The 72089-nt window shown below is 38.5% G+C and overlaps 2 protein-coding genes across 3 annotated transcripts; one reads left to right on the top strand and one right to left on the bottom strand.

The window, feature by feature from the left end:
- Window positions 1–41395: 41395 nt before the first annotated feature.
- On the bottom strand, window positions 41396–41974 carry LOC138883173 (uncharacterized). The gene has a single exon (XM_070163836.1). The coding sequence runs from the start codon at window positions 41972–41974 to the stop codon at window positions 41396–41398; it is 579 nt and encodes a 192-aa protein (XP_070019937.1).
- An 8403-nt stretch (window positions 41975–50377) lies between these two features.
- On the top strand, window positions 50378–69826 carry LOC104228400 (vacuolar sorting protein 3). Of its 2 annotated transcripts, XM_009780858.2 has the most exons (14): window positions 50378–51485; window positions 52003–52278; window positions 57479–57675; window positions 58828–58969; window positions 59449–59721; window positions 59797–59869; window positions 62976–63024; window positions 64525–64813; window positions 64938–64993; window positions 65267–65335; window positions 65423–65534; window positions 67817–67906; window positions 68655–68825; window positions 69093–69826. In XM_009780858.2, the coding sequence occupies exons 1-14, from the start codon at window positions 50439–50441 to the stop codon at window positions 69183–69185; spliced, it is 2937 nt and encodes a 978-aa protein (XP_009779160.1). In that variant the 5' UTR covers window positions 50378–50438; the 3' UTR covers window positions 69186–69826. The 2 variants fall into 2 exon arrangements, 1 of the variants encoding a protein (XP_009779160.1); XR_011404230.1 differs by lacking the exon at window positions 69093–69826 and having other exon boundaries at window positions 65267–65313; window positions 68655–68689.
- Window positions 69827–72089: the final 2263 nt, after the last annotated feature.

The following is a 72089-nucleotide window of genomic DNA, read 5'->3' as shown; positions in this document are numbered from 1 at the left end:
AATACTGCAGAGCATAACATCGACGTAATACTGCGGGGCGTAACATTATTCCCCCCTTTGGAACATTCGTCCTCGAATGTTGACTGCTACACTTATCATTTTCATAACTTATATCTTCTAAATACCTTAAAACTTCCCTTGTCATCTAGGCGACTGTTCTGTGAATAAGTCCAAAGTCCAGGGTATTCCCCCCTTTAGTCTTTTTGCTCATATCATGACATGTAGTCGAAATCTTCCTAATCTTGCAACTGTTGTTACCTCCTATCATGCAGCCTGTATCACCCTGGCTTTGTAAGTGCTCTTTATGCGATTCATTTTTCCTTTTTCCTTTTAGCTTTTTGCCAATCTCTAGGCCTTACTTTGTAAATATTTACAATACTTAATAGGATGCCTCTCTAGGCATATATAGGTGTACTGAAGTTCCTCGCTCGGTACTTTGTAGAACTTGCGAATATAGATATATCTTATTTCATAGACCTGATTATCCATACATATGACTTTACTGTACTTCGGTAAGTAATACTATAACATAACTCTTACTTTGGTTTATCATTACTAAGGTCTACAACCAACTCCAGATTACACTCGTTGTTTATCCTTAAGATTGATGGTCTAATTTCAGCTCATATTGTTAAACTTTTATCCATCTATTGTTGATTTACCTTAATGTTGTATTACACCCCATATTTTCATACATGAAAATACTCCATAAATAAATTAATGAGAACCTGAAAGTGATATGTCACGTCCCGCAGTATTACATTACAGTGATGTCACGTTCGCAATATTAAGTTACAACGATGTTGCACCCTGAAGTATTGTACATTAAAATTTTCGTTTTCAGTTAACCGACGTAGAATCAGGAATGAAATCATCTTGACGTTAATGTACTTACGCTATTTATAACAAGCGATAAATAAGTGTTATGAAGGGTAAAGGGGTACACGGATTTAACGAAAACAAGTTTCGTTGGAAGTGGCCAATTTGGAATAAAATACGGGTTGAGCGATAATACCTGATAATTATGAACTAGTACCATTCAAGGTACCATATGACCATGGTAGTATAATATATAAAGTATATATGAAGTATTTTAAAAATAAATAGAATTTTAAGTAATTTGTGATAATTTTTAAATTATGTGGGTAATTGATTAATTATCGGGTGACAGGACATTACCCAGTTAACTAATAAGTAGATAATTTTTGGATAAGACTTATAAAATATTAACGTGGCAGCACCTCCTTTTAGCCCTTTGATGACTCTTAGAAAACCTTCATTAGGTGGCAACTACGTTAATAAATCAAGGACACTTCATTCTTTATATTAATATACAATCCCTACAATCAGATAAAAAGTTTGGCACCTTAACAACGAGAGTTCTTAGAAAAGCTACAAAATTTCAACTCTTTCTCTCTTCATAATATTCTACTATTTTGGGTTGTTATTTAGAGTAATGCATACTAAATTCTACACGGATTAGATATTCACGTACAATAATTACCTCCCAAGAGATTGTGAACCTAAAGCTTTGATCTTTTTCTGCCATGAAAGTTAGTAGGCTTCTACAAGGTTGGTTCCTTTCTGACGTTGATTGAATGCACTGTTGGAGCTAGTATTTAACATGGTCTTGGTAATGACATAGTCAAGTGATGAATTAGTTTCTTTGAAACATGAAGCTAGTTTATTGAAACAGGAAGCTGCACATTGTCAAGTTCGGTTTAACGTGTTAGAAATTGCCAAAACCACCTATCTATATGTAGGTTGTGATTGATCAAGGGAATCATCTCAGGTATGTTAAGCCCTCCCTTCTTTCTTTTGGCATGATCTTGTCATTACACAATTTTGTTTATGAGCCATAAAGAAAAATTTGTATCCCGAAATTTACGTATATTTGGCTAGTCTCGCAAATTACGTATATTTTCTTAGTTTTGTAAGTTACAATATTATCCTTATTAGGACTTCATATTCAATTGAGTATTTTTTTCTTTCGGTCAAGAGAGCAGAAAGTTTACATATATATAGTATTAAAAGTATTTTTATTACCATCGAGCTATAATCGATGGGCAGGCCCCGATTGGGCAACCTCTTATCAGATTGTAAGTTATATACCGAGCCTATTGTGGCCGATCGCTTATAAGTGAGCCCAGTTGGAGAGATACAGAGCCTAGTATGGCCGAGCGCTTATGAGCGAGCCTACTACGGCAGAGCAGTTATATATATATATACCGAGCCTTATAGGGCCGAACAGCTATTTTATTTACTATATTAAGAGAGTTGAGTCAGTATCAGCAGGTAAGCATATCTTCAGATTATCTTTGACTTCCACCTACTTGCAGTTATTATATTATCAGTTCAGTTTCAGCTTTCAGTATATTGCCTTACGTACTCAGTACATTATTTCGTACTGACGTCCCTTTTCTGGGGGCGTTGCATTTCATGTGTGCAGGTCAGACAGACAGACGGGTAGGCCTCCACAATAGGTATTGCTCGAGTTCAGCTTGATCGGTAAGCTCCAAGCCTTTCGGAGTTTTTGGGTCTAGAACCTTATGTACATCTTGTATGTATATATATATATATGTTATGAGTAGGTTAGGTAGCTGTTCCGATCACAGTATATCCATCAATAGAGGCTTGTAGACATATCCTGTCAATTAGTGCAATATGTTAGGCTTGCAGGTCTTGTATGTATATTTGGTTGGTTTATCAGCTGTAATAGTTATGATGGCCTTGTCGGCCCAGTTATATATTAACAGTTAGTCAGCATTCGTAGTTATCTTGCAATGTGGCCCATGGCCAAAGTATGACATCATATGTTCAGAGTCCCTTAGTTGCAAGTTAGTACCCAAGGATAGCTGAGGCATTGGGTACCAGTCTCGGCCCTAGGTTCAGGGCGTGACAAAAGTGGTATCAGAACAGTTCTGTCCTAGGGAGTCTACAAGTCGCGTCTAGTAGAGTCTTTTTTATGGGTGTGTCGTGCACCACAATTATAAGTAGGAGGCTACAGGGCATTTAGGATTGTCACTCTTTCTTCTTACTCTAGATCGTGTGGTAGAGCTCACTTATAAGAATTCACCTTCCGAAATTCTATTTTATTTGTAATACGACGATGCCTACATCCGGAAAGAAGGTTGGAAAGAGAGAGAGTTGTAGAAGAGCTGAGTCAGAGGAATCAGATTTTTGTATGACGCCTATGATAAGTAAATATGAGGCCTTCAGCAGATCATGTGCGTACTGAAAGGTGTAAGCCTCTTGATAAGGTGAGCAATATTACCTTAGTATTGCTCATGTTCCTAGTAGAGCGAGAACGTTAAGCAAACCGACAAGCCAATGAATGAAGCAAGGGGAGCTAAAAGCAAAAGAATATCTTGTCGAAGTTTTCGAAATAAAGTGATAGCCAGAAATGTTAGCAGGAAATAATAAGAGAGTTAATGAAGTATTATGAGTATGATGTGATACATGGATGACAACGGTAGATCAAAAGATGACAATATTACAAAATCTATAGTCAAGTGAATGGAGAAACGAGAAGTGACAGGCCTTAGGACAACAAAAGAGTATAGGACATACAGTCATGTCCTCATTTCGAGAAATAAGTTCACAACTCCAGCGTGATTACCAAGAGGAAAAGTTAGACCCCAGAATAATAGAACTAGTATGGATTGGTGAACAAGATAAACTAAATATGAATTAGGGACTTAGTAATTTGATAATAGTCAGCATCATGAGAATTTCATATCGCGTTCTGGCAATTATAGGACGGACAACAGAAGAAGATTCATGAGAAATTCAGAGAATGGTCATTTAGGAAAACGCTTCCCTAAAGTAAGCAATGTTAGCAAATTTAAGCTTAAGGGACTGTATGTACCAGTTACATTAAGTGTCACCCTTGCGAGTAAGGGAATTGGTCATCCTTGGTACAGAAGGGTTGCCGCAAGGCGAGTAAGGATTATTGATGTTGAGAAACGATGCCAAAGATGAAGAGGTAAAACATCTATAGGTAGATCCTCGTGGCTTAAACTCTTAGTACACCCCTAAAGGGGGGAATATGGAATGGTGTGGTATTAAGTCAGAATTAAGTGGATCTAGTAACTATGGAATGATAAAGGAAGAAGGCTTCAACCTAAATATAGTAACTCGAAGGAGAAATGGTCATGTAAAACCAGTCTCACAACAAAAATTGTATGCCCTCTAAAAGAAAGTGGCACCTACCGTGGCTAATGAACGGGGAGAAAGATCGAAGGTAATATTCGAGACTATATGAGTTGCAATAAAATTCCGGAATATGTGGGAACTAGGGTGAGTTAAGTATGCAGGCAACAAGGGGCAGAAAGACCAGGAAAAGTAATTGCACGCGTTTAAAGAAAGATGAGATGGAAAGAAAGGAATTATTCAATCAATAATCCAGAGTTAGTACGTTATAGATACACTCAAGATTTTGGGGCATTATCCAGGCAGCATATTTGTTGACAATCATACAGCCATAGAAGACTCTGGTATAAGTTAAAAGAAAGAATTGAGCTCAGGGCATAGACAAAGGATTGAATTGTTAGAAGATTGTATCATGGATATTTCATAACGCCCATGAAAGGCTAAAGAAATAACAAATACCATGAGCCGCAGATTGGAAGATAACTTAAGCCAGCATAAAGGTCGATCAGAAGAAGAGGGAAACTAAAGGGTTACATCAACAAAGTAAATCAGGAATCTGATTATTGGACCCAGAAGTTATAGGAATCATGATTGAGAACATAGCAGAATCACTCTTAATATTAGAGGTGCAAGAGAGATAGCTAATAACTATGTTCTATAACAGTTCCACAATAAAGCTAGTTAGAAAGGTATCAGTTTCATAAGAAGTCAGTATGAAACTCCCACGGGATTGTGTAAACACCAGAGGTGCAAGTATTATAATAAGAGCTTCAAGTTATGGACGTGAATTACACCTAGGTGGAAGGGAGGTCATTAGAGAGATAGAAGATACGATGCGAGATTTTAAGGTAAGTAAAGTAAAGGTGAACAACGTATGAGATAGTCAAGGGCAGAATATCGTGAATAATCCATACTTCGGATAGAAGGCTATAAGCGCGAGGATTCAATATCCAGGAATGATAGCGGCATCGTCAGTAGCGTATCTTCTACTTAGTGATTTCTGGGTATCGAGAGGTCTAGTTAAGAAAGTAAAGAAGAATTAGAGATGATGTGATGTCTCGCTTGATGTTCTAAAATAACACAAGGAAATGCAAGCAAGTTGAAAGAAAGTTATAAATGGATATGTACAGGTCGCAAGCTAAAGTATGGTAAAGCGACAAAGTTTTAAGGAAATATGAGTAAAGATGAGGAAAGGCAAGTGAAAAGGTGACGAGAATGGATAAATCTTTAGGATTAAGCCCATGAAAACAAGAAGAACAGACAGTTTCTCTATGTTATACAAAGCTCACTATAGCTTTAATGAACTCCAAGGAGTCTAAGATTAATAGCATTTAGAAGGAATGAAATGCTGACCTAGTATTAAAATAAAGTGATAATTATGACAGATAAAGGATGACATTTGGGCCTTCGTCTGAATAATGATTTGAAAAAGAAAAAAAAAAGGAAAATAGAAAGAGAGAAGGAGAAAAAAATTTTGCTGGCGGCACAAAATCAAGATACCCCCATAAGGTGAATCACATTGAGACACTATGAAATATGATTATGGGGATCACTTCGAATATTCCTTGAGGTAACGTAAGCCCTAGGGGAAAAGTATTACATAAGAAGTTTCAAGTTATCAGTGGTATATTGTAAATCAATATTAAGGTGAATCAACAATGGATGGACAAAAGTCACAAAGTATGAGATGAGATTAAGCCGTCATTCTAAAGATGAGTTGTAATGAGGAAGCATTAAAGGAATTAAATTTATACATATGAAATAAGCAACGAGAGTAAGCTGGGATTTGGTAGCAGACCTCAGCAACAATAAATTAAAGTAAGAGTTATGGCATTAAATTCATACGGATGGCTAAACAGATCTATGCGATGAGATATAGCAATATTTGTGAATTCTACAAAGTATCGAGCAAAGGACTTTAGTATACCTATAGAGGCCCAGAGAGGCATCCTATTAAGCATTGTGTATACAAAGTAAGGTCTAGAGATTGACTGAACAATAAATGGAAAAAGGAAAGATGGATCGCATAAGTGCATTTACAAAGCCAGGGTCATACAAGCTGCATGACAGGAGGTAACAAAAGTTGCAAGATTAGGAAGATTTCGACCACAGGTCATGAGATGAGCAAAAAGACTAAAGGGGGGAATACCCAAGACTTTGGACTTATTCACAGAATAGTTGCCTAGATAGCAAGAGGACTATTAAAGTATTCGCAAGAGCTATGGGATATGAGAACGATAAACGCATCAGTCAACATTCGAGGACGAATGTCCCAAAGGGAGGAATGATGTTACACCCCATATTTTCGTACATGAAAATACTGCATAAATAAATTAATGAGAACCTGAAAGTGAGATATCACATCCCGCAGTATTACATTACAGTGATGTCACATTTCGCAATATTAAGTTACAACAATGTTGCACCTTGAAGTATTGTACATTAAAAATTTTATTTTCAGTTAACCGACGTAGAATCAGGAATGAAATCATCTTGACGTTAACGTACTTACGCTATTTATAACAAGCGATAAATAAGTATTATGAAGGGTAAAGGGGTACACGGATTTAACGAAAACAAGTTTCGTTGGAAGTGGCCAATTTGGAATAAAATACGGGTTGAGCGATAATACCTGATAATTATGAACTAGTACCATTCAAGGTACCATATGACCACGGTAGTATAATATATAAAGTATATATGAAGTATTTTAAAAATAAATAGAATTTTAAGTAATTTGTGATAATTTTTAAATTATGTGGGTAATTGATTAATTACCGGGTGATAGGACATTACCCAGTTAACTAATAAGTAGATAATTTTTGGATAAGACTTATAAAATATTAACGTAGCAGCACCTCCTTTTAGCCCTTTGATGACTCTTAGAAAACCTTCATTAGGTGGCAACTACGTTAATAAATCAAGGACACTTCATTCTTTATATTAATATACAATCCCTACAATCAGATAAAAAGTTTGGCACCTTAACAACGAGAGTTCTTAGAAAAGCTACAAAATTTCAACTCTTTCTCTCTTCATAATATTCTACTATTTTGGGTTGTTATTTAGAGTAATGCATACTGAATTCTACACGGATGAGATATTCACGTACAATAATTACCTCCCTAGAGATTGTGAACCTAAAGCTTTGATCTTTTTCTGCCATGAAAGTTAGTAGGCTTCTTCAAGGTTGCTTCCTTTCTCACGTTAATTGAATGCAATGTTGGAGCTAGTATTTAACATGGTCTTGGTAATGACATAGTCAAGTGATGAATTAGTTTCTTTGAAACATGAAGCTAGTTTATTGAAACAGGAAGCTGCACATTGTCAAGTTCGGAATAACGTGTTAGAAATTGCCAAAACCACCTATCTATATGTAGGTTGTGATTGATCAAGGGAATCATCTCAGGTATGTTAAGGCCCTCCCTTCTTTCTTTTGGCATGATCTTGTCATTACACGATTTTGTTTATGAGCCATAAAGAAAAATTCGTATCCCGAAATTTACGTATATTTGGCTAGTCTCACAAATTACGTATATTTTCTTAGTTTTGTAAGTTACAATATTATCCTTATTGAGACTTCATATTCAATTGAGTATTTTCTTCTTTCGGTCAAGAGAGCAGAAAGTTTACATATATACAGTATTAAAAGTATTTTCATTACCATCGAGCTATAATCAATGGGCAGGCCCCTATTGGGCAACCTCTGATCAGATGGTAAGTTATATACCGAGTCTAATGTGGCCGAGCGCTTATAAGCGAGCCCAGTTGGTCGAGATACAGAGCCTAGTATGGCCGAGCGCTTATGAGCGAGCCTACTACGGCAGAGCAGTTATATATATATACCGAGCCTTATAGGGCCGGACAACTATTTTATTTACTATATTAAGAGAGTTGAGTCAGTATCAGCAGGTAAGCATATCTTCAAATTATCTTTGACTTCCAGCTACTTGCAGTTATTATATTATCAGTTCAGTTTCAGCTTTCAGTATATTGCCTTACGTACTCAATATATTATTTCATACTGACGTCCCTTTTTTGGGGGCACTGCATTTCATGCGTACAGGTCAGACAGACAGACGGGTAGGCCTCCACAATAGGTATTGCCCGAGTTTAGCTTGATTGGTAAGCTCCAAGCCTTTTGGAGTTTTCGGGTCTAGAGCCTTATATACATCTTGTATGTATGCATGTATGTATGTATGTATGTATATATATATATATGTTATGAGTAGGTTGGGTAGCTGTTCCGATCACGGTATATCCATCAGTAGAGGCTTGTAGATATATCTTGTCAATTAGTACAATATGTTAGGCTTGCAGGTCTTCTATGTATATTTGGTTGGTTTGTCAGCTGTAATAGTTATGATGGCCTTGTCGGCCCAGTTATATATTAACATTTAGTCAGCATTCATAGTTATCTTGCAATGTGGCCCATGGCCAAAGTATGACATCATATGTTCAGAGTCTCTTAGTTGCAAGTTAGTACCCAAGGATAGCTGAGGCACTGGGTGCCAGTCTCGCCCCTAGGTTCGGGGCGTGACATGTTGCTTCATCATCTACCACTAATAATTTGATCTTTCATGTAACACCGCCGCTATGGCTTGCGTCTCATCGGGGACATCTGGAATATTTAGATTGATCCACCTAGGGGTGATACTATACCATACCTCCATAACCGTTTTTCATAGCATCCCAATGTGGTTTACCTTATGTGGGTATTTTAATTCTGTACACTTCATGGAATCATTACTCAACCGAAGGCCCAAACATCATCCTTTATCTATCACAATTACACCCTCAGGCAGTATTCCATCTTTTCTAAATGCTAATAGTCTTAGACTCATTTGAGTTCATTCAGGCTATATTGAGCTTTTTATAACTTAGAGAGACCATCAGCTCCTTTGTTTTCACGTGTTTTATCCCAAGGACTTATACATTGTTGTCACCTTCTCACTTGCCTTCTTCTTATCCTTACTCTTGTCTTTCTAAAACCTTGTTGTTCTATCATACTTTAGCTTGTGATCGATTCCTTTATGCTTTTCTGGAACATCAAGCAAGACATCGCATTGTCTCTAACTCTCCTTTTACTCTCTAATTAAACCTTTCGGTACTTAGAAACCATAGGCTGGAAGGTATGCCACTAATGACGCTGCTATCATTCCTGAATACTGAATCCTAGCACTTCTAGTCTTTTACCTGAAGTATGGACCACTCTCATCCTTCTATACTTGAATATTTCATACGTTGTTCACTTTTACCTTACTTTAAAATATCACCTTACATTCTTCTATCTTTCCTTCATAACCTTCCTCCCACATAGGTATAAATCACATCCACCATTTGAAGCTCTATTATAATACTTGCACCTCTGGTGCCTATATAATCTGGTGGGAGCTCCGTACTGACTTCTTATGAGGCTGGTACTTATTCTAACTGGATTTATCGTAGAGCCGTTATAGAATATAGTTATTGTGCTATCTCTCTTGCACCTCTAATATTAAGAGTGATTTTGTTATGTTTTCAATCATGATTCCTATAAGTTCTGGGTTTAATAATCGGATTTCCTAATTCACTTCATTGATGTAACTCTTTTAGTTTCCTCTTCCTTCTGATCAACCTTTATGTAGGCTTGAGCTATCTTTCGATCTGTGGTTCATGGTATTAGTTATTACCTTAGCCTTTCATGGGCGTTATGGAATATACATGATACAATCTTCTAACAATTCAATCCTTTGTCTATGCCCTGGGCTCAATTTTTTCTCTTAATGTATACCAAAATTTTCTATGGTTGTATATGCTGCATGTATAAAACTCTGAACCCTCAAATGTGTTCATAACATAACCAACTCTGGATCATTGATCGAACAATTCCTTTTGTTCTATCTCAGCTTTCTTTAAACGTGTGCAATTACTTTTTCTGGTCTTTCTGCCCCTTGTTTTGTGCATACTTAACTCATCCTAGTTCTCACACATGCCAGAATTTTTGTGCAACTCATATAGTCTCGAATATTACCTTCGATCTTTCTCCCCGATCATTAGCCACGGTAGGTGCCACTTTCTTTTAGAGGGCATACAATTTTTATTGTGAGACTGTTGTTACACGACCATTTTCTCTTTAGGTTGTTGTGCTTAGGTTGAAGCATTCTTCCTTATTTCCTCAGTTAATCTTTCGTTGTAGTAATTAGGGAGAACTCTTGACTCTCTTAAAGCTGTGAGCTTATTACGGACCTTTTTGATGTCCTTACTTGCCTATAATCATCTATAGTTGCTTACTTCCATGCCCTTGTTCTTGTATTGTTGCTTCTGAATTGATATTTTAACTGTTTTCCCAGTGGCACATTCTTTTATCCTCGTAACACTCATACGGTACCTTTAACTACCCCGACTCTTGTTTGAATATATCTCGAGTATTATAACGACATTCTTCGAGGCTGAATTCTCCATGTTGGGTTCTACTATGTTTATCTTATACGATCTGATGACTTGTCTATAACCTCCTGTTTAGCCATAACTGGGATCTTCCTAACCAATTACTAACTACTCATTGGCTCATTCTCATATCAATATTCCTCGTAATCTTTCTTAGGTTATTTCCTTTGTCTTAACTTACGTCTCGCACTAGCTCCTTATTTATTAATAACAGCTGGGGAAGGAACCTTTACTTCCTCTCCTTGACATCGTGCTTGCACAATATTCTTAAATCGTAGCGTATCTGTAAGATTTGGATAAGTGTCATCTCATTCCTCTTTCACTTATCGCATTTTTCCCTTATCATTCTATAGTCACTGGAACCACTTAATTCTGACTTAATGCCATATCATATCCCCCCCCCCTAGGGGTGTAGAGCTGATGCCACAAGGATCTACCTATAGATGTTTTACCTCTTTATCTTTGGCGTCTTTTCTCAACATCAATGATCCTTACTTGACTTGCGGCAATCCTTCTGTACCAAGGATGACAAATTCCCTTACTCGCGAGGGTGACACTTAGCGTAACTGGCACATACAGTCTCTTAAGCTTAACTTTGCTCACATTGCTTGCTTTAGGGAAGTGTCTCCCTAAATGACTGAATTCATCATGAATCTTCTTTTGTGGTCCATTCTATTACCGCCGGAACGAAATCTGAAATCCCCATGATGTCGAGTATTTTCCAATCATTCAGTCCCTAATTCATATTTAGTTGCCAGCCCATACTGATTTCTATACTCTGGGGATTAACTCTCCCTTCTGGTAGTCGCGTTGGAGTCACAAACTTATTTCTCAATATGAGGATATAACCTTATGGCTTATACTCTTTTGTTGTCTTAAGGCCCATCACCTTTCGTCTCTTTATTTGTTTGACTATAGGTTCTGTAACACTCTACCATTTTCATCTATGTATCACACCTTATTCATAATGCTTCTTTATCCTTTTCTCATTACTCTGCTGATATTTCTGCATATACCTTTTCTTGTGAAAACTTCAATACGACATTCCTTCGCTAGTAGCTTTCCTTTGCTCCATCCAGTAGCTCTTCAAGTTGCTTAACGTTCTCGCTTTACTAGGGACACGAGCCACACTAAGGTAATATTTATCCCTTCAAGGCTTATAGTGCATGTCTTTGTAGTACTCATATCTGGCTGCACTATTTTAGAGTGCACCATCTAGGTGTCTCATAAAGAGATTTATTAGCACATTTGTAATATTCTTCGGAAATGTCAACTGACGCAATCAATTAATCCACCATATCTTCTTATACTACTTTTGTTAACCCCCATAGGGCATATCTGGAATGGGTGCGACCAAATGTATATACCTCTGTTACTATTGAATATAACTCAAAAAGCTTATGTTCATCTGCCTTAATTATAAACATTGTTAACCTTCATTAACTGGGTACATCGTACCCTTTTTCACCTTGCTCCTTTTGTTTGCTGAAACTTGTATCTAACTTCCGATTCCTTTTTACCGTAACAGTGAATAAGTATCTTTTCCTAAAAGCTCCTTACCAAGAACCTTACACCTTTTAGTACATGCATGATCTGTTGAAGACCTCACATTTACTAATCATAAGCAAGATGCAAAATCGAGTTCCTCTAACTCAACACTTCCACAGTTATGTCTCTTATCGATCGTCTTTCTGAGTGTAGGCATCGTTTTATTACGAATAGAAGTTCGGGATTTGAATTATTATAAGTAAGCTCTACCACACGATCTAGAGTAAGGAGAAAGAGTGGCAGTCTTAAATGCCATGTAGCCTCCTGCTTATAAGTGTGGTGCACGATACACCCATAAACAAGACTCTACTAGACACGGCTTGTAGACTCCCTAGGATAGAACTGCTCTGATACCACTTTTGTCACGACCCAAACCGATGGGCCATGACGGGCACCCGGTACCTTACTCAACCGAGTACCAGTAATGTATCTTTCTTATTACATCATCATATACACGTGACATATGGGCCTAATAGGCCAACATGATCACTTAAAACTCAAAACATAGGCCGACAAGGCCATACAATCTTTTATGTACACGACATATGTCTACAAGCCTCTAAGATTACATAAATATCATAAAGGTCGGGATAGAGTCATGCCATACCAAACAATATATGTCTAAATCATACTGACCAAACAAGCAACTCCGAAGCAAATGGAGCGCACCAACATCTTCCACTGAGCTGATAGCCTACTTGGAGGGCTCTCAACCTGTCCATCGGGACCTGCGGGCATGAAACGCAGCGTCCCCAGGCAAAAGAAACGTCAGTACAAAATAATGTACTGAGTATGTAATGCAATATATTGAAAGCTGAAACTGAACTGATAATATAATAACTGCAAGTAGCTGGAAGTCAAAGATAATCTGAAGATATGCTTACCTGTTGATACTGACTCAACTCTCTCAATATAGTGAGTAAAATAGTTGTTCGGCCCTATATATATATATATATAATTGCTTTGCCATAGTAGGCTCGCTCATATGCGCTCGGCCATACTAGGCTTTGTATCTCGACCAACTAGGCTCGCTCATAGGCGTTCGGTCACATTAGGATCGGCATATAACTTACCATCTGATCAAAGGTTGCCCAATAGGGGCCTTCCCATCGATTATAGCTCGATGGTAGTGAAAATACTTTACCACTGTATATATAAACTCTCTGCTCTCTTGACTGGAAGAATGAAATACTCAAATGAATATGAAGTCCCGATAAAGAGAATATTGTAACTTGTGAGACTAGCAAAATATACGTAAATTTCGGGATATGAATTTTTCTTTATGCTTCGTTATCAAACTTGTGTAATGATAAGATCATGCCAAAATGAAGGAAGAGCTTAGCCTTAACATACCTGGAGTAGGGAATATTCGTATGATATCTTTGGAAAAAGTTACACCGTACTTCGTTAGAACCGCAAAATTCCTCCGTTGCTAAAATTCTAACAACTCTCGTGGATTTGTTGAAATTATAGAACCATATTGTATCACGTTGCCTTCTTCAACTCAGAATGTTCACGTTCTTGAATTTTGAAAGATTGAAGATGATTTTGCAAAGTTCTATTTTGAAAAACTTTGAAAAAATGACTTTAAAGATTTTAGAGCATTAACTCATGTTCTTGGTTTTGAAAGATTGAAGATGATTTTGCAAAGTTCTGTTTTGAAAGACTTAAAAAATGACTTTAAAGATTTTGGAGCATTAATTTACGTTCTTGAAAGATTTCCAATGAAATTGGTATAGTTTTGTTTAGTCTTTAAGTGAAAGACTTAATTAGTCAAGTCTTGGAAATGGTATCTTCATGACACCTAGCAAGGAATGACTTAGTCATTCCTTGTATCATGGCAAGCTGCCACGTGGGGTTGGGATGGGATAATTAATCTTTATCCACTTATTAGTTAACTGGGTAATGTTCTGTTATCCGGTAATTAATCAATTACCCGCATAATTAAAAAAATTGCCCCAAATTACTTGCAATTCTACTCATTTTTAATATATTGTATACCTTATACTACCGTGGTCATATGATACCTTTCATGGTACTAGTCCATAAATACCGAGTATTTTAGCTCGGGCCGTATTTTATCCCAAAATACCAAACTTCGACAAAAAATCATTTTCTTTTACTTGCTCCCCCTTTCACCTTCATGAATTTACTAATCACTTGTGAAATAGCATAATCCTTATAATCCCCTAATAATCTTTTCCGTGGACTGATATTAATTACCTTACGATAAATTCAATGTAAAATACTGCAGGGTGCAACATTGTCGTAAATTATTACTATGAAGTGTAAGATCACCGTAATATAATACTACTGGGTGCAAAGGACGTAACACCATCGTAATAAATTACTGTAGAGGGTAACATCATCGTAATATAATACTGTAGAGTATACATCGACGTAATACTGCGGGGCGTAACAAAATGACTTAATAATATTAAACAATGCAAGAGAAACTAATTTTGATTAATGAAGTTAAGATCTTTATACAATTCCCCAAAAGTGAAAAACGTCAACCCTAGGCTTGCTTGGTTAGAATCTGAGTCGAAAGGTAGATCTTGACTACCCATAACCCCATGAGTCCATATATGTGCATGGTTTAAAAATCCGAGCCTAATTCAACTCTCAAATCTCAAATTTTTATTTCTAAAAACATAGTATAAAATCCTCAAAATTGCTCTTCAATTCACGTGGATTTGATATTAAATCTCATAAATAATCATGTTATATAATTGAAATTGAGTCAAAATCAGTTACCCAATAGCTTTGTAGAAAAATCTCCTCCTAAAATCGCCTCCCACCAAGTCTAGGTCTCAAAAATGTGATAAAATGAGACTAAGTCCCGAAATCCCAACTTTTTGTTTAGTTACGGATGTTGCAAATGTGAACCTCGCAAATGCGACAATTGCATCGCAAATGCGATGCCTGCTGAACCCTATGGATGTCGCAAATGTGACCCTGACTTTGCATTTGCAAAGTCTTCCCCCTTCGCAAAAACGATCATTTGATCGCAAATGCAGTCGCCCCAGCCTAGGTGCCTAATCGTAAATGCTATCCAAAGTTTGCAAAAGCATATCTTGCAGCCCACCTCAGTCACCTCGCAAATAAGGTGCCCTCCTCGAAAATGTGATGTCTGCAAATGCGAATAGGATCTCACATTTGCGAGACCTGCAACATCAGTCGAGCACCAACAACTATGAAACATGACCAAACCAATCTGATATGCGTCCGAAACTCACCCGAGACCCCAGAGCTCCACACCAAACATCCACACAAGTCTAAAAATATCATACAAACTTACTCATGCACTCAAACACTAAAATAAAATCTTGAAACATGAATCGGACACTAAAACACATAGGATTCACAATGAAACTCAAGAATCGCTAAAATCACAACCAAGCATCTGATTCCTATAAAACAAACTTGGAATGATGCCAAACTTGGCAAGCAAGTTCCAAATGAAAAAACGGACATATTCCAAGTCCCAAAACCAAAGACTGAACCTGATAGCCATAAAGTCAAACCATGGTCAAACATAGGTAATTTGTAAACCTTCAAATTGCCAACTTTCGGCAAAAAGAGCCAATTTGACCTAGGAAACTCCGAATCTAATTTTGGGCATACGCCTAAATCCAATATCATCATAAAAACCTATTGGGACCATGAAAACATTGTTCCAGGGTTGTTTTTACAATAGTCAAACCTCGGTCAATATTTTTAACTTAAGCTTCCAAACTAAGAACCAATTGATCTAATACAAACCGAAACCTTCCCAAAATGAAACCAACCATCCCCGCAAGTCATAATACGTCAAATACACATACGGGAAGCTTCAAAAGGGGGAGCGGGTATCAAATACAAAAAATAACCAGTCGGGTCGTTACATTCTCCCCCTATTAAACAAACGTTCGCCCTCGAACAAGTATAGTGACATACCTGAAGTACCAAAAAGATAAGGATAATGGCTCTATATATCATGCTCGGTCTCCCAAGTTGCCTCCTTGAGCGGTTGGCCTCTCTATTGAACCTTCACCGATGCAATGCTCTTTGACCTCAACTTTTGGACTTGTCTGTCTGAAATAGCCATCGGCTCCTCAACATAGGTCAAATCCTTTTCCAATTACACCGAGTTGAAATCTAACACATATGATGGATCACCATAATACTTCCGGATCATGGATGCATGGAACACTGGGTGAACTCTCGATAAGTTGGGTGGTCATGCAAGTTTGTAGGCCACCTCACCCACTCTCTCAAGAATCTCAAAAGGACCAATATATTGAGGGCTCAACTTGCCCTTCTTCACGTACCTCATCACACCTTTCATGGGTGAAACTTTGAGCAGAAACATCTCACCCACCATGAATGCTACATCACGAGCCCTCCTATTAGCATAACTCTTCTGCCTAGAGTGCATTGTATGAAAGTGATCTTAAATCAACTTTACCTTTTCCAAAGCATCACGAACCAAATCAGTTCCCAAAAAAACTAGCCTCCCCAGGCTCAAACTAACCAACAAGAGAACGACATCACCTCCCATATACGTCCTTGTACGAAGCCATCTAAATATTCAACTGATAGTTGTTGTTGTAGGAAAACTCTTCTAGCAACATGAACGTTGAAATAAATAAAACAAGCACATAACATGTCCTCCATAATCTTAATAGTGGGCTCGTACTACCCACCTATTTGTAGATGAAATGTGTGAGCACGTGATTTTTGCCCTATATATGAATAATTCCCAAAATCCCAAACAAAATAATTTTTCTTTTTTTTTTTACAATTTTTGTGCATTTTGGTGTCATCTTCTGATAATTGTTGCATTTATTTGCGCGTGTTAATTTTTATATAATACAAAAATACGCATTTTTCTGCACTTAGGATTTAATTTTATACTTTAGCATTAATTAGGGATTAACCTGTTTTGGAATAGGATATGAAAAAAATGACAAAAATAGTTTACTTTAGCGTTTTATTATTTTAATTGAGAAACAGTCGCAAATAGTTATTAAGTTAATTTTAGGCATTAATTGGTTTTAGCTTAATTGTTAGTTTAATTTCACATATTTGACAAAAATCAGAAAATAAATACAAAAAAAATATACAAGATTGCAAAAAGAAAAATGGAAAATATAATGGAAGTGGTCTTGTTTGAGACTTAAAATTTGGGCCATTTTTGCATGTACTCCGTTGGCCTAAATGCCTCAAAGCACCGATTCAGTCCAGCCCAAATTCCCCAACCCAATCCGGTTCATAGCAAGTCCAAACGACGTCGTTTCGGGGTCCTTGGATCAGGACCGTTGGATCTCATCAATCCAACGGTCCGGAACTAACTAGATTTCCAGTATATAAGTGTCCAAACCGTTCCCCCCCCCCCTACCCTCATTTCCATCGTCTTCTTCACCCTACCCTTTCTCCCCCAAACCCTAATCCGCGCCGCCCTAAAATTCCTTGTCGGCGGTGAATGCGAACTACGTCGTTCACCCTGAAATTAACACCATGGGCTCCCCTCACCCTTCTCTTTCTATTACACACGTTGGTTTGCCTCGAATAAGGCCGGAACTCTTCGAATCTTGATTTGAAGTTTTCCGGCCAGGTGACAGTTTGTCCGAATCAGCCCAAAATCACACCCTACAACCCCAGCCCTTCCTCAACACTAATCTGTGGTTGTTTTCTTTCAAATCACCATGAAACGACCCACATCTTAGATCTAAGAATTGCTGGCCAAACCCTAAAATCAAATCCTTTTGATTTCGAACCGTAGAACCCTTAACCATGTGTTCTCGTGTAAGAACACATGGTTAGGGATGTTACGCGTCAAAAATCTGAAAGGATTCAGATGTTTATGACTGGCCGGAACCCCTTTTGCCTTTGTGAGTTTTTCTTTTTTTTTTTACTGCTTCTTTTGCTAGCATGATTAAAATACTGTTTGCAGTCGTTGTTTCATTATTGTTCTGTTAATTTTCTGGTTTAATTGTGTTAGTTTAGGTCCTGTTAATTACTGTTGATTCTGAGCTTGTTAGTTGGTTGAATGATTATAAGTTCATGATTTAATAATTGGTTTTAAGTTCATTTAGTGCTAATCGTGGTAGCTTAAGCTTAGTTTAATTTCATTGTTTGAGTTGGTTAATTGACCAGAATTGGTTCAGTCAGTCTGATTAGTTGGTTTCTGATTGCTAGTTGATTAATTTTAGTTAGTTTCTGATTGCTAGCTGATTAATTTTAGTTAGTTTCAGACTGGGCTAGGGTATTGGGTATAGTTGTTAAGGATAAGGGTAGGTTCAGTGATTCTGGAAGGCTTTCAGGGGAAATCCGGGTATGGAAAAGGGTAGTTCTGATAGGAATAGTAATATCAAAGTATAGGGAAGGGCAGTGTAGGTATTGTATGGGTAGAGGAATGCCTTAGGGCCTTCTAGAATGGGGTTCAAGTGTAAGTTTTAATAATTGTACTGCAGTTACTTGTTTAGCAAGATAAAAATAGAGGGACCAAAGTGAAAATAGAGAGGGACTAATTAGAAAATCAGAACCTAGTTTATTCTCTTTGGGAATTGCCTATAAAAGGGCATAAGATGCCTTGGGAAAGGGGGTCTGCTCTATCTTCTGCCTTGAGCCCTAAGTTTTAATTTGAGCTTTCATTTTTATTCAGTTAGCATTTCAATTCTGAGGGTATTCAGAGAATAAAAACATCAAAATATGGAGATCTGAAACAGTTTCAGAGTCTCATTACTAGTTTTGGACTTCAGCTGTGAGGGACAAGGGTATGTTAGACTGATCTGTGGGGAATTGGCTTATATTTCTGATTTTCAAAGTAATCTGTCTGTGTTTCTGTGGTATAACATTGCTGGGTTTGTTGCTATTGCTGTTCAAAGTACCTGACTCCTCACCTTTTCTCTATTTTACATTCCAATTTCCAGGTACATTTCCCTGAATCTCACTGATGTATGTTCGTTGAAGTTGAAATGAAATGTTCCAAGGCCTGTTATTCAACTGAAAGTAGCCTGTATCTTTAATGATAGTAATAGTGTAGTCTCATGTTATGTAAATGGCAGAATGTGTATAATTAAACTTGTTCAGTAGGGTAGATTACATGTTGAATGATGCGTAGTTTAGAACTGTTGAATTGGACATTTGAATAAGCTTTGAGCCTGGGCCTGGGCCCGGGCTGATCAGAAAATTCGTGTGAGTCCCATTAGTCATCAGAAGCAATTAGACTTGTGTACATGACATGAGAATTCATAAGCAAATTTGATGACATTTAGCTTAGTCATTGGTATCTTGTCATTATAGTGTAATAGAAGGTTTGCTTTTACGATTCTGAAATCGTTTGGAAGATCATAATTATGGTAAGTAGATTGGTATAGAAATCAGTTGGAAATCTTGAAGCAAACTCATTCATCATTGACTTAGTTCATTAAGAACAGCAGGTCATGATAGGCAATGTGTAGGATAGATCATTTAGGGATTCTGAGAATTCACGTTTTTTCAGTATAAGGATTCATGGATATTTTATTAATTGTTACAATAGAAATAAACCTATCTTCGTTGGGCCGTTCAGATCACACTAAGGCATGGGCAGGCCCAATTCTCCTTTAAATTTGGTCCTTATTTTACTTCATTGCAATCCATTTCCAAATTAACTAGTCTTTTAGAGGCATACAAATAAGTAGAAAATCGTAGCTATTTCGGAATTGCTACTAACCTTGCCGGAATAAATCACATGCGCGGACTGTCAACAATGGGCTACTAAAATGATTAGAAATTGGGATGTCCATTTAGCAAATTCCATGGTCCTCTTTAAAATCATATTACATTAGAATCTTTGAGTTCGATTTAATTGAATAAACCTTCTTAAACTCGGGTGCGCATTGATGCGACCCAAATCCAAATCTCGATGAAGCCGAAATGCGTCGATAACCGCGGGTGCATTGATTGCGATGTGGTTCGAAACACGTTTCGCAACATCGTAATTCTTAAAAGTAAATAATGATAGAAAAGAGGTTCACAAATTAAGACGAGCCTCACCGCACAAAAATAAATAAATAAATGTGGGGCCCTCAATAAATAATTATCGAAATAATTAGAATTTGGGATGGCCGTTTAGCAAACTTCATGGTTTTTTTTTTCAAAATAATACTACGTTAGCGTCTTTAGGCACGATTTAATTAAATTAATTTCTTAAACTCGGGTGCGCATTGATGCGACCCAAATCCAAATCTCGATGAAGTCGAAACGTGTCAACAACCACGGGTGTATCGATTGTGACGTGGTTCGAAACGCATTTTCACGACGTCGCAATTCTTTTAAAATAAATAATGATAAAAAGTGGTTTACGAATAAACAGCACATAAGCTAGCATGTATTAAAATCAGATAAAATCAAATACAACAGTTAAGCGACCATGCTAGAACCACGGAGCTCGGGAATGCCTAACACCTTCTTCCGGGTTAACAGAATTCCTTACTCGGATTTCTGGTTCGCGGACTGTTAACAGAGTCATGAATTTCCTCGGTTCGGGATTCAACCGGTGACTTGGGACACCATTAATCTCTCAAGTGGCGACTCTGAATCATTAATAATTAAATCCCGTTCCGATTGTCCTTTAAATGGAAAAACTCCTTTACGCCCTTCCGGGGGTGTAGGTGAAAAAGGAGGTGTGACAGCTCTGGCGACTCAGCTGGGGAACGAACCCAGAATCTCTGGTTCAGGGTTCAGAATTCGAGCTTAGAAAAATTGTTGTATTTAATCATATCTGATTTTCCTACATGTTTTATGCTAATTGTGCTAAATGTTACCGTTTTGATATTGTCTGAACTGTACATAAATTGTGCTGACACCCTTCTCTCTTCACCTCCGGGGATGTACTTACTGGTTGAGACTCCCCATTCTGTTAGTGTCATACCCTGAAATAAGAAAGAGGTCGGACAAGTTACGAAGCCGGATGGCCTTTTGGTTCCCGGTAAGTTGCCCCATCCTCGACTCGAGTTGTCCGCTCGGGTACACAGTCTAGTACACTGACCCAGGTTTTGAATATAGAATAACACGACTTCATGTCGGATCCCTAGTAGGAATGCTTATTTGCATCACGTTGCATTTGACTTAGGGGACTCAACACAGGGGTTGGGTCCGTCTAGGACTAGCAACCTGAAATGAAAAGACCATTCTGATGCATCCTACTTGCTCTGTACATATATTTGTTTCGAATTTGCATGTTGACCGGTTTCTGAATCTCGGGAATGTTGGAAAATTGAGGGAAAAAAAAGAGAGAAAAAAAGAAGAGAAATAATATATCCGTTAGGGAGTTAATTGATTATTTCAGAAATAAAAATCAATGACCAATTACTGGCGAAACTCTGCCGAAATTTTGAGAAAGAGAAAAAAAAGAAGGAAAATGTTTTATTTTCGTTTTACTAAAAAAAATAGAAAAGAAAAAAAGAAGTCTTTTATTTTAGTTTGGAAAAATAGATTGTTTTTTGTTGAAAATGGAAAATCGTTATTTTGTCTTGTTTTCAAAAATAGAAAAGGAAAATAGTTTGTCTTGCCATGAAAAATAAAGATGGAAAAAGAGTCATGTTTTAAAATAGTTCGGTTAATTTGCCCGAACTACGCATGGTTTGATTCTCACAGGGCGTGAGATACGTAGGCAACCCTCATCGGGTCCAACCTCCCCTTTGCAAAAATAACCAAAAAATATCAAAATTTTAATTTTTGTCATAAATAAACCAGGTGATGCCGTTTTTGCCAAAAATAGCCAAATGTTCCCAAACGGGACGCCGGAAGGCTGACTTTGCAAAAAAAAAAATATAGGGGCTGAAAATATATGAGAATTGAGTTCTTCATTTGAAAATATAGGGGTAATTTTGAGTCGATAATATAGATAGTTTTTGTGAGTTAAATAAAAGTTTTCTTTTTGCTTAAACGCTTTAATAAATGTGCAGGATGAGCACGATGGTAAATAAGCCTTTTTCAATAATGACCAAAATCCCTTTTGAGCTGCAATTATGGTGGAATGATTTGGGCAAAGAAGGGCAAGACGAAGTGAGAAAATATTTGAAAGACCTTCCGGATTTATTAAACATTCAGCCTCGGGGGATATCATCAGGGCATTGGTCGCCCATTGGGATTCGGCACATAATGTGTTTCATTTTTCAGACTTTGAACTCACCCCAACATTGGAAGAAATAGCGGGGTACATTGGAAGTGACCAAGCTCCATTGAGATTCAAATACTTGATTGCTCCTAGGGCCATTACCATACACCGATTCCTGGATTCCTTGAAAATACCCCGAATAGTTCATCATCCAGATTTTGCAAAGGGTTTCTGCAGTTTCCGCTTCATGTATGATAGATATGGCCATGTGGGCGGGTTCAATAATCCAGACTTTAAGCTGTGCAGCAGAAATAGCCGACAAAAATGGGAGGAACACAGACGAGTGGCATTTATGATAGCTTTTTTGGGTCTCGTAATATTCCCAAGGAAAGATGGTAATATTGATTTAAAAGTAGCAGGCGTCGTCGGTACCTTGCAAACCATGGGGAAAAGCACTTTAGCACCTATGATTGTGGCTGATATCTTCAGGACTCTCACTGCGTGCAAAGCTGGGGGCAAATTTTTTGAGGGATGTAACTTATTGTTACAAATGTGGTTGACTGAGCATTTGTGCCCGCGCTCTCAATTATTGAGTTATGGTTCGGCTGAGAAAACTTGTATAGGAGAATTTTGTACGAGAATCAAAGGGGCTAATCTACCTGAAGGAGTCACGGCTTGGCATTATTATTTCGGAACCTCAAGGCTAGCCAAATACAGTGGGTGCTTGGATGGTTGTCTGTCGAGGAAGTCATATATATGCCAGCAGCCCGACCGTATTTTTTGTTGATGGGACTCAAAAGCATACAGCCCTATGCACCATATCGGGTTCTGAGGCAACTCGGTAGATATCAAGTAGTACCGAGAGATGACGATTTGAGTACCCAAGTGGTCGAAATTAGTCCTGACGGTCGATTCCCCGAGGATAAGGTTCGTTAAATTTGGAGTGAGTGTCAATATCTGATGGCAAACACTTGTGTGTCTGATAGGGTCAAAGGGGAAATTGCTCCAGGGTATCACGAGTGGTTCAGAGGTGACGTAGCATATGGGAGACCGGCTAAAAGACCTCATCTCGAAGATTTCGCCAAGTCGTCCCAAGAGCAGTGGGATTGGTTAGCAAAGGAAGAAAGCTATCGAGTTGAGATTGGTAAATTAAAGCAACAAGTCGAGAGTCTGAAATTCGAGAACAGTGTACAGGTTGCCGCGGATCAAGGTGAAAAGAATAGACTAGCCAGAGAAAATGACGCTCTTAAGGTCCAAATCCGACAGTTGAAGATAACCATCGATAAGCAACCGAGGAGCCGATCCGATGAACAATTGGTAAAAAGATTAGAAAGCGAAGTCAGAGAGTGGCGGGATGAGTTAGGAAAATCTGAAAAGGCCATGGCAGAACTTAAAGCACAGTGGGCGACAAAAACGGAAGAGCGTCGCCAATACTTGAATCAGTTGAAAAGGGACCATGAGAAAATTGTTGCCAATTTAAAGAGAAAAGTAGTTGCCCTTGAGGGTAAAGCGGTTAGGCAGGCTAGAGACTTTGAAACTGAAAGCGGACATTGTTACAACTTGTTGGCCCAAATGGAGGCAGAAGTGCAACAGCTGCAAGACCAGCACTTGCAAGACTCCCGAGCTTTAAAGACGTGCAGCGATCAGATAAGACGCTTGCTCATAGAAAAGAAGCAAACAAAAGACAGGATTAGAGCCATTGCTCATGCTATTGTCAGGAGATGTCGGGTTTGTGAAGACATGACCCGTACCACTTTTATCTCAGCAGTGATGATCTATGTGAAGCAAACCATGAATGAGTTAGAGCAGCTTGAAAGGGATTTGGATCCTAGACCCGCGGCGAGGCCGAACGACGCCCCGCGGATACCTAAGTTTGAAGCACTAGAATATGCATAGTCCGTGTCTGTGAGTGTCTACCATTTCGAGTCAGTCTTTTGTACGTCCATTATCTTTCTGGATTGAGTATGTTTGCAGGCTTAGAGTTTTTGGTTTGCTTTCAGATTGCGTTTGTTAGTTTCTTTCCAAAACAAAAGATGTCGAGTTTGTAAGAGTCTGTTTATTAATGAAAGTTGAGCATTTTATTTCCACCCTTATTTTTACATTTATCTTCACGAACTACGCTTGGTCTGATTCGTGCGGGGTCACGATACGTAGGCAATCTCCATAGGATTCGACCATAACCAAAAGGAAAACAAAAAGAATGAAAAGGTAAATATAAAGAAAACCAAGGAAAAGAGAAAGAAAGAAAAGAGAAGAAAAACACGTGAGAGAAAAGAAAAAGCACAAGAGAGGGATAAGGCGAAGGGAAGAAAAACAAAACAAGGAATGAAATGCCGGGATGACGCATGCAATCGAGCAAACGCATAATAGAAAGGAATAACTGTATAAGTGCATTCATGCCAACGTGTGGTTGTTAAATCTGTTAAAACCTAATCACTAACAAAGTGGTTGTCTAAATGTGTGAGTCCAGGTAGGTGGTTAGTTGATTGGCAATTCTGGCAACTCATCCATACAACACCCGGTCCAAAGATCAAGTAAAAATGACAGGGCAGGATTCGGAAATCAGCATCGTAGACCCTTCGAATGAGGTTGAGGTAACAGATGTGGGTGCTATGAAAGAAGAGATGAGGAAATTAAAAGCACAAATGGCTAAAATGCATTGGGCATGGTCGCAGGGATACCCGGCACCACTATATCCTGCTAACCCAACTTACATCCCACCCCTGGGTCAAGCTCAGGAGCCTACCACTCCTCACGCATCTTCAGCCTTCCCCTATCAGGCCCAGGGTTATGGTACCACGTCATACGCCCCCCCAGCTCCACCCTCTAAACAGAACCCTCCACCGCCTATGGTTCCCGTCTTTGTGGCACCTCCCCCAGCTTCACTACATAGATCATCCAGTGAGCCGCTATTCCAAGCTCACGACACCCAATATTACCCTCCCGAACCCACTTTCAAAGCGCCTGAGCCATATACCTACTCTCCCCATTTTGAAATCCCGGGAGAAGTTGAGAAACCGGTTAAGAATGCAGAGCAAGAGGAAGTGATTCATAAATTCAAAAGCCTGGAGCAATCCTTCAGGAACATGCATGGTTTAGGAAACCAAGTTAGCGTCGCATACAAAGATTTGTTCCCTTTTCCTGATGTACAGTTGCCTGCGGGGTTTAAAATGCCGAAGTTTGACTTGTATGAGGGGCACGGTGACCCAGTAGCCCATCTGCGTGGTTTCTGTAGCAAAATGATAGGTGTCGGGGGAAAGGATGAGTTGTTGATAGCATATTTCGGGCAAAGCCTGAGCGGGTCAGCGCTAGAATGGTACACGAGGCAAGACCCCGGCTGATGGTATACATGGGATGATTTGGCCCAGGCATTCATTGGCCATTTTCAATATAACCTCGAGATAGTCCCTGATCGTCTATCATTGTTGAAACTAGAAAAGAAGCCTGGGGAAAGTTTTAGAGAGTTTGGTTTTTCGCTGGAGGGAACAAGCTGCAAGGGTTGATCCTCCCATGAGGGAGAATGAGATGGTAGATTACTTCTTGCAAACATTGGAACCTACCTATTTTGGTCATCTAGTGACATCTGTCGGAAAGTCGTTTAATGAAGTGGTAAAGATGGGAGCCATGATTGAAGAAGGGTTGAAATCTAACAAGATCTTGAGCTACTCGGCATTGAAAGCAACCACCCAGGCCATCCAAAGCGGTACTGGTGGTGTGCTGGGAAAGAAGAAGAAAGAAGAAGTTTCTACAGTTGAAGCTAATGCTTGGTCCAGGCACAATAACCCTCCACTCTACTACAACCAACCCAGACCCCCACCACCCAAATTACCAATATACCTCATATGGCCCACCGCAACACTATTATCCACCACCAGAACCACACTTTTCTATTCACCACGCCCAGACCTACACTCAGCCCCTGGTGCACACGCAATGGCGTGCACCGAACCCCCAAAACACACATCCACCCCCACAAAACACCTATCCACCGCCCAGGGCAAACAGACCAGGAACCAGCTTCCGCCCAAACCAAGCTTTTAGAAGTGAGAAAGCCCCAAACAGAAAAACCTTTACTCCGCTAGGAGAATCTTACACTGCCCTCTTCCACAAACTGAAACAGTTGGGGATGTTGACCCCAATTGAATCCAAAACACCAAACCCCCTTCCCAGAAACCTGGACCATTCTATTAGCTGCGAGTACTGCTCAGGGATGCCGGGGCACGATACTGAAAAATGTTGGAAATTGAAAAACGCAATACAAGAGCTCATTGATAATCGTCGTATTGAGGTACAAGCTCCAGAGGCCCCGAACATCAATCAAAATCTGTTACCAGCACATTATGAGGCCAACATGATCAAACTGATACATAAGGGGGAAAAACCTAAGAAACCTTCGCAGGTGGTTATGGTGATTCGTTCTACGGAAGCCAAAGAAAAGACGGTGAGTGCAAGGCTAGTGGTTCAGTTAAAAGCAATAAAAGACAAGCCAGTGTTAGTAATGGGGAAGGGACCGTTGGTGGTCGAGGAAAAGTAGGAGCCAGTCAAGATAGTGGTGCCAGGGTCAGTATCAGCGCCCGTGGTAGTTGTGAAAGGAGCTTATGTAGAACCAGTTGTCATAAAACCGGTAGTCCAGTTACCCATGGTTGATAGCAAAGTCGTACCGTGGAAATATGACAAGGTAGTGGTGACATACAAAGGAAAGGAAATTGAGGAAGAGAGTTGTGAAGCAGAAGGACTAACCCGGTCGAGACGTTGTTTTGCTCTCGAAGAGTTGAGAAAGGCTAAGGGCGCAAAAGACAATCCAGTGCCGGTTAAAAAGGCTGTAACGGAAGAAGAGGCAGAAGAGTTTCTGAAAAAGATGAAAGTACAAGATTATTCCATTGTTGAACAACTGAGAAAAACACCGGCCCAAATCTCGTTGTTGTCGTTATTAATTCATTCTGATGAGCACTGCCGAGCTTTAATGAAGATATTGAATGAGGCTCATGTGCCTGACAAAATTTTAGTGAACCATTTAGAGACAATTGCCAACAAGATCTTTGAAGTGAACAGGGTAGCATTTTCTGATGATGAATTGCCTATGGAAGGCACAGAACACAACAAGGCTCTGTATTTGACGGTCAAATGTGAAGGTTCAATGGTTACTCAGGCACTAATCGATAACGGGTCGAGCGCTAATATTTGCACGTTATCCACATTGAACAAGTTAAAGATTGATGAGGATAGAATCCGAAAAAATAGCATTTGTGTTCGAGGGTTCGACGGAGGAGGAACAAACACGGTAGGGGACATTGTACTTGAGTTGACTATTGGCCCAGTCGAGTTCACAATGGAATTTCAGGTGTTGGATGCTGCAATGTCCTATAATCTGTTGTTGGGTCGACCATGGATTCATGCGGCCAAAGTCGTGCCCTCCACGCTGCACCAAATGGTCAAATTCGAGTGGGACAGACAAGAAATTGTGTTACATGGGGAAGATCCCTCATGCGCCATGAATGATGCCCTTGTACCCTTTATAGAGACTGAAGATGATAGGGGGCCATGGGTTTATCAGGTCTTTGATACGGTTCCGGTAAGTAGGGTGCCCGAAGGTAAAAGCATGTCATGTCCCAGGATGCCAGCTGCGACCGTCATGGTAGTGTCGGAAATGCTGAATAACGGATTCGTGCCCGGGAAAGGTTTAGGGGTCGAGCTTCAGGGCATTACTCAACCTGTGTCTTTGCCCAAAAATCTGGACACCTCCGGGTTAGGGTTCAAGCCAACAGCGGCAGATGTCAGAAGGGCCCGTAAATTGAAGAAGAAAGCTTGGGTGCTTCCTAAACCAATCCCTCGATTGTCTAGGTCCTTCGTCAGGCCGGGTATCCAGAAACAGTCATTGGCAAAGATGTCAGGTTCGTTAATTGGGGCAGAGGGGAATTTGGATAAGGTGTTCGAGAGAGTATTTGCTGAAGTAAACATGGTTGAGGCCGGAGAAGGGTCAAGCGGAGCAGACATACAATACATCGGACCACATGCTAACATCAACAATTGGGAAGCTACTCCTCTTCCAGTTCGGAGGGAGTCGTGGTAGTGGGTTTTGTTTTCCTTTTTGTCACCTGGATTATTCCAGGGTTTGTAATCCAGTTGCTATGTTCCGTCCGTTTGGATGATTTAAAACCTTGTTGTCTTTACGTTTAATAAAATGCAATTTTCTTCGTCCCTAATTCTCTTTCCATTTTCTTTTCTTTTCTTTGTACAATTCTTTTTATGCTGATATCAATGACATGACATGCATGAGGAATCTTCGGCCCAGTTTTAAAAGCCAATCTAGTTCAGAAGTAATAATACAAGAGATCGAGTGTGATGATGGGATGGATTGTAATAATGATGAAGCTTATGAGGAAATTAGTAAAGAATTAAGTCACTTTGAAGAAAAACCCAAACCTAACCTAAATGACACAGAAGCAGTTAATCTAGGGGACCAAGACAATGTACGGGAAACTAAAATAAGTGTTCATTTGGAGCCACAACTCAAGGAGGAGATAATTAAAGTATTGCATGAGTACAAAGACGTTTTTGCATGGTCATATGATGATATGCCGGGTCTAAGCACCGATTTGGTGGTTCATAAATTGCCCACCGATCCAGCAATCCTTCCTATCAAGCAGAAGTTGAGAAAGTTCAAAACGGACATAAGTGTGAAAATCAAAGAAGAGATTACCAAGCAGTTTGAGGCAAAAGTCATTCAGGTGACACGGTACCCCACTTGGTTAGCCAATGTCGTTCCTGTGCCAAAGAAAGATGGCAAGACCGGGGTGTGCGTCGATTATCGAGACCTTAACAAGGCAAGCCCAAAAGATAATTTCCCATTGCCCAACATCCATATACTGATTGACAATTGTGCCAAACATGATATTGGCTCTTTTGTGGATTGTTATGCGGGTTATCATCAGATCCTAATGGACAAGGAGGATGCAGAAAAGACGGCATTCATCACGCCGTGGGGAACATATTGTTATCGGGTCATGCCATTTGGTTTGAAATATGCTGGGGCAACTTATATGAGGGCTATGACAACTATCTTCCATGATATGATACATAAAGAAATCGAGGTATACGTGGATGATGTGATCGTGAAGTCTAGGCAGCAATCCGACCATGTCAGAGATTTGAGAAAATTCTTTCAAAGACTTCGCAGGTACAATCTTAAGCTCAACCCTGCGAAATGTGCTTTCGGGGTGCCATCTGGGAAGTTGATGGGGTTTATAATCAGTCGGCGGGGTATTGAATTAGACCCGTCAAATATCAAAGCTATCCAGGAGTTGCCACCTCCAAGAAACAAAACCGAGGTGATGAGTCTATTGGGAAGATTGAACTATATCAGCAGGTTCATTGCCCAGCTCACGGCAACTTGTGAACCAATCTTCAAGTTGTTGAAGAAAGATGTCGCGATCAAATGAACGGATGAATGTCAGGAGGCTTTTGATAAGATAAAGGGGTATTTGTCAAACCCACCTGTGTTGGTTCCGCCAGAACCAGGGAGGCCTTTGATTCTGTATCTGACAGTTGTGGACAGTTCATTTGGCTGTGTACTGGGGCAGCACGATGTTACGGGCAGAAAGGAGCAGGCTATCTACTATCTCAGCAAGAAGTTCACATCTTACGAGGTTAAGTATACTCATCTGGAAAGGACATGTTGCGCCCTAACTTGGGTGGCACAGAAGTTGAAACATTACTTGTCATCTTACACTACTTACCTCATATCTCACTTGGACCCATTGAAGTATATTTTTCAGAAACCCATGCCCACAGGAAGGCTTGCTAAGTGGCAGATCTTACTTACAGAATTCGACATTATATATGTGACACGGACTGCCATGAAAGCACAGGCATTAGCCGATCATTTGGCTGAGAACCCCGTCGATGAAGATCATGAGCCTTTGAAAACCTATTTCCCTGATGAAGAGGTCATGCACATTGATGAATTGGTACAAGCTGAGAAGTCGGGATGGAAACTTTTCTTTGATGGGGCTGCAAATATGAAAGGTGTGGGAATAGGAGCAGTGCTTATTTCGGAAACAGGTCAGCATTACCCTGTTACAGCTCGGCTTCCTTTCTACTGTACAAACAACATGGCGGAATATGAGGCATGTATATTGGGATTGAGATTAGCTATGGATATGGGTGTACGGGAAGTCTTGGTCATGGGTGACTCGGACCTACTGGTACACCAGATTCAAGGGGAATGGGAAACATGGGACTTGAAGCTTATACCGTATCGACAGTGTCTGCATGAGCTTTGCCAGTGTTTTCAGGCCATAGAATTTAGGCACATTCCAAGGATTCATAATGAGGTTGCCGACGCTTTGGCTACTTTGGCGTCAATGTTGCACCATCCAGATAAGGCTTATGTTGATCCATTGCAGATTCAGGTCCATGATCAGCATGCTTACTGTAATGTGATAGAAGAGGAAATCGATGGAGAGCCGTGGTTCCATGATATCAAAGAGTACATCAAATCGGGAGTATATCCAATGCAGGCCACCGGTGATCAGAAAAGAACAATTCGACGGTTGGCAAGTGGGTTTTTCCTTAGTGGAGGAGTACTGTACAAAAGAACTCCAGATCTCGGGTTGTTGAGATGTATATATGCAAGGCAGGCCACAACTATTATGACTGAGGTGCATTCCGGAGTTTGCGGACCGCATATGAGTGGGTATGTTCTAGCAAAGAAGATTCTCCGAGCGGGTTATTATTGGCTCACGATGGAGCGAGATTGTATCAGTTTTGTGCGTAAGTGTCATCAATGCCAAGTACATGGAGATTTGATCCATTCTCCACCATCAGAATTACATACGATGTCCGTGTCGTGGCCTTTTGTTGCATGGGGCATGGATGTCATTGGGCCAATTGATCCAGCAACATCAAATGGGCACAGGTTTATCTTGGTAGTTATAGATTATTTTACCAAATGGGTGGAAGCTAAGACATTCAAGTTTGTGACTAAGAAGGCTGTAGTTGACTTCGTGCATGCAAATATCATCTATCGGTTTGGGATCCCAAAGGTAATACAGATAATGGGGCTAATCTTAATAGTCATTTGATGAAGGAGACATGTGAGCAGTTTAAGATTGCTCACAGGCACTCTACTCCGTACCGTCCCAAGGCAAATGGTGTTGTTGAAGCGGCCAATAAGAACATAAAAAAAATACTCCGGAAGATGGTTGAAGGATCTAGACAATGGCACGAGAAATTGCCTTTTGCATTGTTGGGATATCGCACCACCGTGCGTACCTCGGTAGGGGCGACTCCTTACTCTTTGGTATACGGTACCGAGGCAGTAATACCCGAAGAAGTGGAAATCCCATCTCTGCGAATCATTGCAGAGGCTGAGATCGATGATGATGAATGGGTGAAAAGCCGGCTTGAGCAGTTGAGTTTGATCGACTAGAAAAGATTGGCATCAGTGTGTCATGGCCAACTGTACCAACGAAGAATGGCAGGAGCATACAACAAGAAAGTACGTCCAAGGAAATTTGAAGTCGGGCAATTAGTACTGAGGCGGATTTTGCCTCATTGGGCTGAGGCAAAAGGAAAATTTGCCCCAAACTGGCAGGGACCATTTGTAGTAACCAGAGTGTTGTCTAACGGAGCATTGTATTTAACAGATGTGGAAGGAAAATGTATAGAAATGGCCATCAATTCTGATGCGGTCAAGCGATACTATGTATGATTTCTTTATTTTCTGAATGTATCTGTTTGTATCTGGCATATCTTAAAGATTGAAATGATGAAGGCATTTTGTCTTGCTATCCAAACACTCTTATCCCTTGTTATCCCCTTCGAGCCTTACTTATTTTTCATACCCCTCTTCCGGAATCAGTGGCACTATCAGAGAACACAGGTGTTGAATATAAAGGAAAGAAGAGAAAACAAAAGGAAAAGAAAGAAAAGAAAAAAGAGAAAAAGAAAAGAAAAGAAAGAAAAGGAAAACAGAAGAAAAGAAGAAGAAAAAAGAAAAAGAGAAGAAAAAAAAAAGAGAAAAGAAAGAAAGAAAATCACAACAACGAAAGTTAAATACAGCGAACTACGCTTGACTTGATCCCGAAAGGGTACGTAGGCAGCCTTACTCCGAGGTTCAGTCATATCAAATAGAAATCCTAAAATCCCCAAGCAAGAAACTGGGGCAGAAATTGTGTCTGTTATGAAAGTTGGATTCCGAAAGTTGTAATTTGAACCCAGTCGAATTGTTTTGAGCCTTTTATACCCCTCTTTCTAACCCCATTCAAAAGCCTACATTACAGTCCAAAGAAAGACCTTTTGATCAATCTCTAAGAAATGCCAGGTCGAGCAGGTGACGGTAATTCGTATCAGTGGCGACACTCTGGTTCAAACAAGAAAGAACGAAAGAAAAAATGATAGAGTCTTATCGGTGAAAACCCTCACGGGCACCGTAAGGCGACGGGAGCTGAGAGAAAAATAAATGAGAGAGTCTTATTGGTGAAAACCCTCGTGGGCACCTTTAGGCGAAAGTGAGTTGGAAGATGGTTAAAAGGCAAAAGGTTTGTGAGTGGAAGAATGTTTCGAGGTACCGCAGGAAAACAAGGGTAAGGTTTGGGTAATTCAAACAATTGATGGAAGTTCTAGGCAACAAAGTATGGCAATTGAAAGCTGGTTATTTGGACAAATTGGGCCGATTAATCCAAAATGCATGTCATGATCATGGGTACCAGCTGTTTCGCTCAGATAAGTTTCTTTTCTTTCGCTTTTTAAAACAGTTATCTGGTTTTGGATTCTTCTTATCCTTAACTCAAAAATTGTCACATTTCATTTTCTGTTGAGGGTTTTATCTAGCTGAGATACTCCAGTACTGATTTTGGTCAAAGCAAGCAGAAGGGACTGCAAAGCCCACTACCTGTTTCCAGAATTGTAAAGCACAACGTGGTCAGAGCATGTCAAAAATAACATGATGTAAATGGAATAGGGTAAGTCGCCGGAAGTTGCATCGGCAGAATACTTGGGAAATGTTATGGAAATGTGAAAGTTCAGGCAAAAGGGTCGGAAAGATGAGACAACAGTATGGGTACAAAAGCATTCAGGTGGTCAGAAATTGGAGAATTAACGGAAGTTTCATCGGGGAAATGATTGGGAAATGTTGTGGGAAAGGCAAAAGCTCAAATAAAAGGTCTCAGAAAGTCAAGCGGTTCAGGAACAGTATGTGGAAATCGGTCAGCACAAAGCAATGCAGGGGAAGGATCTTTCAGCAGGAATGCCATCAACTAACCACCATTTTAAATTGACGAAATTTTCTTTGATTGTAATAGGGGCAGAAAGTTAGTCGTTGAAAAGGAATTCTCCACGAAAGAAAACAAGCAGTGACCAGGATAATTGCAAATGGCGGTTTGATTAAATACAAGATAATCTTGAATTGCAAAGTGCGGAACTGAATTTAATAGCAAAGTTGGCACGATTAGAACAAGTGTAAATTGTCAGGACCGTCCTGGATAATAGGATGTAGTTCATATACCCGAAAATCAGGAGTCCGCCTGGAAAACAGAGACATACATTTTAATTTTGGTAATCAGGAGTCCGCCTGGAAAACAGAGACATACATTTTAATTTTGGGTAATCAGGAGTCCGCCTGGAAAATAGAGACATACATTTTAATTTTAGCAATCAGAAAACAGAGACATACATTTTAATTTTGGTAATCAGGAGTCCGCCTGGAAAACAGAGACATATATTTTAATTTTGGGTAATCAGGAGTCCGCCTGGAAAACAGAGACATACATTTTAATTTTAGCAATCAGGAGTCCGCCTGGAAAACAGAGACATACATTTTAATTTTAGCAATCAGGAGTCCGCCTGGAAAATAGAGACATACATTTAAATTTTAGCAATCAGGAGTCCGCCTGGAAAACAGAGACATACATTTTAATTTTAGCAATCAGGAGTCCGCCTGGAAAACAGAGACATACAATTTAATTTTGGTAATCAGGAGTCCGCCTGGAAAACAGAGACATACATTTTAATTTTCGTAATTAGGAGTCCGCCTGGAGACGTGCAGTTCAGTTTTAGCAATCAGGAACCCGCCTGAAAAATGGAGGTGTTGAATATTTTAAGCAGTCGAAATCAGGAACCCGCCTGGATAATAGAGGAGCAGTTGAATATTTTAAGCAGTCGAAGTTAGGAGCCCGCCTGGATAATAGAGGAGTAGTTTCAATTTTAAGATTCGGTAGTCAGGAGCCCGCCTGGATAACAGAGGAATACATTCGAGTTCAAGATTACTTAAGTTCAGCAATTGGGAGAGAGAGAATAACATCTCAGTCAACCAGGGAATAGCAACATGGATTTTTATCGAGTAAGCACAAGACAATGAGATGACAAGAAAGAACAAGACAACAAGGCAACAAGGAAGTACGAAGGCAAGTTTGAAGAATTTAGATAGGATTTTTACAATTAATAGAGCATAGTTAGTTTAGCTTCTTTTATCTTTGACACGATGTAATAAGGGAGGTCAGCAAGCAGCAACAGCAGCAGTAACAGTAACAAGCACAGTGCAATCACAGTTCCTGGTAGTCCCAGCTACCAGACACTCCTGAACTACACTGACCTGATTCCTGTTTAGCCCAGGATATGTAGGCAACCTCCGAAGCAGGATGCGGTCAAGCTTTTCAAAATGCTTTACGCGGAATTTTCGAATGGGCAAAAATCGCTCGTATTGGCTCACTTGTCTTTGCCCGGAAACCTTTCGTGTTTCCGAGCAAAGAGGGGCAGCTGTGAGCACGTGATTTTTGCCCTATATATGAATAATTCCCAAAATCCCAAACAAAATAATTTTTCTTTTTTTTTTTTACAATTTTTGTGCGTTTTGGTGTCATCTTCTGATAATTGTTGCATTTATTTGCGCGTGTTAATTTTTATAAAATACAAAAATACGCATTTTTCTGCACTTAGGATTTAATTTTATACTTTAGTATTAATTAGGGATTAACCTGTTTTGGAATAGGATATGAAGAAAATGACAAAAATAGTTTACTTTACCGTTTTATTATTTTAATTGAGAAACAGTCGCAAATAGTTATTAAGTTAATTTTAGGCATTAATTGGTTTTAGCTTAATTGTTAGTTTAATTTCACATATTTGAAAAAAATCAGAAAATAAATACAAAAAAAATATACAAGATTGCAAAAAGAAAAATGGAAAATATAATGGAAGTGGTCTTGTTTGAGACTTAAAATTTGGGCCATTTCTGCATGTACTCCGTTGGCCCAAATGCCTCAAAGCACCGATTCAGCCCAGCCCAAATTCTCCAACCCAGTCCGGTTCATAGCAAGTCCAAACGACGTCATTTCGGGGTCCTTGGATCAGGACCGTTGGATCTCATCAATCCAACGGTCCGGAACTAACGAGGTTTCCAGTATATAAGTGTCCAAACCGTTCCCCCCTACCCCCATTTCCATCGTCTTCTTCACCCTACCCTTTCTCCCCCAAACCCTAATCCGCGTCGCCCTAAAATTCCTTGTCGGCGGTGAACGCGAACTACGCCGTTCACCCTGAAATTAACACCATGGGCTCCCCTCACCCTTCTCTTTCTATTACACCCGTTGGTTTGCCTCGAATAAGGCTGGAACTCTTTGAATCTTGATTTGAAGTTTTCCGGCCAGGTGACAGTTTGTCCGAATCAGCCCAAAATCACACCCTACAACCCCCAGCCCTTCCTCAACACTAATCTGTGGTTGTTTTCTTTCAAATCACCATGAAAATACCCACATCTTAGATCTAAGAATTGCTGGCCAAACCCTAAAATCAAATCCTTTTGATTTCGAACCGTAGCACCCTTAACCATGTGTTCTCGTGTAAGAACACATGGTTAGGGATGTTACGCGTCAAAAATCTGAAAGGATTCAGATGTTTATGACTGGACGGAACCCCTTTTGCCTTTGTGAGTTTTTTTTTTACTACTTCTTTTGCTAGCATGATTAAAATATTGTTTGCAGTCGTTGTTTCATTATTGTTCTGTTAATTTTCTGGTTTAATTGTGTTAGTTTAGGTCCTGTTAATTACTGTTGATTCTGAGCTTGTTAGTTGGTTGAATGATTATAAGTTCATGCAGACTGGGCTAGGGTATTGGGTATAGTTGTTAAGGATAAGGGTAGGTTCAGTGATTTTGGAAGGCTTTCAGGGGTAATCCGGGTATGGAAAAGGGTAGTTCTGATAGGAATAGTAATATCAAAGTATAGGGAAGGGCAGTGTAGGTATTGTATGGGTAGAGGAATGCCTTAGGGCCTTCAAGAATGGGGTTCAAGTGTAAGTTTTAATAATTGTACTGCAGTTACTTGTTTAGCAAGATAAAAATAGAGGGACCAAAGTGAAAATAGAGAGGGACTAATTAGAAAATCAGAACCTAGTTTATTCTCTTTGGGAATTGCCTATAAAAGGGCATAAGATGCCTTGGGAAAGGGGGTCTGCTCTATCTTCTGCCTTGAGCCCTAAGTTTTAATTTGAGCTTTCATTTTTATTCAGTTAGCATTTCAATTCTGAGGGTATTCAGAGAATAAAAACATCAAAATATGGAGATCTGAAACAGTTTCAGAGTCTCATTACTAGTTTTGGACTTCAGCTATGAGGGACAGGGGTATGTTAGACTGATATGTGGGGAATTGGCTTATATTTCTGATTTTCGAAGTAATCTGTCTGTGTTTCTGTGGTATAACATTGCTAGGTTTGTTGCTATTGTTGTTCAAAGTACCCGACTCCTCACCTTTTCTCTATTTTACATTCCAATTTCCAGGTACATTTCCCTGAATCTCACTGATGTATGTTCGTTAAAGTTGAAATGAAATGTTCCAAGGCCTGTTATTCAACTGAAAGTAGCCTGTATCTTTAATGATAGTAATAGTGTAGTCTCCTGTTATGTAAATGGCAGAATGTGTATAATTAAACTTGTTCAGTAGGGTAGATTACATGTTGAATGATGCGTAGTTTAGAACTGTTGAATTGGACATTTGAACAAACTTTGAGCCTGGGCCTGGGCTGATCAGAAAATTCGTGTGAGTCCCATTAGTCATCAGAAGCAATTAGACTTGTGTACATGACATGAGAATTCATAAGCAAATTTGATGACATTTAGCTTAGTCATTGGTATCTTGTCATTATAGTGTAACAGAAGGTTTGCTTTTACGATTCTGAAATCGTTTGGAAGATCATAATTATGGTAAGTAGATTGGTATAGAAATCAGTTGGAAATCTTGAAGCAAACTCATTCATCATTGACTTAGTTCATTAAGAACAACAGGTCGTGATAGGCAATGTGTAGGATAGATCATTTAGGGATTCTAAGAATTCACGTTTTTTCAGTATAAGGATTCATGGATATTTTATTAATTGTTACAATAGAAATAAACTTATCTTCGTTGGGCCGTTCGGATCACACTAAGGCATGGGCATGCCCAATTCTCCTTTAAATTTGGTCCTTATTTTACTTCATTGCAATCCATTTCCAAATTAACTAGTCTTTTAGAGGCATACAAATAAGTAGAAAATCGTAGCTATTTCGGAATTGCTACTAACCTTGCCGGAATAAATCACATGCACGGACTGTCAACAATGGGCTACTAAAATGATTAGAAATTGGGATGTCCATTTAGCAAATTCCATGGTCCTCTTTAAAATCATATTACATTAGAATCTTTGAGTTCGATTTAATTGAATAAACCTTCTTAAACTCGGGTGCGCATTGATGCGACCCAAATCCAAATCTCGATGAAGCCGAAATGCGTCGATAACCGCGGGTGCATTGATTGCGACGTGGTTCGAAACACGTTTTCGCGACATCATAATTCTTAAAAATAAATAATGATAGAAAAGAGGTTCACAAATTGAGACGAGCCTCACCGCACAAAAATAAATAAATGTAGGGCCCTCAATAAATAATTATCAAAATAATTAGAATTTGGGATGGCCGTTTAGCGAACTTCATGGTTTTTTTTCCAAAATAATACTACGTTAGCGTCTTTAGGCACGATTTAATTAAAATTACTTTCTTAAACTCGGGTGCGCATTGATGCGACCCAAATCCAAATCTCGATGAAGTCGAAACGTGTCAACAACCACGGGTGTATCGATTGCGATGTGGTTCGAAACGCATTTTCACGACGTCGCAATTCTTTTAAAATAAATAATGATAAAAAGCGGTTTACGAATAAACAGCACATAAGTTAGCATGTATTAAAATCAGATAAAATCAAATACAACAGTTAAGCGACCGTGCTAGAACCACGGAGCTCGGGAATGCCTAACACCTTCTCCCGAGTTAACAGAATTCCTTACTCTGATTTCTGGTTCGCGGACTGTTAACAGAGTCATGAATTTCCTCGGTTCGGGATTCAACCGGTGACTTGGGACACCATTAATCTCTCAAGTGGCGACTCTGAATCATTAATAATTAAATCTCGTTCCGATTGTCCTTTAAATGGAAAAACTCCTTTACGCCTTTCCGGGGGTGTAGGTGAAAAAGGAGGTGTGACAAAATGGTGTACTCAGCTTGACCTGTGTGCCTAACACATACTGCACGGCTCTCCAAAAATGTGATGTAAACTTCATGCCTCGATCCGAGATGATAGACACCGACACACGATGAAGGCGAAAAATCTCACGAAGATAAATCTGAGCTAGCTGCTCTAAAGAGTAGGTAGTCATAACTGGAATGAAGTGTGCAGACTTGGTAAGTTTGTCTACAATGACCCACACTGCATCGAATCTCCTCAAGGCCCGTGGGATTCAAACTAAAAAATCCATAGTGATACGTTCCCACATCCACTCCAGAATATCAAGAATTTGAAGCAAACCACCATGTCTCTGATGCTCATACTTCATTTGCTTTCAAATCAAACACTAAGATACATACTCAACAATATCTTTCTTTATTCTTCTCTACCGATGGTGCTGCTTCAAATCATGGTGCATCTTCGCAGTGCCCAAATGAATGAAACACTGCAAGCTATGGGCATCCTTAAGAATCAACTCACATAACCCATCAACATTGGGTACACAAATCCGGCCTTGAAGCATCAACACTCCATCATCACCAATAGCCACCTCTTTGGCATCGTCATGATGCACCGTGTCCTTTAGGACAAACAAGTGGGGATCATCATACTAACGCGCCTTGATGCGCTCAAACAAAGAAGATCGTGAAACCATGCAAGTTAGAATCAGGCTAGGCTCCGAAACGTCCAACTACCTGTTGGCTAAAGACTAAACATCCAATGATCAGCCTTCCTACTCAAAGCATCAACCACCACATTGAGCTTCCCAAATGATAAAGAATGTGATATCATAGTCCTTTAGTATCTCTAACCAGCTATGTTGCCTCCAGTTCAGATCCTTTTGCTTGAATAAGTGTTGTAGACTCATGTGATCCTTGAACACCTTATATGACATGCCATAGAGATAGTGCCTCCAAATCTTCAGTGTGTGAATAGTGGCTGCCAACTCCAAATCGTGCACTTGGTAGTTGTTCTCATGGGGGTTCAACTTATGCAAAGCATAAGCAATCACTTTATCCTCCTACACCAACACACATCCTATGTCAATATGTGAAGCATCGCAATATAAGAACCCCATCCCGAAGGTAAAACCAGAACTGGAGTTAAGGTTAAGGGAATCTTGAGCTTTTGAAAGGTTTCCTCACACTCATAAGACCACCTAAATGGGTCACCCTTCTGCGTCAATCTAGTCAAAAGGGTTGTTATAAGTGAAACCCCTCCACAAAACATCAATAATACCCAGCCAAACTAGGGGTGTTCAAAATCGAAAATTGAACCGAAACCGAAGCTTAATGGCTTATTGGTATCGGGTTAACGGTTTAACGGACGGGGAACAGATTGAAATATTTTTATTAACGGCTTATCGGTTTGGGGGCGGATTATTCAATTTTCTTAACTGATAATCCATTAACCCGTTAAGAATATGTATATATGGATTTGGAGAACTAATGCAATCTGGAAAGAGTTATGATGACGTCTAGTGGCTGGCTTTATAGGGACTATTTCTGCGGAAGTATATTTTTTAAGCTTGCAGAAATAAGAAGATTTTGCAATAGTAAATGTGAATCACAGTGGATTTGTATATCAGAACGAATTAAGTGATTAATATACTTTTTTGTTAATGGCCAATTTTAGCACAATTAAATGTGTTCGCTTTGCTTTTTTGTTGTTTTTATATTTTTATCCGTTAACTTTCTATTTCCTTTTGCCCTTTCCTCTGCTCCTTTTCCCCGGATCCAAGTGTCAGTTCATTGTCTGTATCCCAACAATATAAGAAGTGTAGCTTAGTCTAACATCTCATAGTCGGTGTGCGATTGGTTCCAAGCTAACCCTCTTCTATTTGCAACAAAATAATTAATGCACGCAATATAGATTGAATTAGGCCGACAAGCCGCCTGATAACTGCCCGATAAGAGCTAAATCGATACCAATCCGCCCGATATCTTATCGGGTGGCTAGCGGATTAATACATTTAAAAAGTCGATAACCGATAAGCCAAACCATTAAGAGTAAATAACTGCCAAATCCGCCCGATAAGCAGCCCTAAGCCAAACCAAGTGAATTCTGGATCTCAGTATTAGAAGATGGTCTGGCCAACTCTGAACTACCAAAATCTTCTTCGGATCCACCTTAATCTACTCACTAGACATCACATGGCCCAAGAATGACATTGAGTCTAGCCAAAACTCACACTTGGAGAATTTAGCAAATAGTTTCTTCTCCCTCAATGTTTGGAGCACGATCCTCAAGTGTTGCTCATGATCTTCCCGACTGCAGGAATACACCAATATATTATCAATGAAACTATGATGAATGAATCGAGATAAGGCATAAATGCATTGTTAATAAGGTGCATAAAAGTTGTTGGGGAATTGGTCATCCCAAAAGATATCACCAGAAACTCATAGTGACGATAACGGGTCCTGAAAGTTGTCTTTGGAAGATCTGACGTCCGAATCTTCAACTGATAATACCCCATTCTCAAATCAATCTTCGAGAATACTCTAGCACCCTAAATTTGAGTAAACAAATCATAAATATTTGGTAGTGGGTACTTGTTCTTGATAGAAACCTTATTCAACTGCTTGTAGTCAATACACATTCTCATAGAACCATCTTTCTTTTTCACAAATAGTATTGGTGCACCCTAAGATGACACGTTAAGCCCAATGAAACCCTTATCAAACAACTCTTGAAGTTGTTCCTTCAAATCCTTCAACTCTATTGGTGCCATGTCATATGGTAGAATAGAGATGGGCTGAGTTCCCAGCACCAAGTCAATGGTAGGAATATCAACACTAACATCCCTCATTAAGGCCAAACACCCCTTCTCAGCAATCTGTTGAGACTTCAAATATGAAATCACTCTACTGGGAACATGATCCAGTGAGCCTCTCCACTCCAACCTTGGCAACCCCAGCATAGCCAATTTCACGGTCTTAGCATGATAAACAAGAATGGTGTGATAGGGTGACAACCAATCCATGCCCAAAATCACATGAAAATCTACCATGCTGAGAAATAAGATATCAACTCTTGTCTTATAACCCCCAATTTTCACCACACACGACCGATATACACAATCTACCATAATAGAATCACCTACTGTTGCAGATACATGAACAAGCATAACTAAAGAATCACGAGGCATATCCAAATAATGAGCAACGTATGATGACACATATGAATAAGTGGAACCATGGTTAAATAACATTGAAGCATCCATGTGCCACATTAAAACAATACTTGTGATCATGGCATCGGAAGCAACTGCCTATAGCCTAGCAGGAAATGCATAGCAACGAGCCTGACCACTGCCTGACCGACCTCCCCCTCTTGGGTGACGTCCAACTGACTGAGCCCTATCCCTAGATGGTTGTGCGGACGGTGTAGCTACTAGTGCTGAAATCATATGTTGTTTTCTCTACTATGGAACCCTAATCAAAAGTCTGGGGTAATCCCTCTTGAGATGACTCAAGTCCCCACACTCGTAACAACCCCTCTAATAAAGCTTCCGACTCTAATACACGGACCAACCAATCCTAAAATATTACACGGACCTACTCGAGGCCTCAAATCACACCAAACAACATCACAACCATGAATTGCACCTCAATTCAAGCCTAAACAACTCCGAATGACCTCAAATTTTACATGCAAGTCACAAATGACATAATGGACCTATTCCAACTCCCGAAACAAAAATCTAAACCTGATATCATCAAATTCAACTCTCGGTCAAACCATCAACCTTCCAAACTGTTACACCCCATGTTTTCGTACGTGAAAGTACGCCATAAGTAAATTAATGAAAGCTTGGAAATGAGATGTTACATCCCGCATTTTTCGTACGTTAAAGTTTCATCGTACGTTAATCGACGTAAGTACGGGAATGAGATTATTTTAAAATTATAAGCATTTTATGCTATTTCAAACAAGTAATGAGTAAATTCGTGAAGGTGAGAAGGTAAGCAAATCAAAGAAAATGAATTTCATCAAAGTTTGACATTTTGGGATAAAATACGGCCCGAGCTAAAATACCTGATATTTATGGACTAGTATCATACAAAGTACCATATGACCGTGATAGTATGATGTATAAAGTATATTAAAAATAAGTAGAATTTTAAGTAATTTGAGACAATTCTTATTATGCGGTAATTGGTTAATTACCGGGTAACGGGATACTACCTAATTACCTAATAAGTGGATAAAGATTAAAAATTTCCCACCCCCACTAAAATTTCCCACCCCCATCCCCACGTGGCAGCAAGCCAATTCTTGGATAATGACTCTTAGTCATTTCTCTCTTTACATTACTGTTCTTATTTATGTTTTCCAACCTTATATACTCTGTATTTTATTTGTACTAACATCCTTTTTGCTTGGGGACACTATGTTCATGCCCACAGGTCCTGATAGACAGGTTGGCAGTCCTACTAGTAGGCTATCATCTTATTGGAAGGTGTTGGTTCACTCCACTTGCTCTAGAGTTGCCTATTTGGTCAGTATGATTTGGACATGTATTGATTGGTATGGCGGGGCCCTATCCCGACCTTTATGATATTAATGTATTCTTAGAGGCTTGTAGATAGATGTTATGTATATGGATACTTGTACGGCCTTATCGGCCTATATTGTGAGTGTACAAATGATCATGTCGGCCTTATAGGCTCGTATGTCACATGTATAAGTTTGTATATCATGTTGGGTCGTCCTATATCGAGTATCCCCTTATGTTTTATTCTGGTTATCTCATGACAGACTTTTCGGCTCATTTACCCAGGATAGTACGATAAGAAAGATATATTACGTTGGTACTCGGTTGAGTAAGGCACCAGGCATCAAGCGCCCGTCGCGGCCCTTTGATTTGGGTCATGACATGTGTTGATACTCAATTTTTTTTTGTATATTTTTAATATGCAAAATACATTCAAAATATCATGAACATGCATATATAAGTATGTCCCAAGGTTTTAATATTTTTCTCTTAATTTTAAGGATTTTTAAATCAATTTATTGCCTTATTTTAGCAAGAAAAACTCAGTAATTGTTCCCAAAATTATCATTTTGGTGATTCATCTATTGGATTCTCATATTTGCATTAAATATATCTAATATTTTTTTTGCATATTTTTTTATAAATTTATTTGTATTTTTAAAGCTAAATTGCACGTAATTGCGATATTAGCCTTTTTAAGATTTAATGATGTTTATATTTATAAAATTAACTTCAGTATTTTTAATTGGATAATTATGTTTTATAAATCATTTTTATGCTTTCAATTTATTTTTGGAAATTAATTTACTATTTTTTTTAATTTTGAAGGGAAAAACTGCTATTTAAATAATAGCCCAATCTGTTTCAATTTTAGCCTAAAATCTGACCCCTAATTGGACCCCAATTTCAGCCCAATTTTAATTAAAACCCGACCCAGGCCCCAATTACCCCTACCCGACCCAAAAGCTTATTAAATCCTGGCCGTTGATCAAAAAGATCAACGGTCCTCATCCGTCCTTACCTTTTTTAACCAAACGACCCCCCCAATACCCCTCTCATTCCTCACTCATCTCTATCTCTCTACTTCTGGTTTTCTCTAGAACCTTCCCTCTTCTCTCCTCTCCGATGAGTTATGTTCATCTTCTCCGGCCACCTTCTAACTTAAATCTATGGTGGTCTCACCACCCACCAAGCCACCTATGGCTCCTCAGGTTTGGTTAACTGAAGCTTCATGACTCGACCACGAAGATTTGGATCCAGACCTCTGTTGATTCAAGCTTTACGGCCATCTTCGACCCTGCTCCGGCAAGCTATGTCTGTTTCGAGCCTGGCTACGACTCCTTTTGTTTATATCCAAGCCTTTATCACCGTTTGGGTTCCTCTGAAAACCCTAGATTTGAGGTTTTTCTAATCTCTTTAGATCTGTTCCAGATCTATGCTTTCCCTAAGCTTTTAAATGATTTTCTGGATTTTCTTTCAAAAAAAAACTATACTTTGGTTTTTCTGAAATATTTAGATGTTTCTCTGATTTTCTCTTTCTTTTGTGTGTTTCTTCTACTATATTTTCCTCTACTGTGTTCTCATGTGTTTCTTCTACTATATTTTCCTCTACTGTGATTCTTGTGTGTTTCTTCTACTGTATTTTCCCCTACTGTGCTCTTGAGTGTTTTTTATTAAGTTTCCTACACTATGTTCTAGTTAAGTTTCTTCTAATATTTCTTAATATGTTTCTCCTACTGTTCTTATCAATTTCTCCAGTATGTTTCGTATTAGTTTCTTCTACCATGTTTTCTTTGAACTCTTCTGCTGTGTTTCGCATGTTACTCTTCTATCATGTTTCTCATGAGTTTTGTTGCTGAGAGTAACATGTTAAAGGTTTCAGTTCTTTTCTGAGACCTCTGAACCTGTTTCGACTCAATTACTTGTCCTCTCATCTCTGCACTCGATTGATGGTAGAAACCCTAGAATTTGGGGGTTCTTCCTAGTTTGGAAATCATTGGCTATGTGATTTTCCTGAACTGGTTTTATTTCAAAAACCCTAACTCTTTCAGACCAGTTTCGAGTCTCTGAACTGAGTTTTGAAATCCTTGTTTTCATATGATTTTGACTTTTGCTTTACACTGGATCTTTTTGCTACTTCTTTTCTACATTGCTAACCTATGTGACAAACATGCACCTGTAGCCTATTATCTACTGATTTTGCAATGACATAACATCTTCTTTCAATTTAACATGTCTATATGCTCTTTATATGTGATGAACTTCCCTCTAAAATAGCTTTCAAATTTGGGATTGGTTCAGACTTCCTTCTTAATAGGTTTGATTGATTTCTTTCCATTGTTTGCTGATTTCCCTGTGATTCGACTTAAGTTAAAACCTTTCTCAGCTTTTCTGGCTTGGTTCACTCATGGACCAATAATTACAAAATCTCTGACTCTTGATTTACTGGCTACTAATTGATTTTCTTACCTTATTTGTACAAACGTGTATTTCAAAATTTTGTCCCTTAAATAACTTTTTATGTATTTGCCCCTAATTGCATGCTTTGCACAGAAGGTTTATTGGACTTCTTCCCTTAAGTAGTTTTCCCGTTTGAATCTGAATTCCTTAATTAAAGGAAGTCTTGTGTGATTGATTCTTAATTTATAATCAGTTCCTTAACTGTTTTCTTACCTTATTTCTGCCTGATTTTCACACTATAAAGGCACGCCTCTTTCACAAACTCGAAAAAGGATTCACAATCTTTCTGAACTCACATTCATACACAATAGTATTCTCTCTTGTCTGCACTGTGGCCTGTTTACAAGACCTAACTGCTTTTCTCTATTTGTTTCTTTGAAACTGGTATGTCCTGATTTAAGCTTTAGCACCACAACAACGTGTTTATTTACTGCTTTTGTATTCATGTCTACTTATTGTTTCTGTACTTGAATTAGCATGTTTATTTCCTTCTACCTGCTCCTATTATGAATCCCAAAACCCCTTCCCCCTATGTGTTTGAGCTATAGTTTAAGGCATGACAATATTCAAATTATTGTCCATGAATTAAACTTGATCCCTTGGGATCCTAGCCTCTAATAATGTGTTATAGTAGGCTTTAGTAGGCTTTTGGGTGTACTAGCACTCTCCATTGCTGGGTATACCCACAGCCTGCCTAGTCTTTTCAATTTCCATATTCCCCATGTACCTCTATGCGTACTTATTTGTAGTTGTTTCCCTTTCCCTTTCCCCCTTTCAGAATTTTGTTTCTGCACTTGCACACTCTCTTAGTCCTTAAGTTTTGCCCCCCTCTTGTGAGTCTTGCCTTGGGACCTTGAGCTCCCTCTGAACTTGGACATTTGAGGGCTGGCCATTCCACACTGCACTTGTCTTAATCTGATAATGTATTTGGGTGTGAGCATTGCCCGGAGTCCCCTTTGAGGCTCTTAGGAAACTTTGACACATCCAAATGGGAAAAAGACTTTGGATCATGATCTCTTGGAGTTGGTTTACCTCATATTTCATAAATGAAGTCTGAATCAGGCTCTCCTTGGTTGTACTTTTTAATTTCTGATGTATTCTTTTACCTTTTTTTCTGGGCTGTAATAATTTCTTGGGGATGGCTAGTGAAAAAGGGAGGGGTAACTATGTATGCAAAGGGTAGATATCCTGCCTATAGGTATTTCTGAAATTCTGCATTCTCACATAGATATCCTGCCTATAGGTATTCTGATTTTCTCACATAGATGCCACATCTATAAGTATTTCTGATCATAGGTCTGTTGCTCTCATATAAAAATCATGTCCATAAGTACCTGGAAATCTGAATTCTGCATATGCATATAGAGAAATATGCCAATAGGTCATTCTAAATCCTGTATATCCGTTCTTCATCTAGCAATCATGTTCATAGGTCTTAAACAAAAAAAAAAAATTCAGCATCTAGATATCATGTCTATAAGGCTTCTGCATTCTTTACCATGTCTATAAATGGTTTTAAAATCGACAACGCATAGAAAGCATGTCTATAGGAACTATTAATCGAATCTGAATCGCTTCATTCACTTATAAGGCTAAAACCAGTAATAACGACGTGTCATCATCTGCATAACTTATAACCTTTTTGCTATAACCTTTTTGCTAAAAACTTGCCTTTCTTTAATAATCTGGCAACCTTTCTTAACCAGTACGCATTCAGTTTATTTCAATGCTTTCTGAATTCATTATATACCATGTCTATAGGATCTTTGTCCAACACTTAGGCAAGCTTTAGGGTGAAAATTATAAATAGAATCTATTTTATTAATTACAACCAGCAGGCAGATCTGATTCGGGTTTCTTATCTGAATTATGTAATAAATCAGTCTGCTTCAACTTTTAAGTTCTTAATTAGACCCTAAACAGTATGTGTAAGTCATGCTAACTATGTGCTTCTTTGATTGAAGGAGGTATATCTGAGCCTTTTTTACTTGTTATGTGCTCCTCCCCAACTTGCTATACATGTTTTTGTATGTCGCCTTAGAATTTTGCCTTTGAAACTACAAACAAACCTAAAATCCCTCCCTTTTAGGATTAGTAGTCTTAAATACCTCCGGGACTGATAGGATTGGGACGGGTAATATCATGCAATAGGTAAACGAGACCATTCCGCGCTTTAATACCTTAACGGGGTGGGAAAGGGTAGATATGGATATGATGACCACGTGATAACATCACGTGTAGCCCCTCACTGAGGAGTGATTACCGGATGTTGTGTGGGGTAATCCATATTATTAATAAACATAGGACATCCCCCTTCCTTTGTTTCTTTGTTTCTTTTAAAATTTCAAATTATTTCTTTCTTTAGTTCTTTCCAACTTTGTTTATTTGTAACCATTACGTGAAAATCCTCTCTTATTTGAAGTTCTTACTTGCCTACGTGTTATTTGTACCTAAAGTCACAATCATGGTTTGGCCGGGAACCACACTAGTAGATCCTGAGGGGTGCCTAACACCTTCCCCTTGGGATAATTTCAAGCTCTTACCCAATCTTTGGTTACTCAAATCAAAACCCTTCTTAGTGTCCTAATGCACTTAAATCATTAGGTGGCGACTCTTCAATTCAAAACCCAAATCCCGAAAATGAACGAGTTATCCTCCCAAATGTCATAAACCCGATTTCACGAGAAAAAGGGGGCCGACAACATGCACCAACTAGTTTATGATATGTAGAGATTTTGACAATAACATTATACATGCAGAAATAATGATAGGCCCAAAATCTTCCAAATATGTGTTTATTCCAAGAATTCAACTTTCGCCGCCAGAAAATGAATGATATCCTTTTAAATTCATCAGAAAATAATTTTCAGTGCATTTATGTTTTTCGATGACAATAAATAAAGCATGGGGTCAAACAATACCCAACGTTGGATTGTGCTTATCGCAACATATTTTTTCATATGGGCAACTATATGTTACACTTTCAAGAGGTATATCGATGTCAACAACAAGAGTTTTGGTCATGATAGAGTAACCGAAGAGATGAAGAGGCACATACATACAACAACATAACATGTTATTAACTCTTACAATATATTACCTATAATTATAAATGTTATACATATCACGACCTTAACTAATTATTCTGTTGATGTTTGCGGGTTCTGAAGATATTCTCCATATTTGAATTCACCTAATACATCAATGTATTTAAACTCATTTTTCATTTTTACATTTCAATTTCATGTTGAATCCATTTGGACATTAATTACTATTACACGTAGTTCCTTCACGTGATTTTTAATTCTTTTTCAAACAGACGCGACGGCTTACACGTGCACTGCACGTACACTGAAATTAGTAATGAAGAAAATAAAGATAATATGAGAATACTTATACTTTAAATTAATTTAAAAATAAATAATTAAATAATACTTAAAAATATTATTGATATATTTAAATGATAAAAAAGTACCGAGTAAGAGGATAAAAACATAAAGATCTATAATAAAGACCTAATTTTATTAAGATCATCCGCATTAATTATTATTTTTCACTACCGCCTACCATTATCAACTATCACCGTGCCACCCACCGCCACCATTATTGACAACCACCACCACCACCACCAAGCCGCCACCATTATTGACAACCGCCACCCACCATCCCCACTAGCCCCGCCACTATTATTTTCAACCACAACCACAAACTCATCTACCTCAACTACCACAGCTAACCACCTCATCACCATCAACAATCATAGGCGACACTGCCCACCGTTATAAACTACCATCACCATCACTCACCATTATTAATTATCACTGTCCACCACCACTATTCTTAGCCATAATCACCATCATTATCAATTACCACTAGCTACTATACAGAACCACCATCATTAACCAAAACCACCACCAATCGCCGCCTCTAGTCGGCATTCACAAGGACCACTGTTAGCCATTATCATTACTAACTACCATAATTTTTAAAAAATATATTTTATTGATAGAATATTAGATTAATTAGTATTTTATTTGAATTTATGTTTATTAATTTTTAAATAAAGATAAATTTTATATATTCAGATATTAAAAAACAAACGGTATTATTCAAGTAGTATTCAGATCTTAATATATATCTTAATATTCAGATGTGTATTCAAATTCAGATATCTTAATCTTAATACACATTTAATATTCAGATGTGTATTCAGGTTCAGACGTGTTAATCTTAAAAAAAAAATAGGCAATTTGACTTTGAAATGAAAACAAAGTGGTAGTAAATTTTTTGTTAAAATAAAATGATCAACAATAGGTTGAGGGAGTAAATTGGAGCACTAATAATATATATATATATTCAGATAAATTTATCTTTATTAATTTTTAAATAAAGATAAATTTTAAATATTCAGATATTAAAAAACAAACGGTATTACTCAAGTAGTATTCAGATCTTAATATATATATCTTAATATTCAGATGTGTATTCAAATTCAGATATTTTAATCTTAATACACATCTTAATATTCAAGATGTGTATTCAGGTTGAGACGTGTTAATCTAAAAAAAATAAAAAAAATAGGCTATTTGACTTTGAAATGAAAAACAAAGTGGTAGTAAATTTTTTGTTAAAATAAAATGATCAACAATAGGTTGAGGGAGTAAATTGGAGCACTAATCATTTGAAAAAAATAAAGGAAAGAGAAAATCTGTTCTGTTGTCATTCTTATATGCGTTGCTCTACAGTGGAGCAATGGTTGAGTTTTGTCAGTGATCACTCGGCTTCTCCAATGGCGAATTCGAAACCTAAACCCGGTTCCGAGCCCAAATCTCATTCCCGGAACGTTCTAGAACTTCTCGCCGGCTTAAACCCTTCCATTCCTCCAATTCCTCCGGTTCTTTCTTTAGCGATCACCACAATCTCCGATTCCCAAACCCTAGTTTTTATAGGAACAGTATCCGGCGACGTCATTTCACTCTCCCTGAACCCTAACACCGGTCTATCATTCCACCTGCGGCTGAACATCATCGGCAAACCTGTGAGTTCGATCCTCGTTGTTAGTCATATCGGAAAACTCATTGTTCTCTCCGACGGTTTTATTTATTTGCTTGACTTGAATTCACTAGAACCGGTTCGAAAATTGAGTCTGTTGAAGAATGTTAATGTTGTAAGTAAGAGATTTTTAAGTAGAAATTACAGTATAAACCCTATTTCAAATGGGGTTAAAGGAAAAGAAGATGGTTGTTTTTTCGCGGTTGCGATGGGGAAGAAACTGATGCTAGTTGAGCTGGTTTTGAGTGGTTCTCCTGTAATTTTGAAGGAAGCTCAGGGTGATTTTACTGACGGGATAATGTGTATATCATGGGTAGATGATTCTGTTATTGTAGGAACTAGGAGTGGCTACTATTTGTATTCGTATGCAAGTGGGCTCTCTGGTGTGATATTCTCCTTGCCTGATTCGTCCGTGCCGCCAAGGATGAAGTTTTTAGCAAAAGAGTGCAAGGTGATGTTAATGGTGGACAATGTGGGTGTTATTGTGGATAGTGAAGGGCAGCCTGTGGGTGGTAGTTTAGTTTTCGGTGAAGCTTCGGAGACCATGGGGGAGATAGGGGCATATATTGTGGTGGTAAGGAATGGGAAGTTGGAGCTGTATCATAAGAAGTCGGGGAATTGCGGTCAGCAAGTGTCGTTTCCTGGTGAAGTAGGTAGCCCTTTTGTTGTGGCTGATGAGGAGGATGGAAGAGGAAAGCTTGTTGTTGTAGCGGCAGGCTCAAAGGTAATACTTGATCACTTTAACTATAAAAGGTCTACACTTTGGTGCTTTCTGGGTTAGGTTTTAGTCTTTAAGAATTTATACGCTCCAATGGTTAAGGGGTACTTAAACCTTTGCTTGTGCTGAATCATCCCATGCATAACTTAATTCCGTGAGGGCCTGCAGAGTTGTGAACTTTCTTATAGAGACTTGCCTAAGCTATAGTATCAAGATGATCTTTTTGATAATTCACTATTTTGACCTTAACAAAAAGGTAAAAAAAGGAAATAGAACATAGCTTCAACTTTTTTTGCTGAGGCATTTGATGAAGTTATGGAAGTAAATTCTGCTTACTCACTGGAAGGCCTCGTTAATTATTCTTGTAGATGCATGGTCCCTTAGCTTTGTCAGGTTCTCTTTGTCATTGGATTCTTCATTATGTCTTAGAAGCACAGGGATTGTTTGGAAAAAGAGAAAAGAACATTGTAAAATTACCCGTTTACAGTAATTAAATTCATGTCTAATTGTGTTTTGGTGGCAGATTATGTGTTATCGAAAGGTGCCTTGTGAAGAACAAATAAAAGATCTATTGCGAAAGAAGAACTTTAGGGAAGCAATATCACTGGTTGAAGAGCTTCAAAATGAAGGTGAAATGACAAGAGAGATGCTCTCTTTTGTCCATGCTCAAGTGGGATTCCTCTTACTGTTTGACCTACACTTTGAGGAAGCAGTTGATCATTTCTTGCTTTCTGAAATAATGGAGCCTTCAGAACTTTTCCCATTTATCACACGAGACCCAAATCGGTGGTCATTGCTGGTATGTGCTGGTGTATCAGTTATTGTCCTGTGCATGCATTTATTGTTTTAATGCATTGATCTCTAGTTATTATGATGGTATATGTGCTGATAAATCTACAATGTGATTTTTGCATCTGTTATATGAGTCAAGTTAGTTTCAGTTAGTCCATCCAGTCTTACTAAGTGCATCTGTTCTTTTTCTTGAATCTTTGTCTTCTCTGGTCTCCGATTCACCGTCATTGGGCCCCGGTCTAGTCATTTGGTGCGGAAGAGTGTGTCTATATGTTTTATGTAGGCAAAAAGAACGTGTCATACCATACTTATTTATCCTAATATATGTATCAGTCTACCTTTTTTTTTCTTGCTGTGTAGCAAAGGACCAACTAGGTGCAGTCCATTCTTCTTCTACTTCTTTCTTTTTCTTCTTTGCTGCATTTTAGTCCTGCTTATGCTACTTCTTTTGCTACTTTTACAACTTGCCATAAATTGATTGAATCTTTTGCTTTACCTATAAAAAAAGGGAATCTTTTATTTCAAACTTACTGCATAAGTTAACTAGGGCAATGCTAATATTCTGCAGTAGTTCCTAATATTTGTCCCTCATAAAGGGTGAAAATGAGGCTGCGTACAATAGGCCCTTGTGGTCCGGCCCTTTCCCGGACCCCGCGCATAGCGGGAGCTTAGTGCACCGGGTTGCCCTATTTTATAAAGGGTGACAATGAGTACTGAGCTAAGCGGGAGCTTAGTGCACCGGGTTGCCCTATTTTATAAAGGGTGACAATGAGTACTGAGCTAGTCATGTTGGGGTTGTATGCTGGCATTCCTATCAACTTGGGCTGCTTTTAGGATATGCAGGATTTTCGTATATTATGAAATTTAAAGCTAAATGCTTTGCACCTGCTTGGACCATAGATAATTTTGATCTGAAATACAACTCAACTAAGTGATTATTTCAACCCTTATTTCTTTTTTTTCATTAAAAAAGTAAAGTCTATTGATACGAGGAAGAAACTTGTGTACGGGATCTGTTCAAAAGTAGAAAATTTCACTAAAAAACATGATTCTTTACAAAGAGCACCTAATTTTCTATACTAATTAGTGTAATGCGTGCTCCATTTTCCCCGTTGCTCCTATTGCGCTTTGATTTCGTCCGTTCAATATGGCCCACATAAATGCCAAGTGAGATACTTCATTCAAAAAAATGCCAAGTGAGACACCTCCTATACTCTTTTTCTCTGTCTCTTTTTCTGAAGATTTCGATCCTAATGACACGCTTTAACACTGAGCAATAATCGATGCTCAATATACCTTCAAACAGTGTAGCAATAGCTGAATCACATCTTTTCTAGCACACCTACACACGATGCATCAACTGATGTAGACTTTTCTTCAACAACAACAACAACAATAAAAAATCTACTATGTTCCCAACAGGTGGGGGTCTGGGGAGGGTAATTTCCAATAGACCGTCGGCTCGGAAATAAGAAACATTATTATTATAACAACTAATAATAGCAACAGGAAATAATAGCAACATGGAATACAATACCTGAGGCGAACAAAATCACATAATGCAAATAAAAATCTAGGAATATGAAGGAACATGTGTGCTATTAAGACTATTGGCTCGACTCCCGCATCTTGTCCTCCACGGAGGCTACTCCTACTCTGTCCCAGATAGCTTTATTCTTAATCATATCTCTCCTAGTACAACAACATATCCATCTCAACATCCTCATCTCTGCTACTTTCATCTTCTGCACGTGGGAGTTCTTGACCGGCCAACATTTAGCCCCATACAGCATAGTCGGTCGAACCACCACTTTATAAAATTTTACCCTTAAGTCTTGGCAGCACATTCTTATCACATAAAACACCGGAAGCGAGCCTCCATTTCATCGATCCCGCTCCGATGTGATGTGCGATATCTTCGTCAATCTCCCCGTTACCTTGGATAATAGAACCCGAGATACTTAAAACTAGCTCTCTTGGGATTAACTTGAGCATCAAGCTTTACCTCTACGTCTGTTTCATGGGTCCCATCACTGAATTTGCGCTCTAAGTATTCTGTTTTGGTTCTGCTCAACTTGAAACCTTTAGACCAAGGTCTATCTCCAAGCCTCCAACCTCGCATTAACTTTACTTCGCATCTCGTCAATCAACCCTATATCATCGGCAAATAGCATGCACCAAGGCGCCTTCCCTTGGGTGTGTCACGACAGTACATCCATCGCCAAGGCAAATAAAAATGGGCTAAGAGCCGATCTTAAAGTAAGACCGATCTACAGTAAATATGCCATTACTTCCTTGTATTATTTCGTTCCTACTTGAGAACAAATTGTGAAGCTCTCCTTTCCCTCACTCAAGTCCCATAATGGTCTCCCTTCTTGTTCCTTGTGTATCTGAGCGTTGTCTTCCCTCTGTTAGGGGCATGTATAATGTAATGGGACATGTTTGCTGCATATCTGATTCTAGAACCGGACTGTGACTCCATTTCCCTCTTTATATCTAGAAGTCTTTCCCAGCTTTCAATAGCCTCAATAAATTATTTCAACCATTCATTTGGATTCATTATTTATGACAAACGACATGTTAAATCTTAAAACTTGAGACCCCCTCTTAAATCGAAATATCTCCACCCAAACCAACTCTAACAATAATTCACCAAAAATATGATACTCACCTGGACGCCATCATCTTAAAAAAAGATACTCCATCACAATCACATGTGTTGGCCCTTGGAGTCTCTCGCTAGATGTGTGACTCTCTATGTGTTTCTTTCTCTGCTGAGCAAGCTCTTTTTATCTAACTTTTTCTTTAGGCAGAATAGTCCGAGAGACACTTCTACTCGTTCGGTTTTGACATCACAGTTCTCCTACTTCACGAAGTTTCATTCAAACACTTGTAGTTGTTCAAAATCAAAGTTTTAAGCCCCTCTGATTATTGGCCGAGTCTATGTGGCAGCTTGTCAGCTGAATTGGACAAAGTACGTGTATTTCACACGGATATGGAGTGTAAATATAAATATTTAAACTAGGAGATGATTAAACTAATAAAAAAAGCAAAAAAAGAGGAAAAAGACAAAAAATTAAATACAAAAAGAAAAGAAAAGAAAAGTCAAAGAGTGGTTATTCACGTTTTCCCCACCTCTCCCCCCTCCATTCTTCCCTTTATTACCTCTCCCCCATTTTAACCCCAAATCCAACTGCAGCACAACTGTCTCCATCACCTCTTCATCCAACAGTAACACTCCTCATCACCCCAGATTCGAAAGCACTCCCAGATTGGGGCAAGTATATGGTAGAAATTTCTTTTCGACCTTCCCCATTTTCTTCCCCCAACTTCTGAAGACGAGCTTTTGCAAGGAAATGAAATAGAAAAAGTGCAAGAAGATCACTAACAAACCATTTTCCGGTAGAGAAATCTTAAAAAAATTTGGGTGGAGTCACCGCTGATGATGGGTTTTAGGAGTCGTTTCGGATCGATTCTTTTTTGTGGTTGATTGGTGGTGTTATGGTGGAGTGTTGGTTGTGAAAAAGCGTTTTAGGTGAAGGGTGGTCGGAGAGGAATCACATGCATTGGTGGGGCGATTTTTAAGAGTTGAATTGAAAAAGAGAATTAGAAAAATGAAGAACAATGAGAGAGTGGTCACCGATGGGAGAAAAATGATGAGTGAAAGAGTAGTCACCAACGGGAAACAAGAGTTTGAATTCATTCTCTCATTGTTTGTATCATAACATTGTTACTTTGTGGGCTGTTTTGAAGGTGGTGGTAAATGGTGAATGGTGGAGAATAAGGATGATGAGAGAAGAGGAAGGTGACGGTGGAATGGAAAATAAATAGGCGGTACAAAAGAATAATGTTAAAAATATAATTTTTAATATAATATTAAAAATAAATTAGGCGGTACAAAACAATAAATATGATTGGCAAAAAGATATATATTAATTGTTGAGAAAATCATTATGAATAAAATTGTCACTGCTTTCTTGCATTGCATATATATTTTTTTATTTTTTTCTTCGTTGTGCCTTTTTTAACTAAAGTCCACACTTTAATTGCGCTTTACGCTTAAAGCCCCGATAGACTTGACCGCTTTTCAACGCTTTTCGCCTTTGGCAATACTGGAATGAAAGAGTGGTCACCGATGGGAGAAAAATGAAGAGTGAAAGAGTGGTCACCGATGGGAAATAAGAGTTTGAATTCATTCTCTCATTGCTTGTATCAAAACATTGTTACTTTGTGGGCTGTTTTGAAGGTGGTGGTAAATAGTGAATGGTGGAGAATAAGGATGATGAGAGAGGAGGAAGGTGATGAGGGGATGGTGGAATGAAAGAGAAAAAAATATAATTTTATATAATATTAAAAAATAAATTAATCATGATGTGTTACAAGAAATCTGATGTGGATACTAATATGTCATCTACGTCAGAGCGTTTGAAGAACATGTGAGGTCACATGGGTTTAAAATACTGAGTTTGAACTATTATAAGTGTCGGTGTGACTTTGTTGAGTACATGGGCCGGGATGACAAGTGCGAACAAGTACAAGTGTCGTTCAGGCTATTTTGCCTTTTCTTTAATATCTTATTTTCCTTTGGTGCACCCACGAGGTTCCTCTAGGTATACTAGATTGAGCGTCAACAACAACAACAACAACAACCCAGTATAATCCCACAAGTGGAGTCTGGGGAGGGTAATATGTACGCAAACCTTACCCCTACCCCGAAGGGTAGAGAGGCTGTTTCCAGGAGACCCTCGGCTCAAAAAAGCAACAGGAGACGATATATTAGTACCATAAAAATGCATAATAAAATAACAGCAATATAGGAGATATGAAATACAGAATACGAAATACGAAATAGATGGCTGGTATGGTAAAAACTAGCAGGTAAAGCCCTGCATCAATAGACGAGCAATGACATTCTTAGTCTAACTCCTAACTGGCTAGTCTCACTCTATTGTGCTGTAGAAATATTCACAATTTTTCCCCTAACCTACAACCTTAATGCTCGACCTCCATAATTCCCTGTCAAGGGCCATTCATAGATTGAGCCCCATAGATTGAGCGTCATTCATAGAAAACAATCTTGTTGTAAGGTTTTCTACTTTTGGTATACTTCTTGTATATGAGTGTTTTTGCCCATTGTTAATAAATTCTATACTTGATCAAAAACTATTTAAATCTTTCTTTAATGTCACTGGAATTCGTCTTCTCAGGTTCCGAGGAATAGGTATTGGGGCTTGCACCCTCCTCCATCACTTCTCGAAAAAGTTGTGGATGATGGCTTAACTGGTATTCAGAGAGCTATCTTCCTTAAGAAAGCAGGTGTAGAGACTGCAGTTGATGACAAGTTTCTTCTGAATCCACCAAGCAGAGCTGGTTTATTGGAGTCTGCAATTAAAAACATGACCAGGTTATCTATTGATAAGAGTGTGTGTTTACTACCAACTTCTTGTCCTAGTTCTGGCCTCATGTCTTCTGGGTTGAAGCCTTCCAAAACCAAAAAACAATATTTGATTTTTCAAGAGTGTTTTTTTTAATTTAAAATGACTAGTGTCCAATCCAACTTTGCACGCTCATGAATTTTGAGAGCTTTTTTTAAACTGTTCCCACTTCCATTGTGGGGTAAAAGAGAGAAAAATGAGAAAGAGTGGATATGAATGTCTTCCTCAATATTCATAAGACTTACCAATGTTTAGCTTAAGATTCCTAGATAGTAAATTCATCGAGGGACATCATAATCACATCTACTAATGGAGTTTGTCAATATGGACATTGCTCAAGTTTTATGAGATAATATTTAGATAAAAATCTATATAAGTCACAATATTTTACAATTAAATATATTTTAGGAGTGAAAACATCATAGTCAAAGAAAACCTGTTTAACTTCTGTTATATAAAATAGGACTGGAAGCAATTCATGAATGGGACATAGATATATGAAATACTTACTTCGGGTGACTTTAGGATGTATCACAGATATATCACCCATTGTAAGCTTGATAATTAGAGAAATTCTGGGTTGAGAGAGACCTGCCTTTCAGGTTTATGGGGTTGATATAAACATTAGCAGGGATTTAAGATAGATAGAAAGCTGTGAACTGACCCCTTGAATTGTTTTTTTCTTTCTTCTCAGAGAAATTGTAGACTATATTGGTAATTCCTCTAGGCGATGTCTTAATTTTGTAGTTTAAGTTTCAGTTGAATTGCTATTGGTGTTTCGCTTGTACCTTTATTATCGTTTCATAAGTTGAGAACAGGAGGAATTGACCACAAAGCATCAGTTATTGTACTAATATGTTACAACATGGTTTTGGCATCGACACTTTGGTGCTAACAGAGAAATTTAGGATGGGAAGAAAACTAATATAGTTCTCTGCCATTTGGTTCACTTGCATTCCTTTATATATTATGCTGAGTATGTTTTTCAGTATTCAAAATTTGGTTTATTTTGTCGGATACTTGTGAAGTTTGCTTGTTTAAAACTTTTATCTAGTGTTTTTTGTCCAATCTGGTTTTACTTGTCTATTCTGGTCCTTAGTTTTTCCTCTCTTTTATAACAGATTTTTAGAAGCATCACGACATAAAGATTTGACTCCTTCAGTGAGAGAGGGAGTTGACACACTTTTAATGTACCTCTACAGAGCTCTAAATCGTGTTGATGACATGGAAAGACTTGCCTCATCTGAGAACAGTTGCATAGTGGTATGTCTATATAACCTTGTCCTATATTGTCTAATGTATGAGCAGCACACAGTTCTTGTATTGATCTGCTTGTGCATGTGCTATCAAACTCTTTTTTTGACAACGGGGGGTTTGGGCCAGCAAGGCTTAGGCAGGTAGAAAGAAATCACACCTAGTGTTTTTTGCCTCTGTTGGAATTTAAACCTTGATTTCTCATGGTGTTAACCCACTCCTTGACCCCTAGGCCTCACCTTTAAGTGCTTATCAAACACTTAATTGTTATACCAACCATATCCAGCATACTTACTGAATTTTTTTTTTTTGGATTAGGTAAAGCTTATAGATCTTAGTGAAAGTTGATGTAGATAACATAGAAATGTTGTGTATGTAGACCTTAAGGTGTTGTAGCACCTCTCTTTGCTAGGAAACAGTTCAATCTTAAAGTTGAGATCTGGTATCTTCTCTGAAGGATAGCCATAAAAATTAAATGGACAGTGCAGGAGGAGTTGGAATCACTGCTGAGTGAATCTGGGCATTTGCGGACACTTGCTTTTCTGTATGCCAGTAAAGGGATGAGCTCAAAGTCTCTTTCAATCTGGCGTGTCCTGGCTCGAAATTATTCATCAAGCTACTTGAAAGATTCACATGGTGCAAATCATTTACAAGACACCACAAAAGACAATTCCTTTGATCAGCAGACTGCTGTAGCCAAGGCTTCAAGAATTCTTGAGGCATCATCTGATCAGGAGTTAGTACTGCAACATCTCGGATGGGTATGGCATTCTTTTCGGTTTTCAGGTGCTTTCTGCTTTCGACATGCTAATTGAGAGTATTAATTTCCATTTTAGATTGCAGACATCAATCAGGTGTTAGCTGTTCAAGTGCTCATATCGGAGAAAAGAACAGATCCGCTCTCACCAGGTATGTCTTACATGGTATCTAGTGATGTTCAAATTTCATATCCATCTGCAAAAATTGGCTCTTCTGTAGTAAAATTTAGCCTCACACCGATGTTTAAAGAATTGATATCTCTTTTGATAAGGTAAATAATTTTATTAAAAGGCAGCCTAGAGCACAAGGCATCCCGCGTTCATGCAGGGTCCAGGGAAGTGCCGCACCCCAAAGGGTGTGACGTAGACAGCCTACCCTAATGCAAGCATTAGTGGTTGCTTTCACGGCTCGAACCGTGTGGAGGGGCAGGCCGATCGCAAGCTGGATGAGAAGGCAAATAAAAGCTACTGATTCTGAGAATAGTCATAATTCAATTTTTGGCCTTGAATCAATGTTTTACATAAACAGGTAGGTTAGACCATGCCTGCTTTTATTTACCCAAAATACCCTTGCTATTGCTAAACCATTGAAAAATCATGGATAATATTGTCATTTTATTCTACACATAAAAAGGAAAGGAGTTGTCCAGATCACGTCTTTTACTTTTTCAATAATTAAGGCAATTCTGCAGCCCCTTTCTCCTCCATGGCGAGAGCAGCAATTAACCTTTGTTTTTGGGAAATTTTGCTCTTTTTCATCACCGATAAAGAGTAGGAATATAATTACGCGAAAATACAATTATTACAGTGGAAAATAGAAATAAAAATTACAAGTTCTTCAGGCTAGGCGTGGATACCTCGCACTCTGTAAGGATATTCAAGCCCAATGCAGTAAATTCTTCACTGTTCCAGCAGTAAAAATCTTGACTTGTCCCCTCCAAGACACAACAAACCAACAATGTTGTATGATCCGAACAATCCGTGGACTAGTTTTTCAGTCTAAAAATCCACCAATAAGAGCACTTTCCTTCAACAAAGTAAAACTCTCTTTTGTAGTGAATAAGTTGAAGATTTATACCTTTTTCTTTTCTCACAACTCTTTTTTCTTCTTACAAATACACTTCACTTTTGTTGCACATTACGACACTTTCCACACACCTTCACAAGGTAAGAAATACTACTATTTATAGGTGTAAAAATTCTTTCTTGGAATAAATTGGAAGGTAGTGAGGTAATAAGTTATGTGAACATGAGAGATTAGCGTCTGGTTTAGTGGGTTAATGATATGATAGAACATAAGATAATGGTTACGGAGAATTGTGGTCACTTTTTAGATCATGGAATAGTGGATCTATAGGAGTTATGATCACTTTCTCCACTTAAGACATACAGATAATACAATTTTAAATAGTACAATTATGTGAGCATGTTGTACTTCTTTGATTCAATTGTTCGCTTGCTTTCTGTGCAAAGTGAGAATGATGTGATATATCAAAAGGAGTATGCTAGCTTAGATGGAAATTGAGATGTGACTAATTGCACTAGGCCTGATGATATTGCATATGCAACGTGGGTACTTAGCAAGTTCACAAGCAAGCCAGGTAATGAACATTGACATTCCATACGAGAGTTATATTTACTTGGTGTCAAATACTTATGGCATGTATTACAAAAGATATCATGTTGTACACAAAAGGATTTTCACATTCAGAATGGAAAACTTGGTATGATGATTCCTATTATACTACTAGTTGTATTTACTTTGGGAGGTGGTGCTTTCTTGGAAATCGAAAAAGCAAACTATTATTGCTGACTCTATCGTGGAAGCTGAGCTTATTGCTTTAGCTTCAGCTACTGAAGAAGCGAATTGATTGAGAGATTTATTACTTCTAAGTACCTCTGAAGACCAATTCCTCCAATTTTATTTTCTTGAGATAGTACCGTTACTATTAGTAGAGTGCAAAACAGTTATTACAACAATATATCCAGACCCATATTAGGTGTTATCAGATGCGAAAAAGCAAACCAGCTCGAAGGTCCTTTGAGACTTTAAGCACTAAGTGCAAATAAAGCGTGAGCTTCACTGAAGAAAGACGCAAATGGAGAAAAAAAATACAAATATGTATGTGCAGTCCAAAACTAATAAATATACGCATGAATAGCAAATATATGGACAAAGGAATTGAATAAAAATTACAATAAATGGAGTATCAATTGCTTAGTGTTGCCTCTTCAGGATTACGCTCATTGGTGAAGAAAAGTATGCCTTAGAGCCTTGATGATGACATTGAAGCACTTGCTAAGCAGCACGAAATGCTCAACATGTTGTGTGGCTCGCTTCAGGGCTTATAAGCACCTTTGACAACAATGTGTCCATAAGGAGAAAAAGAGAAAAAGAGGGGCGAAATATAGATAGTTGGGTTTAGTTCTTGGTTGAAAAAACCAGAAAAGTACCTACTATTAATGAGATAGTAAGGACATTTTGCGTAACTAAAAATGGGTATTGATGTTAATCTACTTCAGTACACACACACACTACTTGCTTATGCACATGGCTTGGTGCATTTAGTGGCACCAGCCCCATTTGTTCGAAACTTGGAGGAGTATGCACCTACACATTTCAGTCAGGGGGATCTAACTTGTGACGTGTGCCAAACCCACACTTCACGTTCTGTGTGCTAAACTAGAGATACGGGGGCAAGCTGGCCTGATAATTAATTTCTCGAGAAGTAAATGTTTACTTTCTCAAGTGTAATTTTTAAGCTCTTTTTAGCATACCTGATTGCCTAATAAATCAAAGAGGTGAATATACCAGTCACCCAATGCCAAATTGTTTAGTTTCAAATATATCAAAAGAGGTTGGGGGCAGTCATCCAAGTACAAGAGAAAATAAGAGAACCTCACAACATATGCTTTTAGAAGCATGGTAGTTAAGTGGAGAAGGGTAGAGGGGCGGGCCCCTTCTCCAACCGTGCACCTGCTGGCCTTCGGGAATTTCTCAGTTATTAAGAAAGAGGAAGTAGAAAGAAAAGTAGTTTCTCTTTTTCTATAGGTAGTGTAAGACTGCAAGTATTATCAGTTTTTTTGTTAGGTCTTTGAATGATAAAATTAAAATATTATATTACTTCACATATGCCACTATCAGCTTATTTACTTTTAATGACTCTGTTAGCATGCATATCTTTTCTTTTGCTTGTTTTTTAAAATGTAGTTTCTTCATTAAGTGCCATTCTTTTAATGCAAGTCTTCAATCACAGATGAAGTAATTGCCGCAATTGATCCCAGAAAAGTCGAAATTCTTCTAAGGTCAGTTGTTTTACCTTGCCAACTGTTTTTCAAACTACATTCTGTCTCTTTCTCCTGAACTGGTGATTGGTGCCTTGATTTTGTTTCTCCTTAGTTGTGTGGCTAGTGTGACATTTTTGCAACTTTTGATTGCACTGTCCCACTTTTTTGCTTCCATTTTGGAGATTGCTAACTTATCCGACAAGAAAAGTGTAGTTCTACCGTCTTTTTCTCCTATTAACTAATTGTTTGAGTTACTGAGTTCTGTATCACATTGCAAATGATAAGCAGCTTTTTTTCGTCCCGCTCTGCTACCCCCTTGTTCTGATAGCAAAGGCATATTGTAGACCTAAATTGAGAACAGTCTGATTAAGAATTAGAATAGCTCATGTTTGCGGTTGAAAGGAAGCAGAAGATGAAGATGAATCTGGCAGGAGCTCCAGAAGATTTAGAGTTAAATTTTGCTGCCTTAAGAGTGGAGTCTAGTCAGTGCTTGACATTTGGCTATTTTCCAGACCTAGTTTTTGAACTGTGATTAAGTGTACTATTTTTTAGTCTTGTAACTTTCTAGCTTTATCTTACTCGCCAAACCAGTTAGAAAGCCAATTCTTTGAGTAGATCAATGTTCTTATAGTGTAAGCACATTTATTCGAAGCACCATGACCATAAAACTGTTCCATGCTGTGAAGAAGTTTTAAGATAATACATTCTTTTGAAAAAGATGGTACTTTAGTTTTGTTTTGATATTTAACTAATTAAAACTTGGAATTTGTTTAATGTTCTACATAATGTGACTGTAGTGTGGCTTAGGCGATTGTTAACTAAAATACGACTTTCTGAGTAAATCCGAAGGTGACACACATATGCACTAAACTTTATAGTTTACTGTTGACCCGGTATGTCCTTTAGGCTTCTTTGTTGACTTGCTACATAAACTTCTAGATCATTTTAGTACAAGCGATATCTTCAAAGTCACTCCTTTCATCAACTAGCTATTAGGTAGCCTAAGACTACTTGAAAATTTACCGCTGTATACTAATTGCATAGTAATTACCAATACAAAAAGGATAAAATAGCTGGTGGAATAACCTTAAATTGCATCCAGTCACTCCTTAACCGGGTGGGAACTGAATAAAGCGAGTAGCATGTAGCGTGCTGAATTTTCTCTTTTTATTTCTTCTTAGTTTGATCGATATTTTTATTAGTATTAGTTTTTTTTATTGGTGGTGTTCGATTATGTCATTGTATACCTGCAGTCTCCTGCCAATATGAGTATCTGTAATTCTGTTCACCAAGGTTTAGGCGGAGGGGAACAAGTCACCTAAGCTGGTCTTGCCTCTACTGAATGTCAACCCTGGACTCCCATCGTTCTCATCCCGCTTCACTGACTTCTAGACCACAGCCTTGGTCACCTGATTGGTTTGATAATATATGCTTGTAAAGATGGTATCTAAATACTATTGAGGTATTTAGTTGTCTATATGTTTCTTTGAATTATAAACTGGAAGCTTTACCATGCAGATATCTCCAGTGGTTAATTGAAGATCAAGACTGTGATGACACACGGTTCCATACAACTTATGCGCTCTTGCTTTCAAAATCGGCACTTGATGCTAATGAAAAGGAACATGCTATACCAAATTCTGAAGGTGTAAATCAAAAGGAGATGAGTACGTCAGACCGTGGAAACAACTCAATATTTGATACTCATGTCAGAGAGAGATTGCATATTTTTTTGCAGTCCTCCGACTTGTATGATCCAGATGAGGTGCTGGACTTGATTGAAGGATCCGAGTTATGGCTGGAGAAGGTCAGTAAAAAATTTAGGCTATTCATAGAAATAATCGCCTATGAATCTCTGCTGGTTAACAGTTTGAACCATCTGGTTCTCGTTGTGATTTGCGGTCCTTGTGTTTTTGATGGTTTTATTACAGGCTATTCTTTACAGGAAGCTTGGTCAAGAAACATTAGTGCTTCAAATTCTTGCCTTGTAAGTTAATAAACCTTTGGTTATTGCTTTGAATAAATCACAACAAGCTTTATCATACTAATGAACAGCTAAAAAGATATTCTGTTTCCCAAATGTGGGCAATGGATTGGTGACAATATTTATGGAAAGTCCTTCACTTAAACAGGCGAAAATATTTGAAAGCTTAGTACCCACATTATTGCGATATGAATGATATACCTGAACCTGCAATTACTCTGAATGAGATAGTTATAACTGTGGGATTTGTAATTTAAAGTTGTGTTCATCTGGCAGGAAGCTGGAAGACTGTGAAGCTGCAGAACAATATTGTGCCGAGATCGGTAGGCCAGATGCTTACATGCAGTTAGTACAGTATTCTCTCATTTGTTTCTTTAGCTATTGGTTTAAAAGATGTTCTCTTAGCTTTTCCCCTTCCTGGTCTCTTCTTAGGCTGCTTGAAATGTATTTGGAACCAATTAATGGCAAAGAGCCTATGTTTAAAGCTGCTGTGCGTCTGCTGCACAATCATGGAGAAATGCTAGACCCTTTGCAGGTTTTGGAGGTACCAAAACTTATCCTTCTTCCCATCTATTACTTATATAATGGGCAATGAGCAGGGCTTTAGTCTAGGTGGAAGAGTGCAGCGCGTGATGTGCGGGTTAGGCGCATGTCACAAGTTCAAACATTAATCCTACCACATACAAAAGCTTGGTATTTAAGTGGAGAAGGGCAGAGTCGCATACTCATTATCCACCGATTTCAAACGGTGCGCCAACTGACCCTTGGCATTTCTTGGTTATGGGAAAAAATAAATAATGGTCAATGAGGAGAGGAAATGTGAAGCTAGCTTGGGAAAAAGTTAGCTTCATTTTACTCATTGGGATCTGTCACTTCAACATTTTATCTGCTATGGAATGTAGCTGCACTAACAGTTGTGTTGGTGCTTTGGAGGGAAGGGAACAGGAGAGCATTCAAAGGGGTGAAATATGATGGTGCACAGTTTAAGACATCCCTTTTTGTCTCTGATTGTTTTGATGCACAAACGAGATCCCTGGTAGTATAGACGATTGGATCTCTTTTGTGGGGAGCAATATTTTTGTGTAGCTTCTCTATCTCTTCGTATGCATGGTGTCATTATCCCGAAACCTCAATAAAATTTAATTTATTAAAAAAAACGATTATCCAAGCATTAGGGTTGTAGGCTAGGGGGTAGTCGAGCTTTTCCTACTTCATACCGGGGGTGAGGCGGGGTTGGATAGGGTTGATCTTAGACGGCTTGTGGTTAATGTTGAGTCCACACTATCCTTTTTGTTTTTCATAGCCCCGGGCCTTAATTACTGGTTACTGTTATTGCATGTCATCTATTTTTTGGTTTTTATGCTTATGTTACTATTTCTATGGTTTCTGCTGACGTTATTGATGAATTGTCTCTTCTTGTTTTATTTTCGTCTTCCTGAGCCGAGGGTCCACTTTGTGGGATTTTACTGGGTCGTTATTGTTGTTGTATCCACCCTCTAATTTAAGTAACATGGTTCAAATGGGAAGGAAGATTAAAATTCTGATTGACTTGCATACTGGTTTTTAGGTCGGAGAACTTGTCTCCAAAATTTAAAAATAAAAATGTGGTACAAGAGAAATAAGGTCATTGTTGAAACCTATTCACAGGAAAAACTTCTCATCGTACTTTTAAGTAGAAGTTTTGATGTTCAATATTTTCCTCTTGAAATATTTGGATTTGTAGTCTTTGAAATTTTAGTAGTGTGTGAAACATTGGGGTTATCAAAACTGGGAATATGTTCTTTAAATTCGGAAGACTTGAGTGTATTCTTCTTTATTGGTAAAGTTGGGGTTTTCGCACCCTAATTTTAGCCATTGGTGCGTATTTAGTCACCTAGAACCTATGTTGCACGGACTCTTTATATTAGCTTACAAACCCTTGTCGACACGACACTGGTACTAGTAAGGGTGTGAGATTCGTACCGGATGTGGTCAATTGAGATTGGGTACTTTGACCACAATCCATGGCCAAATTTGAGAAAAAATGAAAGATTGAATTTTAGCTACTGCATGCTAGTGTGTATTGCCTACAACTTGAGAAATTCTCAAAATGAAAGATTGAATTATTGGCTGCACTCAGTAACCTATAAGTTTTCCACAGAATATCCATCATAATTTAGGATACTTTTATAGATCTATTTTTAGAATTTTGAATTACTTTTAGCCAAATCCCTGCGCATCCGTATCTGTACCTGGATCCGCACCCCTGAATCTTAAAATATAGATTATGAAGGATCCGACTTCTAGATCCGCACCCGGATCAAATACCCGAACCCGAGTCCGAGCAATATAGACTAGAACTTATCAGGTATTAAAAGTAGTCCGCTTACTTCCTAACATATCTAATCATGCATCTTGTAACATTATTATACCATTCTTGGCTATCGTCTTTTGTAATTGCCTTTATTTGAAGTGAAAGATGAAGTTTTGACTTTTTTTATTATGGCGATCTTTAATTTCTAAAGGCTATTAAAAGAATTTCATCTGTTTCACATGGCTTGATAGGTCTACTTATGTTCACGTTACTCTTTTTCTCAATTATTGGGGGAAATCAATGGTTAGATTTTCATTGTTTCATTGGCCAAGTGTTGATGTTATTTGACTAATTCATTACACCTAAATAGAAGATGATATATTCATCTGGGATTTTTTCGTGCTGTTTGAAGGAAATCAGGCGATGAGAAGGCTAATAACCTAGAAAATAATCTAATTTGCTTAAGGCAATATATGCAAAGTCACGATAGATGTCAAAATGCTACTCATTCTGAGTTGAGTTTCACTTTGCAGAGGTTGTCACCAGATATGCCCCTTCAGCTTGCTTCAGAGACAATATTAAGAATGTTGAGAGCTCGACTTCACCATCATCGTCAAGGCCAAGTATGTCCTAAACAATAGGTGTTGAAATTTCCATTGATCTTGAGCATTTATGAAAATATATTTTATTTATTATCTTTAAGGGGGTTACACTTTGTGTATGTTTTTTTATACAAAGTTTTGGCACGAACATATGCTATGTCTATGTTATGCGGAACTTCAGCAATGATGTCACTGGAGACATGAACTTACTGCGCTTGAGCAGTACTCAGCTTATGCCAATTTTCATGTCATCTTCTCCTTTGTGTTGAGTCATTATGGTATGTGATTTCATTTCCCTCTTGAACCGGGTACTATTAGATGCTTGGCTAAATAAGCCAGGCATTGCATGATATGGAGGTGCAAGGCTGGTCAGATTACTTCCTAAAGGCAAAGCGACTTACCTATCTAGCTTCAGGCTTAACTGCACCTTAAAGCCTTTAACAGCACTGGAACTCTGGATGAATTATATTTTTTCAGAGAACAATTTTTTCCATGACTGAATCACAGAGTTGTCTTACAGATTCTTTCTCCACTGATAAGACTGTTAATATTTTTCTTTTTCTTTTTTATAAGTTTAACTGCAAACTCTCGGATGCTTTTTCAGGCGTTGTATTAAAGTATGTCCTAATTGCATAGTTCTTTTATATCTTTGTCCTGGCTGCATTGGGTCTACTATTTTATTCTGTAGTCAAGTTGCAGTTCATAGAATAACACTATTTATAGCTAATCTACTTTTGCACATGGCATCTGATGATATTTGATGCTACAGATTGTCCATAGTCTATCTCGTGCTTTGGATATTGATGCAAGCTTAGCAAGATTTGAGGAAAGATCACGACATGTTTTGATAAATGACGACAGTGTGTGTGACTCTTGCCATGCTCGACTTGGAACCAAACTGTTTGCAATGTATCCAGATGATACCATAGTCTGTTACAAGGTTTGTCATGTCTTCATTTATTTATGGCTTATTGTAATATCATGTTCTAGCTTGACATTATATATCCCTTCCTTATCCCAAAAAAAACATTTTATGTATTTTTCATCTGTGCTGACTTATTATTCCCCATTTTGACTTGCTGCCTGAAAGTTGCTTGGAAGAACTCTTTCTATATATATATATATAGAAAGAGGGTGAATTGAAATTCTGCAAGTTTTATTGTGCTGAAATTTAGATGATGATATTGTGTACTGCTTTTATCTGCAGTGTTTTCGTCGTCAAGGTGAGTCAACCTCCGTGTCAGGTCGCGATTTTAAGAAAGATATGTTGTATAAACCTGGTTGGTTAGTGACAAGGTGATGCTACTAAGGGGCATTGGGATGATCCAAACATTGAATGGCTTGGCATTAGCGCTTGCTGCTGATGTAGTTAACTTTTAATATGTCTGCAGCTCATCTCAAAAGAACTCACTACCACTCCCATAGTTGATTATGATGTTGCTCTAATGTATATTTGCTTCAGTAGGAGACACAAAGGCATGCCCTTGATGGCTTCTTCATCTGTGCATAGCCATGAGCATACGGCATTTTGATTTCAAAATTTGTCAGTAATGCACTTGTGCTCAAGAGTGAACTGTTTTGAATAAAACATAGCTGGTCTGTGGGGTTATGGTTGGTCGATTCAGCATCACCACTCAGTACTGCAAGTTCTCTGTAAAACTCTAATATAGCAACTAGGGGCAAGATATCTGTAGGAACAGAGATTAATTGATCAGCAACTTTATATTCTGATGAAGAAGATGGAAAGATGTCATTATCACTGAAATCTTGTGGGAGAATCTGGAGCCTTGGTGTTGATATGTAATGTTTATTATTTTTCCATAGATGTCATGCTTACAAGAGCAGAGTTCCGTGATCCGCTGTAGGAACAGATGTATATTATATCAGAAAGATACAATAGTCAATTTCCAAAAGATGATATACAAAAACCATTTATCAGGAGAGCGTGAATATTTCAACCCTTTGCTTTTCTTTTAAAACAAAAAAATTATCGCCACCATTGTGGTGGGAGGTTAAGGCGTGACCTCGACATGTATATTAATAATTAAACCACAACTTGCTTACTCCTTGTCGCAAGCTTAAATATAACAGCACAGAAAAGCTTGGGAGAATACAAGTGGAGAAGATGGTGAAAAGTCAAAAGGAGCAGAAACCAAATTTGACTAATAGAGCAAACACGCTACTGCTCTCCAAACTACCTAGCCAAGGCACACATTGAAAAACCGACAAAATTTAATGGTCGCCGGGTCGATTGCCGGTTCGAACCCAAGGGCAAAAGAGTAAGTCTAAACGAAAGAATGACCTTCACGTCCTTCACGGTGGGTGGTTATTCAATTGTTTTTAGCAAGAGCCATGATGGGGAAATCAGATTTTCATCGACATTCTCTGCGAACAAGAGGAAGATGGCCATGTTTAACAAGGGATCTGTAAAGATCAACATGTTCATTGTGATCTTCTCTCTTGTTTAAGTCATTGTTCCAAACAGTACAATCAACAACAAAATAAAATTTTTGGGAAACAATCTCAGAAACTAAGGTTCTGCCAAAGGTTCATTGGCATCTTTGGCTTGGCCTTTAGAAGAAGATTTAGGAGTAGCAGACACCCTAGTTCCAGAAGAAGCAGATTTTGAAGAATCTCCTCTGATGGAAGAAGTATTTCTGTTTGCTATAGAACCAAGGCTATGAAGCCTTCCATCACCTCTTCTATTCCTAACTGGAGCCACTGTAGAAGGAAGATCGTTGACTATAATAGCACGACGAGGGGAAGCAGTAGAAATAGTAGAAGTAGAAGATTTGGAAGCCATTGAAAATAAGAAGGAAGGGAATTTGAAGAGAAAGAGAGAATTTTGAGAAGATAACGAAAAAGTAAGAAAGTAGGAGGAAAGTTTTGAGGGTTTATGATTCAATATTTATAATGGGAGAATATTCAGAAAGTTAAGGGACTATCTATATTAGTGGAAAATATCATGAGAGTTATTACAACAAAGAGGAATGACCGTGTTCAAAAGGTGTAGACAACACCCCAGGGTGGTTTGCATATGTACTATACATATTAGCTTCGAGGTTACACACAAGAATATAGCCAAGGGGCTGTGTGAGCACGTGATTTTTGTTTCGCACGACAATCGCTCCAAAAGGAAATAAAAAATAATAATTGGCCCTGCTGTACAAATTTTGGATTTCTGTGCGGCACCTTGATTTATTTGTGACTTCGGCCCATTTTTATTTATTTACTTTATTAAAACAAAATTCAAAAAATATATGTGTCCTGCATAATTCGAACCGTAATCCGGTCGTTGAATAAGAAAATCACGAATGGGCATCTTCGTCCGTGATTTTATTTTGATTAACTTTACCTGTTTTGAAATATTTTAGTGTGTGTGCAAATAATTGTATTGAGTGTGTGTTTAATTTTAATTTGATTTTTTGGCTTAGTTTTAAAATAAATAAGAAAAAAAAGAAGAAAAAAAAAAGAAAAAATATATATTGAAAGGACCCCTTTCCCTCCCGGACTTGGGCCAATTTTAACAAAATTGGCCCAAACAAACAGCCCAAAACCCAGGCCTGCCCGGTCCAACACCACCTGATGCCCAGAGAATCCAAACGACGTCGTTTTGGTACAGGTTGATCTGGGCCGTTGATCTCAAATTGATCAACGGCCAAGATCACATTTCCTATACCCACGAACAGAACCCGACCCGTTTCCACCCGGACCAACCCGAACCCCCTTTAGTTGAAACGACATCGTTTCCCCGAGGCCTTTAGATCCAAGCCATTGATTCCAGTTAATCCGATGGCTGAGATCAGCCGCCTATTCCATATATAAGCCTATAACCTTACCCTGCCCCCCCATCAGATACCCCAGCTCCCGTCTTCAACCTCATCCCCATCAAACCCTAGAGCCGCCCCTGTATCCTCCACCATGAAAACCGGCGGCATGGACGCCGGTGACCTTCCCCTTAACACCCTAGAACCCCCTTGCCATCCTGAGCATGAATCCATTAACCCTGTAGTTCGAATCCCTCCCCACCTTCTCGAATCTTCATTTGAAGGTTCGAGTCGAAACTCGATCTACACGGTTCAACCCTAGCTTCACACCAGATACTCCCCAGACCCCCCTCGTGACCAAACCATACTTGGTTTGGTCCGAATCTGATCAGGGAAGCCTGAATCCCAGATCTAAGTTTGAAAGGTTTTGTGTCCTT

This window comes from Nicotiana sylvestris, chromosome 12, assembly GCF_000393655.2.
Source record: "Nicotiana sylvestris chromosome 12, ASM39365v2, whole genome shotgun sequence".
NCBI lineage: Eukaryota > Viridiplantae > Streptophyta > Magnoliopsida > Solanales > Solanaceae > Nicotiana > Nicotiana sylvestris.
Note: the sequence above shows the minus strand (reverse complement) of the source record. Positions and strands in the feature narration are given on the sequence as shown.

Excerpts from the sequence above, each read along its gene's own strand:
- LOC138883173 (XM_070163836.1), bottom strand. The coding sequence starts at position 41,974 with ATGGATGCTTCAATGTTATTTAACCATGGTTCCACTTATTCATATGTG.
- LOC104228400 (XM_009780858.2), top strand. The coding sequence starts at position 50,439 with ATGCGTTGCTCTACAGTGGAGCAATGGTTGAGTTTTGTCAGTGATCAC. Across the intron at positions 59,722-59,796 it reads TACTGCAACATCTCGGATGG|ATTGCAGACATCAATCAGGT; the intron begins GTATGGCATTCT and ends TTTCCATTTTAG. Across the intron at positions 59,870-62,975 it reads AACAGATCCGCTCTCACCAG|ATGAAGTAATTGCCGCAATT; the intron begins GTATGTCTTACA and ends CTTCAATCACAG.